The sequence below is a fragment of the Coenobita brevimanus genome, chromosome 81, assembly GCF_032717465.1.
Source record: "Coenobita brevimanus isolate Jiangsu-jjx chromosome 81, ASM3271746v2, whole genome shotgun sequence".
NCBI classification, from domain to species: Eukaryota; Metazoa; Arthropoda; class Malacostraca; order Decapoda; family Coenobitidae; genus Coenobita; species Coenobita brevimanus.
In genome coordinates this window covers 14,194,369-14,266,457 of record NC_137034.1, presented here as the reverse complement: position 1 = coordinate 14,266,457, position 72,089 = coordinate 14,194,369, and the positions used below count along the sequence as shown (strand labels likewise).

Sequence of the window (72,089 nt, the reverse complement as noted above, 5' to 3'; positions counted from 1 at the left end):
CAGCAGGGCCCGACAGCAGAACTGGTTTACCCCTGCCACATCAAAACAGACTCATCCCCTTACCCGCACCTGACCTGACTAGCTGATCAGACCAAATGCGGGAGAATATCCCCTCAGGGCTGCGTCATCACTTATTCATTCACAATTTCTCTCCACCCATTTCTGTCACGCACAGCCACTCTTCCTTGCTCAACAGACATCCCTCTCGCATCCAGCGCTCTCTTCACACTGTCCATCCATCCTATTCGTGGTCTTCCTCTCAACCTTACACCGCTCACATCAGATCTAGTTATCTTTTTCACCAATCGCTCATTATCCATTCTCTCCATATGCCCAAACCATCGCAACACCCTCTGCTCAACTCCACCAGCCATCTCCCGAACAACTCCAGTTCTCCTTCGCACATCATCATTACGCACTCGATCCATACGCGTCACTCCACACATACTCCTCAGACACCTCATCTCCATTACATTCAGACTTTTCCTCTCTGCTACACCCATATTCCATGTTTCAGCCCCATACAATGCAGTCGGTACCACAACACCCTCATAGAGCCTTCTCTTTACATCCATTCTAAGCGAACGACATCTAAACACTTTTTCATTCCTCCCAGCACCTTTCCTACTTCATTTATTCTAAACTTTACTTCTGCATCTATTCTTCCATCCACAGCAACATGTAACCCTAGATATTTAAAACACTCTACCTCCTCAAGCAACTCGCCATTCAAAACTATATTCGTCTCCCTACCATCTACCAACCTCATACACTTCATCACTTTACTTTTATTCTCATTTACTTTCAATTTCCTCCTTTCACACACCCTTCCAAACTCCTCTACCAACTGTCTCAATCTCTCCTCTGAATCAGCCACCAGTGCAGTATCATCTGCAAACAGCAGCTGCTTCAGATTCCACTCTCCACCATCAACATTCACCAGACTCAGACCTCCACCTAAAACTCTTGCATTCACCTCCCTTACAACACCATCCATGTAAATATTAAACAACCAAGGCGACATCACACATCCCTGTCGCAGCCCCACTCTCACAGGAAACCAATCACTCACAGCATTTCACACTTTTACACACGCTCTACTATTTACATAAAAACTTTTCACCCCTTTTAGTAACCTACCATCAAGTCCATACACTCTTAAAACACTCCACAAAGCCTCCCTATCAATTCAATCATACGCTTTCTCTAAATCCATAAATGCCCAAAACACATCCTTGCCTTTCGCTAAATACTTTTCACACACTTGTCTCACCGCAAACACCTGATCCATGCATCCCCTCCCTCTCCTAAAGCCACACTGCTCATCACCAATCACTCCCTCTGTACCCTCTCTAACTCTCATAATTAACACTCTACCATACACCTTACCTACAACACTCAACAGACTTATACCCCTAAAGCTAGTACATTCATACTTATCACCCTTGCCTTTATACAACGGGACCACACAAGCACTTGCCCAGTCAACTGGCACCATACCTTTCACAAAGCACACATTCAACAATCTTACTAACCAGTCAACAATAGTCACTCCACCACCCTTCAGGCATTCCACAGCACACCCATCCATACCTGCAGCTTTGCCTGTTTTCATCTCCTCTACTGCCTTCTGCACTTCCTCCTTCGTGATCAAAGAATCATTCAACTCTCCCAACACCTTTATTCCTTGCACCCTTCCATCCGCCACAAACTCAGCCACCTTCCCTCCTCTACATTTAACAATCTTTCAAAATACTCTGGCCATCTCTTCCTTACTGCATCCATCTCAGTTAACATCCTTCCATCCTCTGCTTTTACTCTTTCTTCCTTCCCAGACTCTCCCTCTATATATATATATATATTGTTACGGAACAGAGAAAGATAATGTACACTTTAAGTGAGAATGCTAAAAATCACTACTGTCCCGTAAAGTTCCAAGTTCAAAACAAAAGAGTTAGGTAAAATTACAAGTTAAAGTTTAATGCTTAAACTAACAACAAAACATTCAGGACTCATAAAGATAATGTAATGGCAAATAAACAGGTTAAATATATGGTTAACTGCAATAGCCTCTATTAACACGAAATTAGCAAGAGTAAATTTATCTAAGTCAGCCCTGATAAAATGAGATACCAGATAATACTCAGTGAATGCCAGATAAATAATTACAGATACAAACTATTATCAAAAATGACTGATATAAAACTCTACATTAATCACAAAACTCACTAGGCCTAAGAATTAACCTTATGCTACACAGTACAAGAAAAAATACAACAGTTATACTCAAATTACACACAGCTGCTAGATGTTTGGAGATTTCTTGAGCACTCACAATAATAATAATATCTGTACAGGGGAGGACAGAGATGTGAACAAAATGAGGAGCAGATCTAAGTGGCAATGATGCAGAGACTGAGCTCATTATATAGGGGCCGGCAGAGCTTGATACAACTTGTAATAAGGACGCGCAAATGAAGCCACGGGGACAAAGAGATGAAAATCCCGCAAAGTATAACAGAGAGAACGACTTACTCTACTATAACGGTAGAAGGGGGGGACTGAGGCAGAACACGCTCGTGATCAAACATGCAGCAACTGTGCGTTAAAATTACACAAAGGATGATGAAATCATAGGCTATGTAACACCTCCCCACAAAGAAAAAAGAAATTTACAAAGGAAATTTCTTATTACTCTAAAACAATCTGTATATGGCATTACAGACCATGCAAAGATCTTTCCTAATGTTACAAAACATGAGATCTCCCTAGCACGTTCAGTCATAGGTACTTGCCAGTATCCCTTTAACAAATCAAACTTACTTATGTACCTAGCCTTTCCGATCTTGTCTATGCAATCTTCCACGCGAGGGAGAGGGTAAGTGTCTGTTTTGGTTATCTGATTAACACGTCTGTAGTCAATGCAAAGCCTCTGTGACCCACCTGGCTTAGGGACTAGAGTGACAGGAGAACTCCACTCGCTCTGACAGGGCTCAATCATCTTGTGGTCCAACAGGTAGCCAAGCTCCTTCTGGATGAGAGGAACTTTCACTGGGTTCACACGGTAAGGAGGCAATTTAATTGGCTTTGCGTCTCCAACATCGACATCATGCATCAACACAGTGGTTCTTCCTGGAGTAGCACGGAACACTTGCGGGTACTCCTGCAGTAATGCCGAAAACTCCCCTGCCTTTCCTTGGGAGGTAGATGAGAAAGCTTAGTCTGGAGATCATTCATGATATCAGGATTCTTCCCCAAACTATCACTCAGGCTCATGCTGCATGGGAGAGCTTCACTTGCAGACTCGGGTGGAACAGCTACAGTGCAGACTGGATTATTTTCGTCCCGCCTGTGATATAACTTTAGCATGTTGATGTGACATAGTTGCTTGCTCTTTCTACGATCTGGTGTGGCGATGACATAGTTGACATCACTGAGATTCTTCTCCACGAAATAAGGACCACTAAACTTGGCTTGAAGAGGTTGCCCATGAACTGGTAGCAGAATCAAAACCTGATCTCCTGGCTGAAAGTGGCGTAACCTGGACTTCTTATCATACCAAGTCTTCATCTTCTCCTGAGCAGCTCCTAAATTCTCTCTCGCCAGCTGTAAAGCAGTGGACAGCCGTTCTTTGAACTTCATCACATACTCCAGCAGGTTGACGTCATCTTCCTCCGACAGCCAGCATTCCTTGGGTAGCTTAAGGGGTCCTCTTACTTCATGGCCAAACAGTAGTTCAAAAGGTGAGAAGCCCAGTGATTCATTTGGAGATTCTCTTGCGGCAAATACAACAAATGGAAGACCTTTATCCCAGTCTTTCTGATGTTCCAAACAGTATTTCTTGAGCATCGATTTGAGTGTTTGATGATATCTCTCCAACGCTCCTTGGGTCTGGGGATGGTAAGCTGAAGACGTGATCTGGGTGATGCCCAACTCTTTCAGAGACTGCTTGAAAACGTTTGACATGAAATTACTTCCCCGGTCTGACTGTACCTCCTTGGGCAGACCAAACTTTGTGAAGAACCCTAGCATTTCCGTAACCACGTTCTTTGCTGAGATGTTTCTAAGTGGAATGGCTTCAGGATAACGAGTAGCCATATCAATCATGGTCAACACATAAGAAAATCCTGAAGAAGTCTTAGGAAGAGGGCCCACAATATCCACCAACACACGGGTGAAAGGCGCCTCAAAAGGAGGAATGGGAACTAGAGGTGCAACCTTTTCTGTCTGATTACACTTTCCCACAACTTGACAGGTGTGACAAGACTTACAATACCAGGAAACATCCCTGAAGATACCTGGCCAGTAGAAGTGTTTCAAAATGCGTGCCACAGTCTTCCTCACTCCAAGGTGTCCTGCCAAACTGGAATCATGAGCCACTCTAATGATATCCTGCCTACAAACACGAGGGATGACAACTTGATGTACAACCTCCCATTCACAGTCGGCTGATGCTGTTGGGGGTCTCCACTTCCTCATAAGTACTCCTGACTTTACATAATAACAAGTAGAAGCACCGGCTGACTCTTCTTCACTGTAAGCAGAGTTAGCTAGACCTTTCAACTCAGGGTCAGCAACCTGCAACTCAACCAACTCTTGACGAGACAAATTATCAACACTACGGGGTACTGCCTCATCTGGTGAGTGGTCCAAATTAGCAAGAAAAGTGTCAGCTAGGATAACATCATCATCATCATTATCCTCTAAATCACCAGTAACTTTAGACTTAGCCCTAGTGACAGCACATGCAGGGAACACATCAGGGACACCACAATCCTGGGACACAGCCACTGGCTCACTAGACAGCTGAGGAGCTGGACACACTTGACTTCCACCAATATCATTTCCAAGTAAGAAAGTTACACCTGACATTGGGAGTGTCACAACCAACCCAACCATAACGGAACCATTAACAAAACCAGACTCTAAATTCACTCTGCACAGAGGGACAGAGCAGTAATTATTCCCTACACCTTGTAAGATTACAGTTTCATCAGAGGAATTAACATTAGAGCCTAGAACACTGGTCAGCATAAGGGATTGGCAAGCACCTGTATCACGATATATCTGAACTGATTTCCTGTCATTACTGTCCAGAGGACTGACAAAACCATCAGACAGGAAATTAGCACATGAACTCTTGAGAGTGTCACCCACGTTACTGCTCAAAAGAGGAGCTCCATTATGAGAATTTAAGTTACCCCTCAAAGCAGGTTCAGTTAACTCAGTTAAAGAATTCTGGGAACTCTCAAGAGTGGACACTAGACCAATTGACTGAATATTTAAAGACTCCTTTTTGTTCACATCACGCTGTCTCCTGAAACATCTCTCCGTAGTATGACCAAGCTTACTACAATAAGTACATTTACTTTTCTGAAATCTAGAGGTGAAGCTGGTATTTACTTCCTGAGAAACATCATCCTTATTCTCTTTCCTGTTACCTGTACTCTGAGTAGAGGCAACGTACTTACTCTCAGCTTTCCCTCTTTCTCTAGAATATCTCTTGTGAGTGAGAACATACTCATCAGCTAAAACTGCAGCATCAGACAAATTATCTATTCTTTTCTCATCAAGATATAGGCTTACATCTTTACTAATACACCTTTTGAAATCCTCCAGCAAAATCATCTGCTTAAATTTACCAAAATCAGAATCCACATTCTTAGAATTTAACCACTGCTCTAACAAATCTTCTTTGATTTTTGCATACTCAACATGGGATTGCTTATCATGCTTGTAAGTTGTCCTAAATTTTACTCTATAGGCTTCAGGAACAAGCTCATAGGCCTTAAGAATCAAGCTCTTAACTACATCATAATTATCAGACTGATCCTGAGGCAAAGATGCATAAGTTACTTGAGCTTTACCGGTGAGAACAGTTTGAAGGAGTACTGGCCAATACTCCTAGGGCCAATTAAAACCTGTAGCTACCCTCTCAAACAACTGAAAATACTTTGTTAAATCAGATTCATTAAAAGGAGGGACAAGTTTAACATTTTTAGCCACATCAAAATCATCAGAGCTAGATGATCCAGTTCCACCTTGTTTCATGCGATACTCATGGTCTGCCTGAATCCTGGCAAGTTCAATTTGTGCCTGAGCCTGTACCTCTGCCTCTTGAATACGAGCATTTGCCTCATTAACACGAGCCTCCTGCAGGGCTAGCTGTGACCTAGCTAATTCAATCTGCGTTTGCTCATTTGGAGGAGTTACATTAAACAAGCTTTCATTAATCATGGCAACAATCTGATCTTTACTCTGATGAGAGCGAACAACAAATCCCAATTGTTGAGCAACAATCTTAAGTTCATTCTTTGTTCTGTTTTCTATATCACACACTGTTTGCACATTTGACAAAAAGTCCTTGGCTTCAAGTGTAGTAATAGTAGACATAATTAATAAGTAACAGTCACAAAATATCAAGCAATATCCTTATGATAATATCCTGAATATCCTGATATGAGGTCGCCAAATTTATGTTACGGAACAGAGAAAGATAATGTACACTTTAAGTGAGAATGCTAAAAATCACTACTGTCCCGTAAAGTTCCAGGTTTAAAACAAAAGAGTTAGGTAAAATTACAAGTTAAAGTTTAATGCTTAAACTAACAACAAAACATTCAGGACTCATAAAGATAATGTAATGGCAAATAAACAGGTTAAATATATGGTTAACTGCAATAGCCTCTATTAACACGAAATTAGCAAGAGTAAATTTATGTAAGTCAGCCCTGATAAAATGAGATACCAGATAATACTCAGTGAATGCCAGATAAATAATTACAGATACAAACTATTATCAAAAATGACTGATATAAAACTCTACATTAATCACAAATCTCACTAGGCCTAAGAATTAACCTTATGCTACACAGTACAAGAAAAAATACAACAGTTATACTCAAATTACACACAGCTGCTAGATGTTTGGAGATTTCTTGAGCACTCACAATAATAATAATATCTGTACAGGGGAGGACAGAGATGTGAACAAAATGAGGAGCAGATCTAAGTGGCAATGATGCAGAGACTGAGCTCATTATATAGGGGCCGGCAGAGCTTGATACAACTTGTAATAAGGACGCGCAAATGAAGCCACGGGGACAAAGAGATGAAAATCCCGCAAAGTATAACAGAGAGAACGACTTACTCTACTATAACGGTAGAAGGGGGGGACTGAGGCAGAACACGCTCGTGATCAAACATGCAGCAACTGTGCGTTAAAATTACACAAAGGATGATGAAATCACAGGCTATGTAACAATATATATATATATATATATATATATATATATATATATATATATATATATATATATATATATATATATATATATATATTATTCTGTATATTGTATCGAAATGAGCTTCACAGAATATGGAGTTCTTAATAGCAATAACAATACAGTAATAATAATAAAATGAGACATTAATACTATCAGATAAAAACAACGGTACCGATAACAATATTAGTTTTATCTCTTCTTCTTCTCCTTTCGGTTCTCACCTTAGAGGTCGCAACTGCGGATCACCTGTCTCCATCTTACTCTGCCTTCTGCATCTTCTTCTCTTACACCTACCACCCGCATGTCCTCCTTCACTACATCCATAAACCTTTTCTTTGGCCTTCCTCTCTTTCTCCTGCCTGGTAACTCCATTTCCAGCATCCTCCCCCCGACATACTCTTCATCCCTCCTGCGCCCATGTCCAAACCATCTCAGTTTCGCCTCTCTAGCTTTGTTCCCAAACTGACTTAATTGTGCTGTCCCTCTAATATGTTCATTTCTAATTTTGTCCAATCTCGTCACTCCTAGTGAGAAACGCAACATCTTCAATTCAGCTACCTCCAACTGTGCCTCCTGTCTTTTTGTCAGTGGTACTGTCTCCATTCCGTACAACATGGCTGGCCTTACGACAGTCTTATAAACTTTCCCTTTCATTTCTGCAGAGACCCTTCTGTCACAGATCATTCCTGTCACCTTTCTCCACCCACTCCATCCCGCCTGCACTCTCTTTTTTACCTCTCTACCACACTCTCCGTTACTTTGTACAGTTGACCCCAAGTACTTGAATTCATCTACCTTTGCCACTTCTACACCTTGCAGCCTCACGGTTCCCCTGTCATCTCTCTCATTTACACACATGTACTGAGTCTTGCTTCTGCTTGCTTTCATTCCCCTTCTCTCCAGTGCATGTCTCCATCTCTCAAGCTCTGCCTCAGCTTCCTCCCGGCTCTCACTACATATCACAATGTCGTCCGCAAACATCATTGTCCATGGAGGCTCCTGTCTAATCTCATCTGTCAATCTGTCCATCACCATTGCAAACAAGAAGGGACTCAAAGTCGATCCTTGATGCAATCCAACCTCCACCTTATAACCCTGTCATTCCTACTGCACATCTCACTGCTGTTACACTATCATCGTACATGTCCTTCACCACCCTCTCGTACATCTCTGCCACTCCTGACTTTCTCATACAGTACCGGTACCACAGTTCCTCTCTCGGTACCCTATCATAAGCCTTCTCCAAGTCTATAAACACACAATGCAACTCCTTCTGGCCTTCTCTGTACTTCTCCATCACCAATCTCAAAGCAAACATGTCGTCTATAGTACTTCTCCCTGGCATGAAACCAAATTGCTCCTCCCAGATCCTCACTTCTTTTTCTTAGCCTAGCTTCCACCACACTTTCCTATATCTTCATTGCATGGCTGATCAGCTTTATACCTCTGTAGTTGCTGCAGCATTGCGCATCACCCTTGTTCTTGAAAATCGGAACTGGAATACTTTTTCTCCACTCCTCCGGCATCCTCTTACCCTCCAGGATTTTGTTAAACAATCTGGTAAACCACATCACAGCCATCTCTCCTGAGCTCCTCCATGCTTCCACTGGTATACCATCTGGGCCCACTGCCTTGCCATCCTTCATCCTCTTCATGGCATTCCTCACTTCCTCTCTGCTGATCTCTTGCACTTCCTGACTCACTACTTCCAACTCTTCCAACCTTCCCTCTCTAATATTTTCTATATTCATCAAGTCTTCGAAATACTCCTTCCACCTTCTTAGTACACTCTCCTCACTTGTTAGTACATCCTTTATCATTTTACCATGCTGCACCACCCGCCCAGCTCTGTCTCTCTGCCTGGCTAATCGGTACAGGTCTTTTTCCCCTTCTCTACTATTCAACTTCTTGTACAGCTTCTGGTATGCATTTTCTTTTGCCTTAGCAACCTCTTTCTTGGCTATGTTCCTCGTCTCCTTATATTCCCGAATGCTTTCCTCGTCTCTGTGTCTATCCATATTCTTCTTTGCCTGCTTCTTCCTATTTATGCTATCCTGTACTTCCTCATTCCACCACCAAGTCTCCTTGTCTTCTCTCCTGTCCCGATGTCACCCCAAGTACCTTCTTGGCTTTCTCCCTCACCACTTCCGAGATAACTGTCCATCCGTCCTCGTCTTCCCTGCCTCCGAAAGCCTGGCTCACCTCATCCCTAAATTTACTACTACAAATTAATACTATCATTCCCACAACCACCGCCACCGGCAACCGTAGCAGCAGCCTATGGCTGATGGATGACTGCCTCTCTCAACTTTCTCCCCTCACCTCCTAATTGTTAGCCTGTTATGCCTAATCCCAGTAAATTTACGACTTTCATCACTCCATCTTGTTCTCGGTCTGCCTTTTCCTCTCATTCCACTTCGGGATTGCCTTTCAGTTAACCTGGTTGTCTGGTATCGGATCTACGAAAGACGTGACCTGCCCACAACCGTTTCTGCTTTTTGATGTCTACTTTCTTCAGCTGCCTAGTTGAAGAAGGTCTCTTTTCACGTCTCCATTTGACAGATTACCTAGCAAAACCCATTCCATTCGTCCCTGCTAACTCTTAACCACTTCAATTATTTTTGGCCTCTCCCACGCTTATATTAGACTAAGTAATAGGCTCTCGTACTGAAGGGACAAACAATGGTCACACCTAACGCTTCCATTCCGTAAAGTCTCTCATAAACTGATAAAATGGCTTACAGATAGCAGCTGCAAAATTGGAGGGTTATCTTTGCCTTTTCTAATGTCGGTAGAAAAAACACTATTACTACCGTGGGAGGAGCTGTGATTATCATCATTTATATATCAGTTATCCCACGCTTATCAATATATAGAAGTCTCTCTCTCTCTCTCTCTCTCTCTCTCTCTCTCTCTCTCTCTCTCTCTCTCGAAAAGCTTGATGTGTGTGTGTATTTACGTGTGTGTTTACATGTGCACGAGAGCGAATATGTACGAGTATGTGCGTGTAAGGTAGTGTGTTCCAGTGTGTATAATTTCAGCTAGAAAAAGAAGTACACTTATGCACACACGCGCACATACAGTGAGATTGAAAATGAAGGAAACTAATTTGCTTTCACACACACACACACACACACACACACACACACACACACACACACACACATAAATGCAAATGTACCTTTATACATAAACAAAAAGTTGATGGTGGTGATACCACAAGAAGAAGAAGAAGAAGAAGAGAGAGAGAGAGAGAGAGAGAGAGAGAGAGAGAGAGAGAGAGAGAGAGAGAGAGAGAGAGAGAGAGAAGGGAAAGGAAAAGAGAAAAATAGACGACTGATGGGGAGACGGAAGGGAGAGGGAGAGGAAAGAGGAAAGCAAGAAAGGGGGACGGGGAAGGGGAGAGAGTGGAGGGAGACTGAAAGGATCCATAACGGGTTGAGAAATGTGGAATGAGGGGGGGGGGGTTGAGATGAGGGGAGAGAGGAAGAACGGGACGGTAAAACGTAAATGAAAAAATAAGAAGGAAGAGATGAAACGCGAGCGAGAAGAAAAAGTAAAACAATAACGTCAAAGCACGAGAGATGAGGAGGAAGAGACGAGAGGGAATGAAAGAGGGAAAATGAATGAGAAATGAAGGAAGGAAGGTGGAAAGGATGGAAGGAGGGAAAAAAATAAATAAAGACAGCTAACCTAAGAGGGAATGAGGAACGAAACAATGGAATAAAATGAAGGTTGAAACAAAAAAGGAAAAATAAAAACAACGCTTAAGAACAAATATGTATATACACTAACAAACTGTGTATATATATATATATATATATATATATATATATATATATATATATATATATATGGAGCCTCTGTGGTACAGTGGTAGAGTGTGCGTATCGTACATGGGAGAACGAGGGTTCGCGCCCCGCCAGGGTAATATACTTTGGGAGCGTTCTTCCTACCACGTACTGCTTTGGCGGACAGAATGGGTGCTGTGGTTGTACCAGGGTCGCACTCTATAAAGTATGTTTGCACCCAGTCGCTTGTGCGGGCCAATTACACTTAGTTCACAGACTACACACACATCCAAAGCCACTCCAATACTACAATTACACTTACAAGCACTTCTCACCCCACATACAATCTCTACCAGACAGCCTAAGCCACTTGCTAGAGATATATTGGCTGTATCGTCCCCACATCGGTCGGGATAGGTCGGTCCTGCAGTGGACAATCAAAAGCTGATGATGATTTCGTATATATATTCATTCATTCATTGCCAGACGCCATGTATCCCAGACGGGGTGGCCAAGGGCTTAGAGTTAATTGTTTTACAGGGAGGGGCACTAATCCTCCACCAACCCCACTTGACACGTAGGGATGCCAACAGCATCTGGTGTTCCCAGGCGGTCACCCATCCAAGTACTAACCAGACCCAACGTTGCTTAACTTCGCTGATCGGACGGGAAGCGGCGTACTCAACGTGATATATATATATATATATATATATATATATATATATATATATATATATATATATATATATATATATATATGAGAGAGAGAGAAAACGGCAAGGAATACAGTAGGGAAATTTCTTAAGACCGAGGCTCGAAATCTGGAACTTATGTGGTGAAGAGAAAGACGTAATAAAGAGGAGGAAAGAGGAGGACTGGAGAAGGGGAGGAGAGTGAGGATAGGGAAAGGAATCAAGGAAAGGGAAGGGTCGGGAAGGAAAGGCAAGGAAAGGGAAGGAAATGAGAGAAAAGTGAGTGAGAGAGAAAGGAGGGGATGGGTATAAAACGGAGGGCAAGAGAGGAAAGGGAAACGAAGGGAAGGAATAGCAAGGGAAAGGGATGGAAAGGAAAGAATAAGTCAGAGAGAGAGAGAAAGAGAGAGAGAGAGAGAGAGAGAGAGAGAGAGAGAGAGAGAGAGAGAGAGAGAGAGAGAGAGAGAGAACGGAGACAAGATCAAGTGAAATGAAAGCAGGTCGGAACAAGTAGCCAGGTGGGAGGGAAGGAAATGAGAAGAGAAGGGAAGGAATGACGTAAAGGAAGGAAGGCTGAGAAGGAGATGGAGTAATAGGAAAGGAAGGACTAAGTAAACAAACAAGGGATGAGGCTATGGCACACCTAATGTCTGACTTGGCTCGTATCTCTGACTGGGGTAAAAATAATCTTGTTTTTAATGCACCAAAGACTCAGTTCTTACACCTATCAACCCGACAAAATCTTCCACAGGAGTACCCACTAATGTTTAATAATAATCCAGCTCAGTGTTGCATTATTCATAATTTACTTGGGGTTTCATCTCTCGGGACTTATCTTTGAAAGATCATATTACATCTCTCGTAAAATCTGCTTCCAAGACATTAGATGTAAGAAGCCGACTCAGTACCTTCTTTACCCCTGCACAGTTGTTGACTTTATACACGGGTTTTATTCGCTTCTTTGCAGAGTACAACTCTCATGTGTGGGGAGGCTTCCCACATACAGCTGTTCTCAATAGGGTGGAGTCAAAGGCTTTTCGTCTCCTTAACTCTCCTCCTCTTACTGGCTCCTTTTAACCTCTGTCTCTTCGCCACACTGTTGCATCTTTATCTCTTTTCTATCGCTACTGCAAAGGCCACTGCTCCTCTGAACTGTCTGCTTGCATCCTTCCACCTCTAAGACGGGCACGTAGCACCCGTGTAGCAACAAACTCTCATCCCTTTTCTGTCCAACTCTCTAATGCAAGAGTTAACCGTTATTCCCAGATCTTCATTCATGCAACAGGTTAACTCTGGAACTGTCTCCCTCTGTCTGTATTTCCTACTTCCTATGATCTCTAGGCTTTCAAACGCAGTATATCCAGTCATCTCGAAATGAACGGATCATGAATTTGGCTCTTTTGTGTGTGTGTGTGTGTGTGTGTGTTTTTCTGTGGAAGGAACGGTTTGCAGGCTCCTGGCCTTTGGTTCCTTCTTCCTTGCATAAAAAAAAACAAGACGACAATAAAAACACAAGAGGAAGACTGACTGGAAAGGAACAAGATAATGAATGGGTGCTTGATTGCCTTGTGGAGGAAGGAGAGAAAGTGGGATTGGTAATAAATTGTGGAAAGACTGAAATTATTAATATGAACGTGGAGAACCAAATGGATTGTGTGATTGTGAATAATGTGGTGAAGAATGTAGAAAATTTTAAATATCTGGGAACGATTGTATCATCTAATGGATCATTAAACAATGAAATTGAGGAGAGGATTAGACAGGCTTGGCGAGCTGTTGGAATGTTGAAATCTGTTTGGAGTAATAATATGCTTTCTGTACATACTAAAGTAAAAATTTACAAGTCCATGGTTAGACCAGTTTTAATTTATGGGCATGAGTCATGGTACAGTACAATTGCAACAGATCAGAAAGTATTAGGATTTGAGAATAAAATACTGAGAAGGATACTTGGGGTAAAATGGCAGGACAGAGTTACAAATGAAAGAGTAAGGGATATTACGAAAGTGGAACCAGTTGATGAATATGTGAGACTGTCTCGCTGGAAATGACTGGGGCACATATATAGAAAAGAAAGCAGTTTAATGCAGGATGTACCAGAGTGGACTGCTAGAGGGAGAAGAGGCAGAGGTAGGCCGAGGGAATCCTGGTTGAGGACAACGAAAAGAGAAGCAGGAGAGGAGTGTTGGTGGGACCTTAAGGAGATGGCAAGAGACAAATATTGGTGGAGAGAGTTCATTGCGGCCCTATGCATCCCGTGAGGTGCCACAGAAAATGATTGATTGATTGAATGAAAGCATTAAAACAGGGAGGCTCGGTGAAGAGAGGGGAGGGGAGGGATAGGAAGGGGGAAGAGAAAGGCGAGGGGAGGGGAAGAGAGACGGAGAGGAGTGGGAAGGGGGGAAATGCAAGGAAGGGAGGGAGAAGTGAAGAGAAGAGTGGTAAAGAAAACCTGTAAGAGAGGAGAGAGAGAGAGAGAGAGAGAGAGAGAGAGAGAGAGAGAGAGAGAAGAAAGATAAAAGGAGAGGGAAGTGAAGGGAATATGTGATGAGTGAAGGTAAAGTAGGGAAAGGGAGGGAGAGGGAGAGGCGAAGGAAGAGGAGGGGAAGGGATTAGAAGTATGGTGGGGTGATGAATAAGGTAAGGTAGGGAAGGAGAGGGGAGGGGAATGAATGAGTTAGGGGAGGTACTAAGAGGGGGATGGGAAGGTGGGGGAGTGGATGAGCAGAAAGGAAGGCGTGGAGGAGTGCGAGGGAAGGAGGTAACAGAAACAAAAAAGTGGGGAAGACGAAGAGGGAAGGGAAATGACAAGAGAAAATGGGAGGAGGAGGAAGTGGGAGAGGAAAAGGGAGAGGGGGAGGCTAAGGGGTAAGAAGGGGAGGAGTAGGGGAAAGGAATGAGAAGGGGGAGGGGAAGGAGATGAGAAGACGGAGGGAAAGCGATAGAAGGAAGGAAAGGGGAGAGGGGATGACAGCAAAGGGATGGAAGAGGGGTTGAAAGAAGTCAGTGGGAAGAGGAAGGAATGGAAGAAGAGGTAGGGAGGGGAGAGACGGAGGTGAAGAAACAAAGCTGGGTGAGGATGAAGGGATGGGGGAGAGAGAAGGAGGGAAGAGAAGGAAATGACGTTTACAAGGGGAACAAAAGAAGGAAGTGAGAAGGAGAGACGGAGAGAAAGAGAATAAAAAGGGAATAGGAAAGCATAACTTGAAAGAAGAAATGAGGTAGTTGGAATGAAGGACAGGGGAAGCACTAAATGAAAAGGGAAATGAGAGACAGGAGGGGAAATGAGGAAAAGAAAATGAACGAATGGAAGGGAAGAAGCGAAGTAAAGGAGACAGAGGTCAAAAGAGAGAGGGGAAATGCGAAGGAGAAAGAGAAAGAAATGAAAGAATAAGAGAGCAGGAAGCGAAAGAAAAGTTACGAGAGGGCAGGCATAAAAATCAGCTACAGAAGAGAGGCGGTGATTGTGAGGGCATAGGTGAAAGATAATTAAACACGAAATGAAGGAATGAGAAAGAAACGAAATAAAAAGTGAATGACAAAGGGATGAAAGAAAACGAAAAGGAAATAAGGAAAAGAAATAATTAAAAAGGGGAGACGGGAAAATGAAAGGAGTAGTACAAGGGAAAGTATACCGGTAGGAGAGGCAAGTGTGAAGTGTGAGGAAGAGGGAAGGGAAGGGAAAGGACGAGAAAGAAAGAGGAAAGAAAGTGACAGAGAACAGAAAGGAAAGAAAAGAAAGGAGAGGAAAGAAAACGAAAAAGAAGGGAAGGGAAGGGAAGGGAAGGAAAGGGGAAGGGAAGGGAAGGGAAGGGAAGGGAAGGGGAGGGAAGGGAAGGGAAGGGAAGGGAAGGGGAGAGAAGGGAAGGGAAGGGAAGGGAAGGGAAGGGAAGGGATGGGAAGGGAAGAGAACAGAAGGGAAGGGGAGGGAAGGGGAGGTGAGGGGAAGGGAAGGGAAGGGAAGGGATGGGAAGGGAAGAGAACAGAAGGGAAGGGGAGGGAAGGGGAGGGGAGGGAAGGGGAGGGAAGGGAAGGGAGGGAAAGGGAAGGGAAGGGAAGGGAAGAGGCAGATTTGGGAAGAACAGGAATTAAAGAAAAAGGAAAATGAAGGAAGGGGAAAGGAAACGGAAAATAAAGGAAAAAAAAAAGAGTGCAAAAGAAAGAGAAGGGAATCGACAAGAGAGAGCGAGAGAGAGAGAGAGAGAGAGAGAGAGAGAGAAAGAGAGAGAGAGAGAGAGAGAGAGAGAGAAGGGAAGGGGAAGGAAAGGCACAAATCAAGCATGGACGAGTGAGGGAAGGGAGGGAGAGAAGACATGCTGACGGAAGGGAAGGGAGGGAAAGGGAAGAGGAGGGAAGGGAGGAAAAGGAGAGGGACAATATTGCGGAGGAGCGGGAGGAAAACATTGGAAGAGAAATGAGAGAGAGAGAGAGAGAGAGAGAGAGAGAGAAGGGGGGGAGACGGGGGGGTAGGGAAGGGAGGGTCTAAAAACATAGCTTGAAGGAAAGGAGGAGGAGATAGGAAAGGAGGGAGAAAAGAGTCAAGAGATGCTATGGAAGGAGGTAGGAGAGGGAAGGAGAGGAGGAAGAATGGAAGGGAAGAGGGAAAGGGAGGAAAATAGGAAAAGGAGAGGGAGAAGAGGAGAGAAGAAAGGAAAGGAAATAGACGAAGGAGGGGTAAGGGAAAGGAGAGGGACTAGGGGGAAGAACGAGGGGTGGGAAAGGAGGGAGGAATAGGGGGAAGGAAGAGGGGTGGGAAAGGAGGGAGGAATAGAGGGAAGGAAGAGGGGCGGGGAAGGAGGGAGGAATAGGGGGAAGGAGGAGGGGCGGGAAAGGAGGGAGGAATAGGGGGAAGGAAGAGGAGCGGGGAAGGAGGGAGTGAGGGGGTAAAAATCCAAACTAGCGGAAAGGAAAGGGGTAAGGAGGGAGGGGAGCTGGTGAAGGAAAAGAAGAAAAAAAAATGAGAATCGGGGTTAGGGAAAGAGATGGAACAAAAAGAGAAAGAAGGGAGTACGAAGGCAGGGAGGAGGAGCACAGATCAACACTGGAGGAAAGGATGGGAAGGTTGAAGGGTGAGTGGAGAAAGGAGGAGGAGGAGGGAAAGAAGTACAGGAAGGGGAATGAGGGGAGAACAAATCTTAGGTGAAGAAAAGCAGGGAGGGGGAGGGGACGACGTAAAGCTGGGGAAGCAAAGGAAGGAAGGAACTAATGAAGAAGAAAGAATTAAGAGAAGGAAGAGGAGAGAAGGAGGGGAGAAGGAGTAAAGAGAAGGAAAGGAGGAGTTAGGGAGGAAATAAATGATAAGTAGAGGAAAGAATGACAGGGGGTGATGTAAAGGAAAATATAGACTGAAAGGAGGAGAAGAGGAGAAGTGGGGAAGAAGAAGGAAAGAAGGAGACGGGGTGGGGGAGGTGTTTAAGTGTATGTGAAGGAAAGGACGAGGGTGAAGATGAGGAAAAGAAAGTGGGGGAAGGGGGGGTTGGAGAAGGAAAGGTGGGGAGGGGATATGGAGGGGGATGGGGTTGAGAAAAAGAGAGAGGCCTGAGAGTGGGCAGTATATAAATAGAGGCACCTCACCCGGCATTGCTACACTTTATCACACTCAGCCATGAGGAGTCTTGTGAGTATAGGCAATCTCTGCCAACCTCAGCGACAAATATTACATACCTACAAGTTTCTCTGTATCTCTTAACAAGCACAGCTACAAACATTACACACCTACCAGCTTCTGTATATCTCTTAACAACCACAGCTACAAACATTACACACCTACAAACATTCTATGCATCTCTTAAACTACAAACAGTAGAGCTACCAATGATTTCTGTATCCCTTAACAACCAACAACTTCAAACATTACACAGCCATCAATATTCTAAGTATCTCTTCACATACAAAAGCCGAAGCCATAAACAGTAACTATACTAATATCTTCCATTGTTATTTCTACTATCTTTCTAGGCATTCACACTAATATGCTGCATTTCCCTACAACCCTAAAATCATTGTTTATAGAGCAAGGAACATTTTTCACTAATACTTCGCAGTAACCATGACTGTACAGTAGTTACAGAGCTACTCATATATTTTTTTTTTTATACCTACCAACATTTCCCACTTTCCTAACAACCACTCCCTACTATATAAAAGCAAACGCATACACATCACAACTATATCACAGCCACCAACACATTCCTTGTCTTTATCAATGCACACACACACACACACACACACACAGAACTCTGATTATAACCTCCCAGGGCAACAACCTCTTTTTCTGTCTTACAGATTACTTCACTAAGGAATCGTCTGACCGTAGCAATAAAAATACCATCAAACTGAAAAAGGTTAATGCAGAGTGTTTTAACCCGTCACGTCCCGAGGTTTTCCGCACCTCCGACATCCCCCAGTCCCTAGCCTTTTTGGAAAATTTTATTTTTGGCTCAAACTTCCGCTTAGGTTGAGAAACGAAGGAAAATCACCAAGAAAGGGCTTACCGTGGTCTATAAGTGGTCAGAATAGGTGAGGCCCCCGCGCCAGGTATCATATTCTTTTATGGACGTGCCAGGCGCTCACGTTTTCTATGGTAAGGAATACTGGGAGAAACAACACACAACACCTCTATATTTATTGAATTTGAACTAATAAACAATAACAGTAACAATATAATGGATTTCAGACACATATACTGTATATGAAAAATAAGCATTGTACCATCGCGCGAGCATAGCGAGTTAGGTCCGAGTCGTAACATGCTATATGCTAAGTTTCTTGTATCAGTCAACATATCATTTTTTCTACTTGTATACTTCTGTTTCAATGACATTTTACCAATTACAACTGTTTGTAAGTGTTTTCAGATGTTTTCATTCATTATGATGACATGCAGCACAAGTTTAGCGCAAATCAGCTTAGTAAGCGCACTTGCCATGACTCGTATTTCAACATACCCAATTGTTTTATCACTTTCCTATTATTTTTCATTTTACATAGAACCTTTCCTCCACCACTGTAAATGTTTTCAATTATTTACATTCATTACGAGGGCATTTAGTGATATGCTAGCGCATATTCACTTAGCAACCACGATCTCAAACACTCGTGTTTCATCTTCTACTTTATTTATTCACTCCAATTATAATTTCCCACTTACATTACACACATTTACACCCCTATACTGCACTGTACATACTTACTGGCATTATTTATTCAAGTGGGCGTGAGAATATCGCATGAAAATACCCTCGCAATGAACGTTTCGACCAACATAATACTCACACACTTATATACTAATTCTTCACATATATTACACACTTTACCACTTGTGTGAGTTGGGAGCAGGGCAGTGAAATGGCGGAGGACAGGGTGACTTGGAGGCGATTTGTTTGTGGCCACCCCAAACGGGATTGAGGCATCTGGCAATAGATAGATAGATAGATAGACTTACAATAATTTGAACTTCTATTATACCCGTAAGCATTTCCAATAATAATAATTATATAATTACGGGCCGTATTTATTGCACTGAGCGACAGAATATCGCATCATAAAACCCTTGCTATGTATGTTTCCACTTACAGCATATTTACCCTCCCAGACACACTCACTCGATTCGAGTGACGTCGCCTCCTTTGCGATATGGCACAGTCACTTGAATCGTGTGGTTTAAGCACCAAAATAATCGTCAGAAAAAAACTTATAGGCCGATTTGCGTGATTTTTGGACATGTCATAGGGCCGCCAAAGCTCTCTCGAGGTAAATCATTGGCAATGCTGCTTTGCCCTATCTACCTCAGCCCACTCCCTCCAACCTCAGTGTTTGTCGAGCAGTCAGGCGGTGGTGTTTGACAGCTCGTGGTTCCCTTTAAATCGTCCATAATTCTCCCCCTCTCGCACGAGGCAAAGGCCCTATCGACTCAGTGAGATAATACATTGTATGTGAACATATAGTGACGTGATATTGTCGATGGAACATACATATACGTATTGAAAAGCAATTCTGGCCGTTAGCAATCGTTGGGCCTTGAAGCCAGACGCATGGTCAGTGTAGCGGGGTTTCGCCACTCCGCCCCCCCGTAGGCCGTATGGCGTGAGTGGAAATACGAATATAAATGAAGCCAAGGCATAAATATATATTGTGTGAAACATACTGTGGATGGCTTGGTGAAATTATGGAGCCAGCAAGCGTTACGTACGGCATGAAACAGAGTGTTGTGAAGGGGCAAACCTGAAGTCGGGAGGGGAGAATTACCAGTGTTTTAGGGCTGGAATTATTGTGATTCTGATAATGCAAATGCGTATGGAATTGTATGAAATATACGTCAAACAAACTGCGAGTTTCCATGAACGAGTGTGGTGTGTGCTAAAAATCGCTTTGCCTCATACTCTCAGGGAGAAGCTGACTCACACACACACTACATAACTCCTCATCTTCAAATCCCTGGTCTAACTGGATCAACACCCCTGGAGGAAGTGAGTTCTGCAAATTTTTTTGATATTTATAATAATCTATTACCATTACCTCTCCAACTTTCAGACAAATAACCATTTTCTCCTACAGATTACACATATGAAAGAAAGTAAATCTCCACAGCAGTAACTATAGAAGAGTTATGTTTATGTGTAGTAGGTTATAACAATAGGAAAACATCCATGGAAGATGTAACAGTCTGTACAGATAGGGGGAAAAAAAGTTGGTAGCATAGTCTTCAGGCAGGTGTGCAAGGAAAAAACAGTGTGTGTAAAAGTTGGTAGCGATCGGAAGAGTAACCTCACTTTGTTGGCCAATTACTCGAAAACTATTAGACATCGATTTCCTGTTACAACCATCATCAATACCACTAAATTCTACGTAAGATCAATACCAGAATGTAAGCCTTTGGTAGCGTTTTGGGGGGTAAAAGGCGAGAGAAACGTTTTTGTTCCTAGCGGTTGTTGTGTGACAAGCGCTCGGAGTAATAACATCATTTTGTCGGCCAGTTACTCGAAAACTATTAGACTTATCGATTTTCTGTTACAACCATCATCAATACCACTAATTCTACGTGTAATCAATACCAGAATGTAAGCCTTTGGTAGCGTTTTGGGGGATAAAAGGCGAGGGAAATGTTTTTTTCCCTCGCGTTTGTTATCAGTGACATTCGCTTGGAGTAATAACCTCACTTTGTTGGCCAGTTACTCGAAAACTATTAGACATCGATTTTCTGTTACAACCATCATCAATACCACTAAATTCTACGTGTAATCAATACCAGAATGTAAGCCTTTGGTAGCGTTTTGGGGGGTAAAAGGCGAGGGAAATGTTTTTTTTCCTCGCGTTTGTTATCAGTGACATTCGCTCGGAGTAATAACCTCACTTTGTCGGCCAATTACTAGAAAACTATTAGACTTATCGATTTTCTGTTACAACCATCATCAATACCACTAAATTCTACGTATAATCAATACCAGAATGTAAGCCTTTGGTAGCGTTTTGGGGGGTAAAAGGCGAGGGTTTTTTTCTTTTTCCTCGCATTTGTTATAAGTGACAAGCACTCGGAGTACTAACCTCACTTTGTCGGCCAATTACTCGAAAACTATTAGACTTATCGATTTTCTGTCACAACCATGATCTATACCACTAAATTCTACGTATGATCAATACCAGAATGTAAGCATTATTTTACGTTTTGTGCGAGAAAAGGCGGTGGAAATGAGTGTCTCTTCGCGGCTGTTACCATTGATTAACGCTCCTAGTAATACTCTCACTTTGTCGGCCAATTACTCGAAAACTATTGGACGTATCGATTTCAGGTTTGAACCATGATAAAGAGCAGTAAATTCTACGTATGTACAATACATAACTATGTAATATTTATGATAAGAATTCGTTGTTACGTAGGCGGGAACATTGCGTACGCCGTGCGCGCATCACGAAAGTCAATCACGGACAGAGTGCCTAGTACTTTCTTTCGATTTACTCGAGAACTATGAGGCGTATGGGGTTCATATTTGAGATGGGGAAAGCTGGTGAATTTGGGCATATTACTATGTAATAAAAACATAAGGTGTCTGGGAAAATTTAGCTATCAGAGGTCAGTGAATTTTTTCCGAAAATGGCTTTCAGTTTTTGGCCATTTTCTAGAAAAGTATACATCATATCTCAACCGGATTTGTTTCGTTAGAAAGCTGATGAAATTCTCTATAAAAACTTAGTAGATCATTTTCCTGTATGATGGAAAACATTCAAACGGCGATGTTGGGAAGTGAAAACAGTTTACTCGACCATGCTTCCAGGGCTAATAACTTTTTTTGTTGGTGTTTTCCTGTGTTTTGGTCCTGTTTTTCAGATAGAACAACATCGATGCCTACCTTGAGGAAGGTTTCATGGGAATACATGGATTTTTGGGTGGCGAAAATAAGGCAAGAATGTGTTTCATTCACTCAAATTTGCTCAAATTTGCCGCGCGCGTGCTCCCTGGCCGGGCGGCTTCGTAGTGAAAAATCGTGAGCCAGAAAACTTACTGAAACTTATCGTGCGCGAGAGGATTTATACACTTGCATATAATTTTTGCACTTATGTTATACCCGTATGCACTTTATACTAATATTTGGAGATCAACATGACTGATAATTTCACTGAGCGTCTGTCTGTTGCATTTACTTCATAGTTTTAGCGTCCTGTCGCATTCACACCATATCAGAATTGCATCAACGTGTGATATTCTCTGAAACATGGGTGAATACAGAGACCCACGTCACACTCCATGCACTCATAGCGGGTGTCCTTCCTCTGTGTCGTGAGTCTCACCCGGGAATTGGTACACACATGACACCTGCGTTGGGGCCTAGGTCTGTTTGGCTGGGGAGGGATAGGAGCGGGGAAATTGCGGCCGGATATTCTCAGGGGAGTTTGGGCAATAGGGGCAGTGCGGGTGCGATGTTGGGGCCTTTCTACAGCATAACGTGCAAACATCTCTCTTGTGAGCTCCCTCACAAACCCTTCAAAGGTTTCCTGAACTCCTGTTGTCATGGCGTGAAGGTGGTGGCAATTCAGAGCAGTGATGTCTAGCAAGTGAATGAACAGATTCTTATGCCACTTCATCGTGGTCCTGGCACACTCTACCGTCGATATCATGGAGTCTGACTGGTCCACGAGGCGCATGTTTATATTATAGTCCATGACACACTTAGGTTTCCAAATATGATGCCTGTTCTCGCTACGGTAATCAACTGAATCAGTATGGTGCATCAAGGGGTGGTGAACCGTTGACAAGAGGCTTACTTCTCTATTGTGGTTCCACACAGTTGCAAGGATGTTGTTGGCTTTGAAGAAGACAACCTCATTCCTTGCAAGTTTCCGCCCTACCTTGGCCATGTGACGCCGGTTCACCTTCACGGTTCCACAGACTCCCGTTTCATGCGTGTGAAGATAACGAGCGAGAAGAGGGCTAGTGTACCAGTTGTCCAGGTAGAGGACATGACCATGATGAAGGTAGTCTTCTATCATCATCTTCACCACTGCTCCCGACAGTCCAATACTTCGATTCTATTATGTCTGTCTGTGCACTGGTGTACAAGACTATGTCTTGCACGTATCTAGTCCTACAGTTGCACATAACAAAGATCTTGAACCCAAAACGGTGCCTTTTGCTGGGTATATACTGCCTAAATGAAATATTGCCTCTCCACAACACGAGACTCTCGTCTATGACGAGGTCTCTATAGGGATAGAATGAGGAACGAAAGGTTTGCCTCAGGTGATCAAAGACCAACCAAATTCGCCTCATTTTATCAGTGTCATTCACATTTGCAGGATCATGAGCATCATAGAAATGGAGGCGACTTAGAATTTGTTGAAACCGATTACGGCTTATCACTTGCCCATATATTGGGGTAAACATAACAGGGTCCCTTGTCCAGTAAGCAGGAATTCTGTTCTTTCGTATAATACCCATCAAAAGGACCAGGGCAAAAAATAGGAACATTTCTGAAAGGGAGACAGGATAATCATATATGATAGAATGCCTACTCCTTGTTCCCAATCTTTCACTCTCAAGGTGCTGGGTGCTTGCAAAAAGGTTGGTTTGGTATACAATCTGCTCCACAAATGCCTCACTAAAAAACAGGTGGAAAAAAACCAACCTGGTGGAATTACGGTGAATTCCTGGAGCAATGCAGCCAGAGTGCCCTTGCTCAGTGAAGGGGTGAATGAGGGGAGAAAAATCACTCTCATCCTCCCAATTCCATCCCACAAATCCCTCGTCCCCATCATCCCCATCACCGCCTTCGTCTGGGTGGGGAGGAGATCCTGGTGGGGGAGGTGGGGAAGAAGGAGTGCAGAGGGCTTCCCCACTGTCACTCCTCTTCCCTCTGCCTTTACCCTTTCCCTTTCCCTTACCCTTATGGCCTTGAGGAACATTAGGGGGCTGTGGGGATGAAGTAGTGGAATATTGGGGAGCAGAAGACATGCTGGGGAGTGGTTCCTCCCCACCTTCCCCCTCCATGACAACACCACGTGCTTTCTCACGCACCCTAGCTTGACCACGTGTTAGGGGATATTGGGGAGCATAAGACGTGCTTGGGAGTGGTTCCTCCCCACCTTCCCCCTCCCTCACAACCCCATGTGATACTGAACACACCCGCACTAGCCCACATGATACACTACGCCGCCTCACACTACCTAGGGAGAGCAATGACTCACTCACGTCACTCTCACTTTCCCTAATCCTCCCTGTACTTTCCCTTTCACTCCCCACTCCCTCCACGGCACTTCCTAACTCCCCAAACAAAATGCTAGGCCCATACCTACTCGTCCGATGTGGTGTGCGCTCTGGGCCACGATGAGTGATTACCTCACGTCCATACCACATGGCAGCACGTCCCACGACTCCATCCTCGTCCTCGTCCTCGTCATCGAAATCTCGTTCCAAATCACGTTGGGGATAGGCATAGGATGTTGCATGTGGCTTCTTGGCCTGCTGCCCCTCTCTAGCAGCACGGTAAGTCATGTACTGCTGCTTCCTGGGAGACAGAACTTCCTCGTCACTGCTGGTGGTTTCTTCCTCCTGTGGCTCCACATAATCTTTATTCACAACCTCGTCGTCCAGTGGGGAATCACTGTCGCCTGTAAAGGCGTCCAGGGCGGCTTGAATTTTGCCCTCTGAGAGACCTCTCTTAGCCATGTCTGAGCAGGACCATTGCTACCAGGTGAGTGGATGAGTGGCGGGTTAGCGCGGGTCGCACGGGGTCGCTGAGTGTCCCCTCCTGATGGCAGGTAGGGGAAGGTCATGCGAGGATACGTACCACAAATCAAGTGCAAAATTTGAAAATTGTCGAAATTATGCACTTTGCAATTGCACGACGTACCGGTACGTTGCCGGGACTGGCAAATGCAAATCGTTGCAACGTACCCATACGTCGACGGGACGGAGCGGGTTAACCCTTTCACTAGCAGGTGCTCTCCCGTCAGCTGCATGAAATAAACTGGTGGTCTATAACAAAAAGTGTCACCTTGCAACAGGGGTTAAAAGGTCTCCAATAACCCTTTCAGTACAATGACTTTGCATTATGCTTCTACTACTGAAGTCATTTTGTTTTGCTTACGAGAGACCTTCTTTGTGAGAAGGTAAGAAAATTTTAATGATCCTTTTCACAACGAAGACGACCTTTTGCATTTTACTCTTACTACCGTCAGGGGATTTTCTTCATCATAGGAGACTCATCATACCTAAGGAGTTAGACAGCCTGTTTTGTCACCAAATGCAGGATACTGTAGATATTGTATGCTGTATCGCAGGCCGTATGCAGCACCTGCAGTATTAATATCCCCACAATTCCCATTCCATCACTAACACCACCGCCACCATCATCATTATCACCTCCATCATTACCACCACCATCACAATAAAAATTTATAATTATTACAGTGCCTTTACCACCATAATCACGACCACCTGCCAAAAGTCATGACTTGCAGCTTGTATCATAACATCTTGATGAACAATGAGGCCAGAACAAGACATCACATTCATTTCCCTAGTAAAGCTGCAGAACATGAACTCTGTAACCACCTGAACACAACTAGACAATCTTCCCATTATCATTTGTCATACTAGATGTGCAAGAAACTAATGTTCTTATATCCTCCTCACTAAGACCAAATTACATATATCACTACAAGGTCAAGAATATAACCCCATCAATATGATAACTTGTGGCTCAATCGGTAGAGAGGTGGCCTGCAGTCCAAACGGACCCAGGTTCGAATCCCGGCTGGGGCAGGGAACAGTTTTAGTATTTGAATTTCATTAAATCAGGCTTTACTGATCTACCAGAAGACCCACCAACATGTCGTAAAAATACCCCCGCTAATACCAATACACCAGTCCTGTATGAACCAGCCCTAGCATGGTCGATGGGTGGTAGCGCCGAAGTGGTGACATGTAGAGGTGTATAGTATGTAGGAGGACTGCTGGGCCTTGAGAGCAGGCTGTGAAGCCTATGCCCAGAGTTGGACACATAAAAAAAAAAAATTCTTATCTCCATACGATTTTATTCAGACAAAGACGCTTTCTATGGCTTCATAAACTCCTCCCTTTCCTAAGATTAACAAAAGTGTCTGGAGATAGGAAAAATACGCTAATAAAAAAAGGCACTTCTCTCCCCCCCCCTCTCTCTCTCTCACTCTCATTACCGGAAACACAGCCCTTCTTTCCACCCACTCATCCCAGTCTCACTGTTTTCCCTGTCTAATCTCATCAGAGTATCTCAATTATTAGAAATCAATATAATTCAATCAACAACTGTCATAAAAAGGACTTTGTAGTTACCTGTAGAGAAGTTATATATATATTTGACTTGTGGACGAGCGGTTGCTATACGTGAGTAGTTTGTAAGTAGATGATCTTCGTTCCCATTTGTCATGCAATGACAGGAGAGGTAAAGAAGAGTATGGGACTATTTTTATTTGTCTTGGAAATATTAACACAGAGTGAAGTATAAAGTAGAGTCCCGCTAGCTACCTCCCTGTCTTGCTCTCTCTCTCTCTCTCTCTCTCTCTTCCAAGTTGCTAAGCCTTTCTCCCTACTACCTGCCTGTTCTATGGCTAGCTTCCTTCTGCCTCTGCTTCCTAAATTCTGGTGTAGCAGGGGTCGTGTCACGTGTGTTACACTGTGGTTGGAAAGTTCTAGAAGCCTGTGTGTGAGTATGTGTGTATGTGTGTGTATGGTCACGAGGGGCTGTCTTGTGCCTATAAAGCATTCCTTGAGTTAAGAGTGTGTAAGCATGTTTAGCATTGCTCGATTCTCACAGACACAGTACCTTCTCATCATCTGACTTCCTGCTTCTATCTGTCTCATTGTCTATCTATTTATCTATTTATCTATTATGATTTGTAATTATAATATGGAGTCCTAACATATGCTCGGCCGCGCCACTGAAGGTCCTCCGACAGCAATCATCATTGACATATGCTAATCTATTAGTACATAATATTGATTATAATATCGTATATATATAACATTCATAGTAAATAGCAATTATCCAGTAATATTACATTTTAAACAAGTTGTATACATATTTGAATAAATGCAATGGTTGTTGTATGACATTTTGTAAGATGTGTATGTATAATCCTGAGGCTGAAGTATGAAATGGTGGTATATCTGGACAGACTATGTAAACTAATGTGTTATGAGTGAAATAAAAAAACTGTGAGTGTCCGATGCGTTGATGGTGTACAAGTTTATCTGGAGCAAAAGTGAAGTTGCAATGATTATGAATATTGTCATTTCTGATGATAGCCATTTCACAAGGGACTGTATCAGTAGGCTGAAACGTGAAAATGTATGCAGGACAAAGATGAACAGCATGTAAGGATGTGCGGCACTTTCGTTCAATCGTTGATTCACTTGCAAAAGTGACAGTGTCCCATCTCTTGGAGACCATGATGAGTTCGGTGTCTGTGTTGATGTTGATGATGACCAAAGTGTTGTTATTTTTATAGGGGAAGGGATGTATTTGGCATGCTGTGAACAGGTCTTCAGTTATGAATGGTACAAACTACTCATGTATCCCACCGCTGACACCAAATGTCATAAAAAGGACTTTGTAGTTACTTGTAGAGAAGTTATATATATATTTGACTCGTGGACGAGCGGTTGTTATACGTGAGTAGTTTGTAAGTAGATGATCTTCGTTCCCATTTGACATGCAATGACAGGAGAGGTAAAGAATAGTATGGGACTATTTTTATTTGTCTTGGAAATATTAACAAAGTCTCTCACACAGAGTGAAGTATAAAGTAGAGTCCTGCTAGCTACCTCCCTGTCTCGCTCTCTCTCTCTCTCTCTCTCTCTCTCTCTCTTCCAAGTTGCTAAGCCTTTCTCCCTACTACCTGCCTGTTCTATGGCTAGCTTCCTTCTGCCTCTGCTTCCTAAATTCTGGTGTAGCAGGGGTCGTGTCACGTGTGTTACACTGTGGTTGGAAAGTTCTAGAAGCCTGTGTGTGAGTATGTGTGTGTATGGTCACAAGGGGCTGTCGTGTGCCTATAAAGCATTCCTTGAGTTAAGAGTGTGTAAGCATGTTTAGCATTGTTCGATTCTCGCAGACACAATACCTTCTCATCATCTGACTTCCTGCTTCTATCTGTCTCACTGTCTATCTATTTATCTATTATGATTTGTAATTATAATATGGAGTCCTAACACAACCACTATTGTCATCATTACAACCTCTTCTTTCACTATGACAGCCACTTCTACAACCACTACCGTCAACTTTACAACCACTACTGACTACCAACATTACAATTACTACACCATTCCATCCACAAGTACTTATAACCACTTCTGCCACCATTACAAAAACCCTTATTACCTTTACAACCACCACTACCACCATTATAACACCACCAATATTTCTGTTACCCTCATTCCTAACAAGAGTAATACTGTACCTACCAAAACCTTCCAACTACCATCATTTCTACCACCAGCAACCAAAATCATTATCCAGTCAGGACACCACCATTACTACCAATATCATAACTACTGACGCCTACTACAATCATCCTCCAACTGTCACTAACTACCACAATCATTATCCACCTACCACCATCCGTACCAACATCACAACTACAAACATCGCAACCACAACCTCCTGGTTAACGTGAATGACTGGAGAATAACAACAACCATTTCACCACCACCATCCCAAGACAGAAGGAACACTGCTGCCACCATCGCAGCTACTACCACCGCAGCTACAAATATTTTCTAACAACAATTACATGCCATTGATGCTGTTTGCCCGTTTGCAAGGTTCATCCCACCACCATCACCTGCAAGCACCATTCCACACACCGCTACACAAACACCAACACTACCAGTACTATCACCATCTCCGACAATACAAAGACTACTACTAACACGATCACCCACATCACCATCATCATTATCACCATACCGCTTCCATCATCACAACCACTATCACAACCACTACAACAACAACCATTACTACCATCTCAACTTACCACTGTCGCTCCCAGCCTACCCACCATCATCAATATTTCATCACTGCAACCACGACAACAGCAACCAGTACAATCACAACAACAATCAACTCTTACCACCACAATAACCACCAACACTACGCTTCTCACCTTGTTTTCCGCCTTACCCTCAGATCAAATCAATGTAACACTCATCCTCCCTCCTGCCCCCCTTCCCCGACAAGTATCAAGGTGAGACTGGTAGCACAGCCGGAATATTCACTCCCCCTCCCTCTTGCCAAACAGCTCCACCAGCCCTCTCACCACCACTACGACACACAGGACAGCCATCACTACCTTACCACGAACCCCTCCGCCCCACGGGTACAACCACAACCACCACAATTACGGCCCCCTCATCACTACAATAAAAACAATAATAACCGTCAATGGTATCTCTTACAACCCCTCTCCACCACTTCAAGCTCCTCTCCATCACCGTCACCACCATCACAACCAGCAACAACCACACCACTATTTCTACGACCAATTTCAACTATAACAATGAACACGCCTCATTCACAACCCCTCATCACCACCAATACACCATTATACCCCATTCAACTACTCCCTTCCCTACCACAACCATCACCACCATTTCCTACCCAGACCCACCATCACAATAATCGTCATTACCATGGAATCCATTACCCTCACCCAATCCTTCTGGCTCTCCTTCTTTCTACCCCAAAACCCTCCCCACAATGCAATTCGTTCACTCCCCTTCACCTTCCCTCAAGAATGGATATCACCAAGAAAGTATTGACTCGCTTTCTTTCTTATTCTTCAAGTACGAGCATTTCTATCTTATTGGAAAGGTCTCTCTCTCTCTCTCTCTCTCTGTTTAGACTTTTCTCGTGCTTGTGTTCTCATTCATTTACCTATTTTTTCAACTCCTTCTCCTCCTCCTCACTTCTTCATCCTACTTCCTCAACTTATCTTTCAACTCCTACTCCTCTTTCTCTTTTCTCCCCTCCTCCTCCTCCCCCTCCTCCTCCAAGCCACTGCCGCTGCAAACAGAATACAAATACCCGGTACCGAGTTCTCTGCCATTGCTGAACCACATAACTTCCAATTATTTAATCACGACTGATTAATTTAATTCTGCTTTCTACTGCCGCCTTTCGTCTCCTCCTTCTCCTCCTCCTCCTGCCCTTCCTCTTCCTCCTCCTCTTCCTCCAACTCCCCCTCCTCTTCCTTCTTCTCCTTGGCATCTGTTTCTCCTATTCTTCTTTCCATCTTCTTATTATTTTCCATGTTTGTTTTCTATTATCATCCTTTAATTCTAACGTGTTTAACTGTTACATGTTTTTCCTAGTGTGTGTGTGTGTGTGTGTGTGTGTGTGTGTGTGTGTGTGTGTGTGTGTGTTCTTTTTCTTTATATTTTTCATTTTGTTATTTATTTTCACCACCGTTAGGAACAGATTCGTCAAATGATCACAAATCTGTTATTTCTCCTTCGGCAGAACAAAGATCAGGCTTTCTCTGGCCATCATGAACGTCAAACACACACACACACACACACACACACACACACACACACACACACACACAAGAGATTTGTAAAGAGTGTCTCACCTAATTACGTGTTGAGGAAGAGAGAGAGAGAGAGAGAGAGGAAAGTCAGTTCTTGATATAGGGGAGGAAGGGATGGCACGAAATAATATATTATAAAGGTAAGACTGGAGCCAGAGATGAGACGGGGAGGGGATGAAATGCTAAATAATGACAGGAAAGGGTCACATATAACTGGGGAGAGGAAGGTGAAGGAAATTCAGGCATCTATCCTGTAATCTTGTGTTTTAGGAGCGTTGGGGAAAGGGGATAGGGCACACAGTCAAAATATTTAAGAAGGAGGTAGCTAGTCACTGGTCTTTGAGTAGCATTATGTGAGCGTTATTCCCCAATCCCCTTTTGAACTGAAACACGTGGGCCATATCCAATTGGAGCGCCGTAACTTACTAGACCACCAGACACCACTTACTAGCCACACTGCATCACCCAACATTGGAAATTTTGTTCCTTGAAATAAAAATTATATGATTCGTCGCTCAATGCAGATTACCTTAAGGCATCACTGCACTAATTAAGTGGATGGTGACCGCCTCCACCCACCAGAAACTGAAGAAGTACAGAAAAAAAAGTCACTTAAACAACAGTAGAGGAGGTGGAAACAGGGTTGAAGAGGACGAGATTAGGCACTAAATACTGATAGGAGAGAGATCAAACCGAAAAAGAAAATAGAGAATGGAGGAAGTCGAAAAGTAAGACACTAAATAATGTCAGAAGATTAGCTTTTGAGAGAGAAGAGAAGGGGGGGGGGGGTAGGGAAGAAGGTAGAGAGACACCAACACAGGAGGGTCAGTTTCCAGAAGAGAGGGAGGGTGGAGAGGATGAAAGTTGATGATAAGAGAGTGAGACTTTATAAAGACAGGGACACAAGCGAACTGTGAGGAAGAGGATGAGTACACGACAAAACAGGCCCGACACAAACAACAGAGGGGATCGGGAAACAGGAGGAGGAGGAGGAAAAAACAATAGCAAAAACGTTAAGCAGAACAAGATAATGAAGATTACGTCAAAAAGAAAAAGAAAAGAAGAGAGGAGGAGGAGGAGGTGAAACCAAGAACAAAGAAAAGGAAAGTAGAACACGAACAAGAACAGGAGGATGGAGAATATAAAAACAAGTATACAAGGAAGAAGAGAAGAAGTAGTTGGAAATTTCACACCACAGACACGAGACCAGGACACAGGTACAGAGGTTGGAAAACACGAAGCAGGAGAAGAGGAGGAGGACGAACAAAGAAAAGAATAAATAGAAGAGGGGAAGAGACTGGAACTTGACATTACAGGTTTAACACAACCGTACAAAGAGGCAATAACAAGATGATGATGATGATGATAAAGAAGGAGGAGGAGAAAGAGGAGGAAGATGAATATGTATAACAATATGATCAACACGAGAGACGGAGAGGAGAAAGACGAAAATACGAGGAATACAAGAAATGGTTAAGAACACACCACAGAGACACGATACCATGATAAACAGCATTAGGGAGAACAAAGGAGGAGGAGGAGGAGGAGGAGGAGGAATAATGATAAAAAAAATGATGATTATGAAGGAAGTAGAGAAGGAGGATAATGAAAGCGAAACTAAAGAGGAAGAGGATGTGATGAAGAAAGACGTGAGGAAGCTTCCTAGACAGACTAATAATGGAGTGCTTAAGTGAGGCCTGGCGTGGCGGGAGGGAGCAGTGTAGTGATGAGTGGTGATAATCAGGCTTTTTTTTTTTTTTTTTCTGGGGGGGGGAGGCTTTTTCTTGTCACAACTAACTGGGAACAACTCGGATTAGGCATTAGATAATGGATGGCTAAATCAATAGCGACATACAAATTGATTACTAGACAGGTAAATAGATAAGCTTCTCACCACAAGAGTTGTTAATAACAGAATAATGCACAAAAAAAAAAAAAAAAATCTTATCTTAACACACCCTGGAAGAAACTGAGTTGAGGAAACCAGTAGCACTCTAGGCCTACTGCATTTTTCTATTCTTTCTTTTTTATATTATTCTGATTATCAGTCTCTGGGCATAGAAGGACATTCATCTCCCCGGGAACTACCATTTTTCCTACGCACCATTCCATCAACAGATGTCATCATGCACTTTCACATGTCACCGTTTGGGAACTAACACCGAACTGTTCATGTCGAATCATCTTAGGGCTTTTGATGGTACAAGAGGAGCATTTTCATTTACATACAGTAGTACGTTTGTGGGTCTAGTGGAGGTTCAAAGAAGATTTGACGATATATACGAGTACGTTCACAAACTGCTCACAACCCAGCCAACGATCCATCTCATCTTACACAAAGGACTGCACTCATCAGCCACTTGGTTTCCTATGATATTGCACCCAGTGGGCACCTTCATCCTTGCAGTATACCTCGCATGAGGTGCTGGCGAGGAATCTACACGTGATGCTGCTGTGCATCCTGCATGAAGCAGCTATAGCATCCACTGAGTAGCCAAACTTCCTCATATCTTCAGCATCTCACCGTGGGAAGGACCTTGATCCAACCCTGATGAGGCGCTGTCTACCACAAGAAGGTGTCGGACCTCTACTCTCCAAGGATATAGTACTCTTGCTGATACTGATTAGAGTTTCAGTCTTCAGCTTCATGCAATTCACTTACTGGAAGATGGATATTAAAATAATTCTCTCAGGCTCTTACAACTCACAAGTAATATGGTTCTGGGGATGACTTTTACAATCCTAGAAGTTGTCCCGACCATAAGAGTGTTACTACCGACAGTCATTACAAAGCTGAATGAAGAAGTGTGGCTTGAGCTGGACTGACCGTGAGCATTAAAATCAATCATTAGCAGGGTTAAAACTTTCATTTCTGTGTATCATTTGTTCAAATAGCTTAAATTTTCTTCCCCCAGGTGCTGCTGACAACGGTGGTGGTGGGTGTGAGCGCTGACTCCATCAGCTATAGTTCAGCAGGGGAGGGATTCTCCAGTGGTGGTGGCTTCTTCAGATCAGGAGGCTCTAGTTTCTTGGGCTCATTTGACTCCGGGTTCTCATCTGGATTTTCTGGTGGTTCTGGGTTCTCTGGTGGGTATGGTGGTGGTGGTGGTGGTGTCAGTGGCGTGTGTGGTGATGGACAGGTGCGACACATTGATGGGTCCTGTGTGACACCTCAGGCAACCCAGAACCTGTACGTGTACCGTGCTCCGCCTGTGTCACCTAGTGTGGGACCCCTACCATACGTGCCACCACCCCGTCTGGAACACAACATCGTATTCATCCATACACCAGAAAACTTGTTCAACCAGGAGCCACTGGTAGTGCCGCCGCCACAGCAGAAGAATGTAGTGTACGTGCTTAGAAAGCGACCACAACAAGACCAACAGGTGGTGCATGTACCTGCACCAGAGCAGCAGGCACCAGAGATCTACTTTGTCAACTATGCTGATGGTGAGAATCCACTGCTACCCAGCGGAGGTGACCTGCAGTCTGCCCTCAGCCAGGCATCCCAGGGCAGTGGTGAGCTGGTGGGTGATGGCGGCCACACTGGCAGTGGCGGCAGTGGCTTCAACGATGGTGGTGGTTTCGGCATCAATGGTGGCTTCATCGGTGATGGTTTTGGCTCTGGTGGTGGCTACATCTTAGGCGGTGGGGATGGTGGCTCTAGTGATCCCTCCAGCCTGTATATCACACCTTGAGATGTCCCCCCCCCCTCCCACACTCCTGCCATCCTTCCCAACACCTTCATCTCATGCTAACTTCCCCTACCAACCCCCAACTTAGCAATCCACCTCCATGCATTACTGAGAATGAGAGAGGTTTGATAAGTATTCCTATGTATAAAATAAACATTTTGCAATAATATTTCTTTGTTTTCCATTTACTCTGATGTAAACCTGGGAAACTGCAACTTGAAACCATGATTTTTAAAAATGGAAGAAACCCATATACCTCAATTCATTTGCAAAAAAATCACTTAATACGTGATTCACAGATCTGCTGATATCCACAGGGAAAAAAGGAAACAAAAAATATCCCGAATGCTCTGGCATCTTCATATCTTCAGGGGAGCTCACCCATGAAGATGTGAATACTCATACATGGATGCATAGGGTTTCCTTTTCTTCCCCAGGGACATCAGCATCTCTCTCTCTCTCTCTCTCTCTCTCTCTCTCTCTCTCTCTCTCTCTCTGTATTACGATATCATTAATAAAAGCTCCAAGATGTTTGCATGCGTCCACTTTGGCCACTTAATGGCAACTCTCCATGCTGCTTCATCACTGGCAGCTCCCCTATTGTATTCCTTATTGCTGAAGTGATACTCTATGACCTCATCCAGCTATTTTTTTGGTCGGCTTATTGCAACGATACCCATGACGTTCACACCAAACTGTGAACTGTCATCCTTCCCCCTCTCAGCATGCCCAAACTATCTCAATCAACCCCTCTTCATCATAACACTATTACATTCAAGTTCCACCCGTCCTCTTAACTCTTTCATCACAATCCTAACCCTTCCCCCCAAGGCTTCGCATTGAAGGACGCACTAAACATCCATCTAATCTTGTAATTTCTGTATGTTTGAGCCTACGAATATCCTCTTTCATTACTTCCCAGGTATCATGACCATACACTTTTAGGCCTACACTCCTATCGCATGCCGCATACAAGGATCCCTCAGCACGGAGTGGGAATCTTCTCAATGATAGGAGAGGCAACAACTCCCAGAACTTCCTCGAGCCACTCCTTAGCCTAACCACAGAGCTTGATCTAGCCCTCTCTCTCTCTCTCTCTCTCTCTCTCTCACTCTGTAAATATATATATATATATATATATATATATATATATATATATATATACGAATACTTTATTATCAGTGAAGTATTTGACAAAATATTCCGATTTAATTTCTTCGGGGTAATGTGAATAATCATACGGGGCAATATGAATCACCCATATGAGGCTATACTTTATGCTTTTTTATGCCTTCTCACATTGGTTTTTGGTTAATTTGGCTTTTCTTTCTCTTCTGCGATGGTCAGGACATACAAAAGGAAGTCGGTTGACTTCCAATAATATTCGAAAGAGGCGATTGCCCAGGCCCTTCTCGACATCGTCAATGGATTACTGCAGCAACAGGCTGCTCGTCACTATGGCATTCCGCAGGCCACGCTAAGACGCCGTTACCTGGGGCTTGTCAAATCCCCTAGCAAAGCAGGACGGAAGACAGCACTCCTCCGAAATGAAGAGTTCGCGTTGGCCAGGAACTTGGCAGTACTGGGTCATTTTGGCCTTGCTTGTGACTCGCGAGAGCTAAGAAATTTCATTAAGTTCTTCCTCGACAGCCATTTCTGAAAAACTGCTCATGTCCGGGAAAATCGCCCTGGCCCCGACTGGGTGCCGGTTTTTTTGAAGAGGCACTCTAAACTCCTGCCATCTCTCATGTGCCAGCATATATCGAGGAAGTGGGCAGCAGTTTCCTAGGCAGTTGTCTCAGAGTACTTCAACAACCTTGAGAAGACATTAGAAAGTGTTCCACCTTCCAACATCAATAATAATGATGAGATGAACATTACAGACGACCCACAAGGGAAATTGCATATCTTCCGCATATCGGTGATTCACTTTGCCCCAGAACATGTATGTTTCACCTATTGTTACATTTCTCTTTACAACTCATTTAAATACGTTTTGATTTGGATAAAAAATGGTACAAATATAGTTTAAATTTTAAAGTTTAAAACAGTACTAAATAAAGCACCTGAATTGTCCTATGATTTTCATTACAAACCTCAGTGTATAAAAAAGGGTAGAAATTTGATTCACATTGCCCCATTTGATTATATATATATATATATATATATATATATATATATATATATATATATATATATATATATATATATGAACAAACTGGTCACTCGCACTCAGCTCCATCTCAGGCTCTATCTCAAGATCAACTTCCGTCTCCGCCAAGAAGAACACTGATTACCAGGGAGAGAACGCTCAATGCCATCTCTTTTGGATGACATTTCTCCTCTCGCAAACTCAGATTGGTGAGTGAAGTTTGGCTCATATCAACACCACTAGCCTCCTTATATCTCGGCCTTGGTCGTCTAGTTCTCCGGGAGGCTTTCAGACAGGTAAGAGAGGGAAGCGAAGGAATAGGGGAATCAGATGTGGGTGGAAGGGTGGTAAGATGGGTGGAGGGAGTGGATATAGGAGAGCAGGAACATGTTATCCTGTCTGGGGCAGAGATTTTGGGACTGTCTGGGCATCGGCTGGGTAGGGGGCATGTTTTAGGGCCAGGAAAATCTAGTCTAGGACTGCATGGGTATTGGCAAGGTGAGAAAATGGCAAGACTAGGATCTGTAGCTTCGACAGAGGGAAGGTCAGACAAGCATGATTCTTCGACTGTAGAAAAGGGATTGCTGGTGAGGTTGAATCGTGCTTAGGTTGTGAAGGTATCTAAGACGTGGCATGAATCTGGGATTGGGAGAGAATGCATGTTTATGAGATTGGGTTGTGAGGAACTACACAAGTCCGGGGCAGTCAGAGAATGTATGTTTGTGAGGTAGGATGATGGGGAAGAGCAAAGTTTTGGGGTTGTGGCAGAGTGAGCATTTGTGGGGTTGAATCGTGTTTGGAGTGGAATGGAATTTAGTAGGGTGTGGTGGCGAGAGTAGAAGTGTCTCGGATTGAGTCTGGGTCTGGTGGAGTGGGATGGGGAAGATAAGAGTGTGGCCTGGAGTGAAAAATATGAGGTTCAGAAGAGGACAGGAGGAAAGACGCCTGATGGGGGACTTATTTGTAATTCAGGGTGTCTGAGTCGATTGAGGGATATGTCCAGTGACGTGAGGTAATAGTTCAATCTGAGGAACAGCCTGGTCTCCCTCAGGCGCACATGATCACACAGAACACATAAGCACAAGGGGTCTCTGCTGAGCACTGTGGTAGGAGGGTGGGCTACTATGGTGGTGGTAAGATCCTTGGTACTATTACCATTCTGGCAGTTACCCCCTTGGCAGCACAATGGGCCTCTGCCCAGCACTGTGGCAGCAGGGTGGGTTATGGTGGAGGAGGTGGTAGAATCCTTAGCACTATTACCATGCTGGCAGGTCTCCCCTGGTGGGCGGGGTGATATGGAGCTTTAGGTTCCTGCGAGGGACATGTGGGTACTGAGGCAAACATTAATGGTCACTCCGATACTCATACCCTCATCTATTATCTTATGAACCTTCAAGCATCATACATGTCAAGCTTCCATTGATTATCAAGACTTTCTTCTGCACTTTGAGCGATTAAGGTTTCCTTTTCTACTGCCATTTACACAGTGAACTTACATGTACCCTTAGTCAGTATCTGTGAACTAATCACCAACAGAGAAAGACTCATACCGGTAATTAATTTTTGCTTTAAAATGTTGCAAAAAAGGTAAAAGTTTGCTTCTCTGTTTCCACCTCATAATGGGTTACAAAGAGAGGTACAGAGGAGGCAAATATCTGTACTTTTTTTTCTAGTATCTTTCCCTCGAGGGGTTACAAAGACTGGTACAGACACAGTTTCCACACACCGTCCATGTGACCTAAAGTCTTGGGGCACCAGTCATAGGAGGTCCCTCACACCGGGATCTGAAAGAAAGATATATCATGTTAATAATTACAGTGTCACACATAGGGTAGTCGATATATAACGCTCCTCTTACACTCCCCTGGGCGATTTCTCATGTGCTGTGGGAACGGCGCAGTCAGGGATATTAATGTCCACTCAGCATCGTTTATTCATTTTCCACTGCCACAGTCACGCCCACACCAGTATACTGAGCCATCCCTGCAGCATATAAGATCATAAGGTACCGCCACACGAGGTTCTAGAGAAGTGCTATTTACGGACGACCCTGGATTTCACGTGTGCACAGACAAATAATCTCCTACCGACCTTCCTTGCTTCTCCTTCACTTCACAGCCTGCCTTCCTTCGATCCTTCTTTCCTTCCTTCCTACATTCTTTCTTTCTTTCTTTCCTTCCTTCCTTCTTTCTTTCTTTCCTTCTTTCTTTTCTTCCTTCCTTCCTTCTTTCTTTACATTATTAACCTATTGATTCCGATGGCATAATTTTAATGTTATTCTTGGTACCTCCAGATGATTTATTTCATATTACGAAAACCCTGTATGACTGGGAGGATTAATGTAGCTTCTATCTAATTCGAAAAAGTCTCACCCAGATAAAGTCGACACGAGGACGTAGGTAAAATTAAATAAAAAGCATCACTAGATTGAAGGTGTTAAATAATATAGAAAACATTATCCATTAAGGCCCATCAGGACAGTCATACCTCTAAAATTTTCACATCCACTCAGATTCAGACATGACAATTCAGATCCATTTTCAGTCACTTTCAGCTCCAAACAGGTTAATTCAGAGCCTTTACGTCCAGTCCGACTCAGATAGATCAGTTTATGCTTAGTCAATTCAGATTAGCACTACACACAGAGGGAGGACGGAACGGAATGTTATTTGGTGGACAAAGTGGGGTGGGAGAGGGAAAGGAGGGGGAAGTATAGTCTATTAAGATTGTGTTGGTGGTGTTGGTGGTGATAGGGGAGGTTATGTTGGTGGGGGGAGCAGGGAGGGGAAGTATACATAATTAAGATGGTGGTGGTGGTGCTGGTGGTGGTGGTGGAGCAGGGTGGGGCAGTATACCTGGTAAGATGGTTGTGATGGTGGTGGTGGGGCAGGGAGGGGCAGTATACTTGGTTAAGATGGTGGTGTTGGTGGTGGTGGGGCAGGGAGGGGCAGTATATTTGGTTAAGATGGTGGTGGTGTTGGTGGTGGTGGTGGGGCAGGGAGGGGCAATATACTTGGTTAAGATGGTGGTGGTAGTGGTGGTGGGGCAGGGAGGGGCAGTATACTTGGTTAAGATGATGGTGGTGGTGGTTGTGGGGCAGGAAGGGGCAGTATACTTGGTTAAGATGATGGTGATGGTGGTGGTGGGGCAGAGGGGGGCAGTATACTTGGTTAAGATGGTTGTGGTGGTGGGGCAGGGAGGGGCAGTATACTTGGTTAAGATGGTGGTGGTGGTGGTTGTGGGGCAGGGAGGGGCAGTATATTTGGTTAAGATGGTGGTGGTGGTTGTGGTGGTGGCGGGGCAGGGAGAGGCAGTATACTTGGTTAAGATGATGTTGGTGGTGGTGGTGGTGGTGGGGCAGGAAGGGGCGGTATACTTGGTTAAGATGGTGGTGGTGGTGGTGGTAGTGGTGGTGGTGGTGTGGCAGGGAGGGGCAGTATACTAGGTTAAGATGATGGTGGTGGTGATGGTGGGGCAGGGAGGGGCAGTATACTTGGTTAAGATGGTGGTGGTAGTGGTGGTGGTGGTGGTGGTGGTGGGGCAGGGAGGGGCAGTATACTTGGTTAAGGTGGTGGTGGTGGTGGTGGTGGGGCAGGGAGGGGCAGTATACTTGGTTAAGATGATGGTGGTGGTGGTGGTGGGGCAGGGAGAGGTAGTATACTTGGTTAAGATGATGGTGGTGGTGGTTGTGGGGCAGGGAGGGGCAGTATACTTTGTTAAGATGGTGGTGGTGGTGGTGGTGGGGCAGAAAAGAGCAGTATACTTGGTTAAGATGGTGGTGATGGGGCAGGGAGGGGCAGTTTACTTGGTTAAGATGATGGTGGTGGTGGTGGTGATGGTAGTGGTGGTGGGGCAGGGAGGGGCAGTATACTTGGTTAAGATGGTGGTGGTGGTTGTGGTGGTGGTGGATAAGGGAGGGACAGTATACTTGGTTAAGATGGTGTTGGTGGTGGTGGGGGGGCAGGGAGGGGCAGAATACTTGGTTAAGATGGTGGTGGTGGTGGTGGTAGTGGTGGTGGTGGGGGGGCAGGGAGGGGCAGTATACTTGGTAAGATGATGGTGGTGGTGGTGGTGGTGGTGGGGCAGTATACTTGGTTAAGATGGTGGTGGTGGTGTTGTTGGTGGTGGGGCAGGGAGGGGCAGTATACCTGGTTAAGATGATGGTGGTGTTGGTGGTGGGGCAGGGAGTGGCAGTATACTTTGTTAAGATGGTGGTGGTGGTGGTGGTGGGGCAGGGAGGGGCAGTATACTTGGTTAAGATGGTGGTGGTGGTGGTGGTGGTGGGGTAGGGAGGGGCAGTATCCTTGGTTAAGATGATGGTGGCGGGACAGGAAGGGGCAGTCTGTATACGCGGCGAAGAATTAACTGTTGCTCTGGTAATGTCTTAAGGTAATATGTTCTTGCTGCCGCCGGACGATTTATTTAGGTCAGAAAATAGCTCTCGTATCTGAGGAGTTAATCAATTCCAAACCTTACAGTTCCAAAAATCGTTCCAAAATTATAGGAAATCGCATGGAGCTAGCGAGTGTATTGGAACACACACACACACACACACACACACACACACACACACACACAGATGGAAGAGCTAGTAATGGATGAAACTATTAGACTGAGTAACAAAGAGAGAGAGAGAGAGAGAGAGAGAGAGAGTTTCACACAAGCCCTGAATGATGATAGAAAAGTTAAAAAAAAATAAATGATGACACTAGGGGTCAAAGGTAACAATTATTATAGACAAATGAGGCCAGCTGTCATAACGATAAATTATTACTTGACAGAATTATAATTAACGTCGGAAAAAGAGGTCGCTGGTCGGACGGTACGGAATTAGAATAACTCGTAGGTAGGTAGGTAGACAGTAATCGTGCCAGTCAGGTATGTAGGTAGGCAGGTACATAGTTATCATGCTACATAGGTAGATAGATCTGTCGGTAGTGTGTACAAATTTGAGGTAGGCATGTAAGAAGGTAGTATGGATAGGTATTGTACAATATGTATATTTTGAATAAGTGTAGATTAAACGATAGATGGACATACAGATGGATAGATAGGAAGATGGATAAATATATATAAATAAAGACTGAAAGAAAATACTTGAATAAAGACAATGAAAGGAATATAAAGACAGACAGACACAGACAAAGAGGGAGGGAAATAAATAAGTAAAAGGACAAAGAAAACAGATAGCCAAACCATGGATGTATTGGCACTGGCAGACAAATATATACCTGTATTGACAAATAAAATGACCTAAGTAAAACGGAAACACACACACACACACACACACACACACACACACACACACACACACACCGGCATCAGTAATAAGGATAAGAAATTGAGTAGACAGCTGTATAGGCAACAGATGACAGCAGTTTCACCATAGGACAAACAACTAGACCATTTGGTAGCTTGATTTAAGGAATCAGTATTCATTAAAAAATCAACTTAAGAATCTCTGTGAATATGGCTTAAGTCTCTAGGAATCATCTAAAGGAAGGCCTCTGTAACTATCCTCTAGGGTCTATGGGGATGCAAAGGGTCAATTTCACAGTGACCAATTAGTAACTCGGTGATAAAGGCATTTCTAGGGTCTGGCAATCAAGGAGCATAAGGCCGTGGAAACAAAACTACCTATTGTAGACTATTTGGCCCATATTTGCCAGTTACTCCTTCTAAATGGTACTGTATGACACAAATTAACCCGCGGCGTCCCGTCGACGTACTTCTACGTCCTCACGTTATGTCACAGCTTATCCCGTCGACGTACTTCAACGTCCTGCAATTGCAAGGTTCATAATTTCCACAATTTTCAAAATTTGCGCGAGACTTTCGATTCGCCCACGTACCCAAGCCTCCCCCTACCTGTCGCCAGGCGGGCAGCGTCCTAGACCCTGCGTGACCCACGCTCGCCCTTGTCTCGGTCACTCACCTGCTAGCAGTGACCCAGGTCAGACATGGCGCGGAAAGGTCTCTCAGACGAGGAAATCGCATCCGTCCTGGAAGTCTTCACTGGAGACAGTGATTCTCCACTCGATGATGATGTGGTGGATCGCGATTACGTCCAGCCAGAGGAAGAAATATGTAGCAGTGATGAGGAGGTCCCTTCGCCCCGAAAAACGCGGTATGTGACATACCGTAAGGCAAGGGAAGGCCAGCCTGCTCCCCAACCACGTGCACAGCTATCTCTCCATCCCGAATCTGATGAGGACGAGGATGAGGACGATGAGGATGACGGAGGCTTAGGACGTGATATCGCCGTGTGGTTGGGAAAAGAGAAAATATCACCACGAGGATCAGAAGGTGGGGCGAGACGACACATAAGGTATGGTGAAAGTACTTTGTCTGGGGAAGTGGCAAGTGGTGTGGTGGGATTGCTGGGAGAAAGGGAAAGTGTTGTGGCGGCAGCGCGGGGTGAAAGTGAGAGTGGTGTGGGGGTAGTGCGGGGTGAAGGGGCAAGTGGTGTGAGGGAGGCAGCATGAGCACGTGGTGCTCGTAGGCCTAGGGGAGAGGAGGTTGAGTCACTCCCCAGCACTTCTTTCGCCCCTGAATATTCCCAAACTTCCTCCCTACAGCCCCAGGATGTGGGGAAAGGAAAGAAAGGGAAGGGAAAGGGTAAAGGAAAAGGGAGAGGGAAGAGAAGTGCGAGTGATGAGAGGTGCCGCTCTCCACCTCCCCAACCTCCCCCACCACCCTCACCTCCCCACCCAGACGAAGGGGACGATGGTGACGTGGCTGGAGACGGTGGTGTCACGTGGAACTGGGAAGATGGGAGTAATTTTACTCCCATCATTCACCCTTTCACTGAGGAGTGGCGGTCAGGTTGCACAGCTCCAGGTGTAAATGCAGGTTCGTCATGGGTGGATTTTTTCCACTTGTTCTTTGGTGAGGCGTTTGTGGGGCGCATAGTTGAACAAACTAATATTTTTTCATAATCACAGCACCGTGAAAGTGAACGTTTGGGAACCACGAGAAGGCATTCCCAACAGTATGACTATCCCGTGACTATTTCAGAGATGTTCCTATTTTTGGCCCTGGTTATCTTGATGGATGTGGTAAGGAAAAACCAAATTCCTGCCTACTGGACAACTGACACAATCATCCTCACACCTTTCTTTGGAAAGGTGATGAGTCGTAACCGATTTCAGTATATTCTCGGCCGCCTCCACTTTTTTGATGCAGATGATCCAGCCAATGCAAATAACACCGATAAAATGAGGAGAATTAGGCTGGTATTTGATCATTTACGGGAAATGTTCCGCTCCTCATTTTATCCCTACAGAGACCTCGTCATAGACGAGAGTCTTGTGTTGTGGAGAGGCAATATTTCCTTTAGGCAGTACATACCCAGCAAGAGACACCGTTTCGGGTTCAAGATCTTTGTTATGTGTGACTGTAAGACTGGTTATGTGCAAGACATAGTCTTGTACATGGGCGCACAGACAGATATAATAGAAGATCGGAGTATAGGACTCTCTGGGGCCATGGTGAAGACAATGATAGAAGAGTACCTTCATCATGGTCATGTGTTGTACCTGGACAACTGGTACACTAGCCCTCTTCTCGCTAGGTTCCTCCACCAACACGACACCGGAGTCTGTGGTACAGTCAAGAGAAACCGTCGCCATATGGTCAAGATAGGGAGGAAACTTGACAAGAACGAGGTGGTTTTCTTCCAGGCCAATAACATCCTTGCAACCCTGTGGAACCACAACAGGGAAGTTTGCCTCCTATCAACTGTTCACAGCCCCCTGATGCACCGCACAGACTCCGTGGATCACCGTAGCGAGAGGAGGCGCAACGTATGGAAACCAGAGTCTGTACTTGCCTATAATCTGAACATGAGGCAAGTTGATCAGTCAGACTCGATGATTTCAAGTGTTGACTGTGCCAGGACCACAATGAAGTGGTACAAAAAACTCTTTTTCCACTTGCTCGACATCACGGTCCTGAACGCCCACTACCTGCACACAATGACCACCGGAGTATCCGAGACCTTTGAGGGGTTTGTGAGGGAGCTGGCACGTGAAATAACCGCCAAGCATGCCTAGGACAGACCCACACACCACACCCACACCCCCATGGCTGCTCAGACTCCCCTACGTCTTGCAGGACGCCACTATCCCAGCGCAATCCCTTCCGAACCAAACCGTCGTAAACCCCAGCGTCGCTGCCATGTATGTAGGCACTCGACAGTCAGACCATCCACTCAGAGAAAAGACACAAGATACGAGTGTGTCGAGTGCAATGTTGCGTTGTGCCTTCAGCCTTGTTTCAAGGAGTATCATAATTTCCTACACTACTGAAACTGTGTGGGAAGGCGAAATGACGCTCATGATAATGGTAAGGCCAGTCAGTAGGTGCTAAGTCAAATATAAAGTTGAAACGGGTGTTATTTTTTAAGAAAAGTAATGTATAAGTTGAGAATTAGTGTAAGTGGAAAGAATTGTTATCAAAACTACACCCACTGTGTAAATCTGGTCAGTAAATATATGATAGCAAGGAAATAAAGTGGAAACGGGTGTAATGTTAGCATGAATAAAACGTATAACTTGAACAATAGTGTAAGTTGTAATAATTGATGTCACGAGTACACCCACATTCTGGTCAGTAAGTATGTGATAGGAATTATATACAGTGGAAGATGTTGTAATGTTAGTAGTAAGGTATTTTATAAGTTGAATACTAGTGTAAGATGAAACAAATGATATCGCGATAACACTCCCTGTGTAAATGTAACAGCGCAAATATGACGCTCAGTTCCATCGTAAGTTCAGAAATTATGTGATATCAATTATATCAAGTGTAAATATGTGCAATGTTAGTGGAGAATTATTATATAAGTACAAAAATAGGTTGTAATTGAAATAGTTGTCATGGCGACTTCACCGTGTGTGTTATTAAGCGCTATTATTACGCTATATATTTACGTAAGGCCTGAAATTATCTCAAAACAGTTCTATAAAGTTGAAAAGTGTATAATAATATTAGAAAAGTATTATGTAAGTAGAAAAAACGCAATACGAGTTGAAACAACAGTCACAGCGAGTTCACTCACTACGTAAATAAGCGCTAACATTACGCTAAATGTTATCAAAAGGCCTGTGAATACGTAAAAACAGTTCAATAAAATGTAAAATGGTATAATGTTATTGTAGAAGTATTATGTAAGTAAAAAAAATTATATGTATCATGATTTTAGAATGTTAGAGATTCATCGTGACCAAGTTGGCCGATTTTGCTCGTTTCGCACGATGGTACAATGCTTATTTCTGCTCTATTTTTGTATAAAATCCAATATACTCTTTTATCACATGTTTTTATGTTAGTAATAAATACATTTCTACTTACTTTCATTGGTTTCCCAGACTTATAATACCATAGAAAACGTTTGAGGCTCAGACCGCCTAGGGAGAACACGGGGCCAGGTGGGACCAAGGCATACCTGGTTAAGGTAATTAGGGACCCCGGGGACCAATTTCTTTGCCACTGACCATTGTTTCTGACCAAAAGCGAAAGTTTAAGCAAAAAAAAAAAAGGGTCGAAAAATGGTCGGGATTGGGGGGTACCAGTGGTCGAAAAGTGGTCGGGACGGGGCGGGTTAAAGAATAAGGTAAGGATAGCAAAGAGGAGGTGTTTACTGAATTAACTTTAACTAGGCTTAAGGTTGCCATCTCTCCATCTTGCACACTGGACTGTAATAATATATCAACATGGAATATGGTGTCAGCTACGAGCAAGTGCCAGGGGAAGGATGTAGAGCCGTACTACTGTATTATTCTGCCACTGTGCTATGTGAAATATGCTGCAAAAGGACTATAATACCCATAAAGTTAAAGTTAATGAATTATGGTAATGAAGCCGAGAGATAAATGAATCAATTTACGTGAAAACAAATAACCATTAGAAAGGACAAACATTTATCAGATAATGAAAGGAATGGGAAGGACATGAGTGAGAAATTTGGATTGATAGTAATGAGACGTTATTGCTCCAGGTTCATGTGAATCATGAACCCAGTGAACTACAGGATTAAAATAACCCTTCTGAGTCCATATCCTCGTCGAGTAAGGAAGCTTCTTAACACCTCTTCCTTAGCAAGCCAGTTTTGGATATAGCTGATTAAAATTCTTTTGTACAGTACGTTATGAAGAGTCTGGAGATCCTGGAAAGAGTTATGCAACACAGAGGATGGCATTAAGACGTAATAAGGAAAACATATCACTTAGAAAAAGGGATTAAAACACTTCCTTAAATGACAAGAATATGGGCCCTGGAGTCCACCATACTCCCACTGAGAGATAGGGAAGTAGTAAAGGAACATATGTATAACCAGGCAGCTGAGCCACCTGGTTATCACTCACCAAGCAAGATGATAATGTAATAGCCTGCGTCTGTGTGTTCGGTTGTTAACAAAATATCTCAAAAGCAATTAAGCATATTGTATCAAAACTTTGTGGCCAGTATCCAGGGATATATGCCTTGTTTGTTAATAATTCTGGCAAATCTGCAACGATAATCCTCCGATCGCCAGAAAATTTTGTAAGAAATACCCTCGAACTTTTTCTTTTAGTTTGCTATTACTCACCATTTCCTTTCGTCACCTCAACGAAGAGAACGACTATTTAATAGGTAACTATTAGAAATCTATTCAAAGGCCTCTTATACTCCATGACTTTCGCCAGCACAATACCCTTGACTTCAGGCTTCAGAATACTGGTGTTATATTTAACTTATGAGTAAACAACAAAATACCAAGACTATTTTTTTCGATTTAACGAAGCTGCGATGACATGCCTCAGTCTGCAAGAGGTTTACTGATCTAGATTATAGTGATGGCGAGCAACACGCATTCATGGGCGAATGCTTTGGCTTTTATTATATCAATACCACCACAACAAGGCAGCACCCAGTGGACTGGAATGGACTGGAATGTAAATGTCTGGAACAGGAATGACTGGAAAGGGAACGACTGGAATGTGGACTGGAATGGGAATGGCTGGAATGAAAATAACTGGAATGAGAATGACTGGAACGGGAATGGCAGGAATCAAGAGGGGAAATCAGTGGGCGAGGGGAGTAATGGACAATTGGGAACCAGGTAGTGACATTCTCTCTCTCTCTCTCTCTCTCTCTCTCTCTCTCCATCATATTCCTTAGTCTCTAACTTATACTTAATGAAATACTTGTCATCTTCTGGTGCTATTTTTTTTCCTATATTCATATCTTTTCGTCCCTCCCGTTTTCCTATCCTTAACGTTTTTTTTCCACCGTTGTTCATTCCAATCATTTATCAAAAATTCCTTTACCTCCAGTTTTCATATTTTTTTCTTCTGCTCTGATATTCTTCTCTCATTTCTTTTACCTATGTTCATCCTTTCTCCAAAAAAAATGCTTCTCTCTCTCTCTCTCTCTCTCTCTCTCTCTCTCTCTCCAAGCCTAAGTCTTATATGTATTCGTTCATCGTTTCATATAAACATTTCCTCTTTCACATCTCATTATAGATGTTGTTTCTCTTGCTCCTCCAGTCCACCCTTCATCAAATTTATCTCTTCGTTTTGTTATTCATTTCTTCTCTAGATTTTTCATTCCTCTCATCCCGGGCTACGTTCTCTTCTTTCTACCCCTCCTTCATTTCAGCATTCATCAAATGTACAGTCTCTCTCTCTCTCTCTCTCTCCCCGTCATTTAGGCCCTTCAAGAGGCTTGGATCCCTCTCATGGTACCTCTTTCCACATCCTTCTCTTTCCTATTTTCTTCACCTTGTCTTCTTTCTTTTCTCTTCCTTTCTTCCCTCTTTTTCTCCTCCTTTTCAGTCTTTTCTCCTCCTTTTCTTCCCTGTTTTTCTCCTTTTCCTCCCTCTTTTTCCCTCTCTTTCCTTTTTTTTCCTCCTATAGTTCGCTCTCTTTCTCCTCATTTTCTTCCCTCTTTTTCTCCTCTCTTTTCTTCCCTCTTTTTCTCCACCTTTCCCCCTCTTTTCTTCTCCTTTTCTTCCCTCTTTTCCTCCCTTTCTTCCCTTTTCTTCTCATCCCTTTCCCTCTTTTCTCCTCCTTTTCTTTCCTCTTTTTCTCCTCCTATTCCTCCTTTGTTTTTTCTCGTCATTTTTTCCCTCTCTTTAAAATCCTTTTCTTCCCTCTTCTTCCCCTCTCCTTACTCCCTCTTCTTCTTCTTTGCCCCCCTTTTGTTCTCTTTTCTTCTTGTCTCCTTTTCTTCTCTCATTTTCTGCTTCATTTCGCCCTTTTCTCTCCCCTTTCCCTCTTTCTCTCCTCTTTCTCTGCTTTCTTCTTTTCCTCTTTTCACTTCTTTTGCCTCTTTCTCTCCTCTTTCTCCTTTTTCTTTATTCATTTTCCTCTTTTCCCTTCTTTCCCCTCTTTCTCTCATTTTGTCTCTTTCCTTTTGTCTTGTTTCTTCTCTTCCCTCTTCCTTTCCTCCTACTCCTCTTCTCTCTTTATTTGTCATATCCTTCTCCTTTATCTATCCTTTAGTTCTTTGGCTCTGATTTCTCTGCTTAGTTTATATATATCTTTTTCCTGTTTTGTTCACCCTGTAATCTATTTTCCTCCATTCTTCTTCACCAAACTGCTTTTTCCTCACCCCCCCCCTCTCTCTCTCTCTCTTAAGCCACATTTACCAAGCCACAGTATTAAATCTTCTAATCATTGTAAATATTCATTTCCTGCCCTTCACCACACGTCGCCTCCCGCATACATATACCATCACCACATTTCTCTATCACAGCACCACACCACATCAAACCACACCACACCACACCACACCACACCACACCACATCACATCAAAACAATAAGCATCACCCTAACACTACATTACTTTTCTTCTTCCCCTTTCTTTATATTCGTACATTTTCTTTCTGATTCAAACTAGCTCTCATGAAATGTTTATTCTCTCTCTCTCTCTCTCTGTGCATCTGTCTATCTATCTATCTTCCTACCGATCTGTCTATCTCTCTGACACACCACACCATCCCATCCACACCAAATTACCACCTTTTCACCACGTTGCCTAACATACAACATTGTTACGTGTTTCAGTCACTATCGCTATGAATACCATCCTCTTTCCACCACCCCACAAAGCACCACCTTATCACAAAACTCCACACTGCACCAAACCACACCCCACAACTCATTACACCATACCACATCACACAACTCCACACCACATTGCACCATACCATACCACACAACTTCACACCACACTGTACCACAAGCCACAACTCCATATCACACCACATAACTCCGCTCTAATACACAGCGTTCTGATGACAGACACATGATATTTACAGTCGGAAAAAAAAAAAAAAAAATGCATCGGACTCACTGCTATTTACATATTTGAAAAGGATGAAAAGTTTTGACAATACTCTCTTTATTTCCAGTTTTCAGTAACCGTATCGGATGGATTCACTATACGTACATACATAGAAAAGATTCTGTTTTCTTTCCCGAGCGAAGATACAAAAAAATCAGTCCGGCTTTGAGTCTGCTCAATTAAAAGAAAATTTCCCTATGTAGGAACATTTCTTCTTCCTCTTCCTCTTCTTCTCCCTCCTCCTCCTCCTCCTTCTGAAATCCTTAACCCTTTTACATTGCGAGGTCAGCCACAAGTTAAATAAAAATCGTCTGAGGCGGCAGGATTAAAAGTGAAATGTTACCGAAATGAAAGAAGCAAATGGAGACTATCCAGTCCCTTCACTACAACGATTTCCTTTCTGATAAGCTTGGAACCCATTTATAAAGCCTGAATCCCCTTTAAAAAGCTTGGATCCTCATTATATAGCTTGGATCCTTATTATAAGGCCTGGATCACGTTTATAAAGCTTGGAATCAATTTACAAAGCTTGGATATCCTTTATGACGAGGCTTAGATCTCTCTCTCTCTCTCTCTCTCTCTCTCTCTCTCTCTCTCTCTCTCTCTCTCTCTCTCATACTGCATTAAATATTAATCCTTCGAAAGCTCAAAATCTGTAGCAAATTTACTTATTCTAAAGCACTAATTTTTTTTTCTTAATGTGCAGTTATTTTCAATATCCATTTTTCTTTATTCCTTTATATCTCATCTTTTTTCATCATATAAAAAAATACTTCATCATTTCCTATAATCTCAGCTAGTTCTTTCCCTCTTCTTCTTTGTTTCTTCTTCTTTTCTTCCATTTATTTTGCCCCTTTATTGGTTCTCATTCATGCACTGAAAATTTATTGCACTTGATTGCTCTACCAAAAACTTTTCTTACTTGCTTTCTTTTAGTTCAGTATTCGTTCATCTGTTTTTTTCCTGATGTTTATTTCCTTGATTTAGTTTATATTTTAGTCTCAATGGAAAAAACAGACTTCCTTCTGTTTAAGGTATCCGTAGTTTACTGTTGCTCATGTCTATTATTTTGAGGTTTATATATATTTTGCCAATATTTCATTTATGACTTTACTATTTTGCGATTCAGTTCTATACACCCGTACGCTCTGCTGTCATTCATGTCCTTAACCCCTTAATCTTGGTTGCTTACATCGTTCGCTCATCCTTGCATCTTCCTGGCGATTTTAATCAGTTTTATGCGGAGCTCTTGCAATGAAGGGATGGTAGTGATTCTAACCTCATGTTTATCTGAATGTGACCCTAGTAGACTGCAGGTTGAAACTGTCCACCTCCCTCAGTCCACCATCCCATATTAGGGGGATGGGGAGGGAGAAGAGGAGCGTTTGTACAACCAGTCACCTGATTGTATCAGTGCCAAAGTACCAAGAGCCCCCTATCCAGCACCAGTAAAGAGGCCAGTGAAGCCTATATCCAAACCGTACCTTCGTAATGTCTGGACATAATAATAATAATAATAAAAATCATCATCATCATCATCATCATCATCATCATCATCATAATAATAATAATAGTAGTAGTAGTAGTAGTAGTAATAATAATAATAATAATAATAATAATAATAATGATAATAATAATAACAACAAAATATCGTCAGGACTGAGCAAAAGTATGATGAACCCGTCCTCGAGATCCATAAAAAAAAAAAAACGGACTGTTGTCTCTTTAATTCCTATTAATTCACAGATTTCTCTCTCAGGCATTCGATGAAGATTATAAAACAGGCTGGAAAAGTACAGTTAACTTAATATTTTAAATAATATATTGAAAACTAGATTAGGTTCTTGCTCACCCAGGATGTAAATTGATGGTTTTGTGTTGCATTCCAGGGACCGACCCAGCCTTAGAGAGAGAGAGAGAGAGAGAGAGAGAGAAAATCTGTCTCATTGTTCCTCGTGTACTCGATAGGCTGTAGTTCTACACCTTATTTTTCTGTCTACATCACTACATTTCTCTGTCAATCACCCACTCAAGTTCCTCACCAACCCAATCCCTCCCTTCCGCTATTTCTCCTCCCCATCCCTCTCTCCCATCCTCTTTTCCCTCTCCATCTCCTCTCCTCCCTCCTTTCCCCTCTCCATCTTCTCTCCTCCCTCTTTTCCCCTCTCCTACCCCTCTCCTACCCTCTTCTTTTTCTCCTCCCACTCCCACCTCCTCCTTTTCCTCTCCAACCTTGTTCCTATTCTCTCTCCCCTCCCCTACCTCCCTTCCCAACCCTCCTTCCCTTCCCCAACCCTTCGCCTTCCACCTTACCCCTCTCCTACTCTCCCTCCCCTCCCCGACCCTTCTACTCTCATTCCCCAGCTCACCCCCTTCTCCTGCCCTCATTCTCCTCCCCCACCCATCTCCTATGCTTTTTTTCCCCTCGTCCAACCATCTCCTTCCCTGTTTCCCCTCCTCAACCCCTCCCTTACTCTCTTTCCCCACTCCCACCCTTTTCTTCCTCCCCATCCCCTCTCCTCCATTCCTTCCCATCCCCCATCCATCCCCTACCCTCTTTTCCCTTCCTGATCCCCCTGCTCCTATTCTCTATCCCCTCCCCCCTCCCCTCTCCACTCCTTTTCTCCCCTCCTTACCCTCTCCCCTAATATTTCCAATCCCCCATCCTCTTCTCTCACCCTCTTTCCTCTTCTTAATCCCACTCCTTCTCCTCCCCATCCCCTCTCCTCCTCTCTTGCCCCTCCCTGTCCCCTCTCATCCTCCCTTGCCCCTCCCCATCCCCTCCCCCCTCCCTATCCCCTCCCCTCCCTCCCCATCCCCCTCCTCTGCACCGTATCTCGCTTACCCCACTGCGTCTCTCTCCCACCCAATTTGCATCACAAAATACCCACTCTCACTCACCCACTTACCTTATAAATCCTCTGCCCAACACCCACTTACCCCTACTCACGTCCCACCTTCTCCAGGCTCTCTCTCTCTCCCTTTCTCTCTCTTTCTTTCCACTTACCAGCCTTTCTTCTGTTCCTACCTCTCTCTCTCTCTCTCTCTCTCTCTCTCTCTCTCTCTCTCTCACGCACACACACACATACACATTCTGTGTGTGTGTGTGTGTGTGTGTGTGTGTGTGTGTGTGTGTGTGTGTGTGTGTGTGTGTGTGTGTGTGTGTGTGTGTGTGTGTGTGTGTGTGTGTGTGAAGTTTATTAATAAGTGCAACTTAATTTTTGGTCTTCACAGACTCTGATTTTGATTTTTATTAACTATCCTTTACAGATTCTTACATTTTCCGTATCTTCAGGATTTTATTTCCATATATATCAATCAGAGTTTCTTATTTTCTCGTGAAATTAACTTTAAATCTCATTATATTTATGCAACGTATTCTTCTCAGCTTTTATCCGTTCCTCCTTCCTCCACGTCGATTAAAACTGTCACTGACTTTTGCACAGTACAAATTTAAAGCTTTTTAGCCAGGTAGACGAAGTCAATGGTCGTTATTTTTGTAGGAAAAGCATATGTGTCTGTGTCGAAAACTCAAATATCAGAAAGTATTGATTTTAGAAGGAAAAGATATTAACAAAAGTTGTTTAGAACCACAACATTAGTTCACATGTCACTCAACCAGCATTGGGAGTCATCCAGGATGGATACATAACAGTCAAGTTCTCATCTCACGGTATTATTACAGTCTACCTGGCTCACAGATGACGAGTAGTCTTGTGTCTCCTTTTTCCTTCATCGTTCATCTAATTCCTCCACTTGTTTCGATGATTTTTTTTTTTTCTAATACACTTCTATTTAATTTACTACTACGAATTCTTTCAGTTAAATAATATAACCTAATAAGACACAAATGACTTGCTGGAATGAAACTTAAATCCTTCAATGTGTGAAATTATCTCCCCAAAATAAATGTCATCTTTTGCTGGTAGAGAGACTAACATATAAAAAATGTCATTATTTTTTTTAAATAATCGTGTTTCTTCACTTTGTTCTAAGGTTAATTTTGTCGTTTGACGGCAGCGAGAACAGGATAAAGCTACATCTTCCACTCAAAGCCAATACTGTTTTTTCTAAACCTGTTACTACGAGAGGTTTGTCCAAAGCTGACTATACCATTTTTACTCTAACTTGGCCTAAAACTGTATCTCTCCACCTTGAATGCTGCGTTGTAACAAAAGATTATTACTAGAAAATGATCCTTGTCAAGCCGTGCTGTTATAAGGATGTGGAGCTGTAGTACTGTCTTTCTGCCACCGAGCTACGTGAAATAAGCTGCAAAAGTACAAAAATCTGGGCCAAGTTAGAGTAAAAACACTACAGTATCCTCTGGTCATAGTAGAAAAATTCTTATCGTCTTTAAGAACGCCATCTCACTGAAGGGACATAACAAGCAATATATAACAGTGAATGCCCAGCCATTTTCTCTGTCTAAATATCTACTTACCTACTTATCCATCCATCCATCCATCCATCTATCTATTGATCTCGACTAAATGGCTTCCAACAGCCTCCATTCCTCACAATCACAGTCACTCTCTCCTACTTTCCTGTGTCATTTCTTTCATTAACTTTTAAAAGTACATTTCTGACTGAAGATTAAACCTTTGCCCCTATTCTCGTCAGGTAAGGAAGCTCCCTAACACCTTTTCCTAAACTGATTATTTCGTTTTTACGCCTTACTCTCCTTTTTGCATTATAAAAATCCTTCAAACATGGCCATAATCTTCATAAACAACTTACTAAATAATTTTAACTAGTCAATTCCAAAATTAAATCGCTAATGATGAGGTGCAATGAAGCTTACTTACCCGACGAGGGGTCCATCAAAACATAGGTGTGAATTTTCAGAAAGCTGTAGGAATATTCATTTACTCAGTGCCACAAGGAGCGTAGCCAGGGCCATATCCATGTATGAAGATGGCCCTGGCCTAGCCTGGTTACCTACTCATCCATGTTCTTCATTACGGTTGCCTAAAATCAAGCTCATTCCAGATGAAATTATTTGTTTTCAGATTTATTATTATTATTATTATTATTATTATTATTATTACCGTATTATTATTGTTGTTAGTGTTGTTGTTTTAGTTTTTTGTTCTTATTGTTGTTGTTGCCTCCGCCATCGAAGTTGGAAGAGGTTATGTATTCTCCTGTGTTTTTCTGTATGTCTGTTTGTCCAGACGATTTCTTCAAAAGTTCTCATTTAATTTCAATGAAATTTTGTGGAAGAGTGGGCCACGGGACAAGGAAGATGCGATTAAATTTTGGGCCGGATCCGAAATATCCCGCACAATGTCTCCAAAAGTTCTCAATGAATTTCAGTGAAATATTGTGGAAGGGTGAACCATCGACTAAGAAGGACAGAATAAATTTTGGGTCGGATCTGGATCGGATCTTATCTCCAAGGATCCGGATCCGGATCATTTTTAATGGCAATGGCATTGGCGGAGGTATGCGCTTTCTGAGTGCTGTCTAGTTGTTGTTGTGAACACTTATTACAGATAATATTATTGTTGGTGGTTATTTTTATAATAATAATAATAATAATAATAATAATTACTATTATTATTATTATTATTATTATTATTATTATTATTATTATTATTACTATTATTATTATTATTATTATTATTATTATTATTATTATTATTATTATTATATTCAGACTTATTCTTTTCAGAGTGTTTCTAATCTTAGTTCGGAATGGTTGAAGATAATTGAAAAAAAAAAAAAAAAAAGAGGTTCAACGCAATATCGTTTGAGAAATAATAAAATCACTTGATGTGGAAATTCTGACACAATAAGTGACCTGCGTGGAATAACGAACATCATTGCCTTTACAACTGCCAGAAATCCTGCCTTAGAGGGAGTCAGTCAGAACGTTCCTGTACTAGAACGTGACTCTCCCGAAATTACCCCACTTAAGATACAAGATACAGACTAAATACGTAAAATCCATCCTAGACAATTTACCAACCAACAAAACTCCAGGTCCAAATGGAACACCTTCAATTGTGTTGAAATACTGTTCCCCAGAACATGATCCTGTTCTAGATAACTTATCCAGATTATGCATACGTACTTGTTCATACTCTAATTCTTGAAAGGAAGCCAATATCCACTCAGCTCCAAAGAAGAGAAGTTCCTCTGGCCCCTCTGATTACAGACCAACAGCTATCACATCTTCTCTTGATAAAGTATTTGAGACTGTAGTTTATATATATATTATAAAACATCTTGAATCCAAAAGCTTAATTAGTGACAGTATGATTTTCGCCACGAAAGATCCACTGTTGACATACTCAGTCTCTTGACTCATACCATACATCAGTCAATTGATCAACATGGAGAAACGCATGCAGTAGCCCTTGATATTTCTAAAGCTTGTGACAGACTGTGGCACCGTTCCCTGCTAACCAGACTCCCTTGCTATGGCCTATCATTTTTTGTTTCACTGACTCCTCACATCTCAGCGACAGAGAAATAATAGTAAAAGTAGATGATGTATATTCCAATTTCCACAAGATTAACGCCGGCGTGCCTCAAGGATCATTACTAGCTCCAACCCAATTCCTAAACCATATTATGATCTCTCATCCGCCACCCATAATCCCATCCACTCATATGCAGATGACTTAACGCTTAACAGTTCACTGACATTCAAATAACCATTCACAAAGTTTAATATCTCTAGCCCACGGAATGGGAACAAAATAACACTGTATCATTTAATGCTTTTAAAACCCAATATATACAATTTACTAATAAACCAGTGTTGCCTGATTCCTATAATACCTTCAGTGCTATTCATATTCCATCTCTAAAAGTATAGAAATTGATAGTGTTTCACTTAACAATACCCTCAGCTGGACCTCTCATATTTTATAGCCAAAACCACTTCAAAGAAACTTGGATCATTGTGCAGAATCATTAACTTCTACACTGATGAGCAATTAGCCATAGTTTGTAAGAGACATGGCCACTCTCAGATGGAATATTGCTCACTCTTGTGGAATGGATGTGGAGAGGTCGCTCTAAAACAACTGGATACAGTTCAGAACAAAGCTGTAAGAATGATTAATAACCCTTCTATTACGAATAAACTACCTGCCATACTTGTAAGAAGGAATGTTGCCACCCTTGCATTATTTTACAGATACTTTTATGGCAAATGCTCAGACGAAGATGCATCCATTGTGCCACCTCCCCATGCCTTCCCCTGTGCTACACGGGCATCTGGTAGCACTCATGACTGGACTGTCACACTGCCATATTGCAGAACTTCCATCTATCAGAAATCTTTTATTCCCCGAACTGCATCTCTTTGGAACTCGCTTCCCAAGAATAGTTTTCCCCGAACTTCAACCTACGGCTGTTCAAGTCCAACTGTTATATATATATATATATATATATATATATATATATATATATATATATATATATATATATATATATATATATATATATATATATATATATATATATATGTATATATATATATATATATATATATATATATATATATATATATATATATATATATATATATATATATATATATATATATTGTAAAAGAAAGACACCTGCAGTTTGGTGTATGGAATTTTTTTATTCATTTTTTTTCTTCCTCTGTTCATCTTCTTTAACTTCCCTTTCCTTCACCTCCCTTTGTTTCTCATTCTATAGGCTTTCTTTTCCTGTTTCCTTCCCATTTATATTCTTTGTTGCCGTTCACCTTGGGTCACAAAATACAGTAGTGCTTCTGTAAATATGGCAAATTCTGAGCGGCTGAAATTATTCATTTATTTCTTTACGTGAGGGTCAAATCAGACAAGTTCAAACCTTAGAGTTTTATGAGCGCCACACCTATCCATAAATTTTGCCACATCCACAGTAGCGTGTCTGTGGTGTGTCTGGAGTGTTGCGTCTGGTGTACGTCTAGGGTATAGCGAAAATCAAGCGACACCTTTTGAGATGTATTGGGATGGTGGAACCGGTTGGGGTGGGTGCGGTTATTAGAGATGTCCTTTGTCTTTTTTCTTTCTCCTCCCATCTGTTATCTCTTCAACATCTTTGTTTCGTTTGTTCTCCCCTCCCCTCCCCTTCTCTCTCTCTCTCTCTCTCTCTCTGCAGGGGAGACTTTTAAAATAATTGTATTTAGATCATACGTTTACTTAACACTTCCTTTCCTAAGACCTCCACAAAGACGAATGAAATCATCTACAGTCAGCAACTACAGATCAATAAATTTACGATAATAGATTCCAGGTTAGATTTTTTTAAGGGAAGGAAAGGGAAGGGAAGGGAATGGACGGGTTACTAAGAAACGTGTGAGAGGAGGAAGAAGAGGGCTGAGGAAGAATTAGCACAAGGGAAGGGAAAAGAAAAAGAGAGCAAGGGAAAAGGATAAGACAATAAAAATGGACTCCAGAGAAGCTACTTGATCCACGTATTTAGGTGATTGATTTCGTTTACTACCGGGTATTACCTTTGTTATATACTGTATATACTGTACAGTTTGACAACGTGCCACGTTACAACAACAGTGTCAGTCAGAGTGGGAGTTCTCGGATAATGTGAGTGTGGGCCTCAAGAATGTGTGTGTGTGTGTGTGTGTGTGTGTGTGTGTGTGTGTGTGTGTGTGTGTGTGTGTGTGTGTGTGTGCTTTTTTATGTGTGTCCGTGTGTGCCTGCTTTCGTACATGTGTGCGCGTGTGTGTCTGCTCTTCATGTGTATGTGGGTATGGGTGTCTGTTTTCTATATATGTGTGCCTGACTTCAAGCTCTTCTATATGTGTGTGTGTATGTGTCTACTTTTCTGCATGTGTGTGTGTATGTGTCTACTTTTCTGCATGTGTGCGTGTGTGCTTTTCTATGGTTGTGTGGCAAGTATGCTTTTGTGTGTGTGTGTGTCTGCTTTTGTGGGTGAGTGCGTGTCTGTTTTTGTGAGTGTGTGTGCGTGTATCTGATTTTTTGTGTGAGAGTGTGCTTCACTACGTGTCCATGTGTCTGCTTCTCATATGTGTGTGATTTGCTATACATTTGTGCTTGTGCCTCCTTTGTGTGTCTGCTTTTCTATGTGTGCGTGGTGTCTGCTTATTTATATATATATATATATATATATATATATATATATATATATATATATATATATATATATATATATATATATATATATATATATATATATATATATATATATATATATATATATATATATATATATATATATATATATATATATATATATATATATATATATATATATATATATATGTATATATATATATATATATATATATATATATATATATATAAAATATATATATATATATAATATATATATATAAATATATATAATATATATATATATAAATATATATATATATATATATATATATATATATATATATATATATATATATATATATATATATATATATATATATATATATATATATATATATATATATATATATATATATATATATATATATATATATATCATCTCATCAGCCGCTTGAGTGTCCACTGCAGGACCGGCCTATCCCGACCGAAGTGGGGACGATACAGCCAATGTATCTCTACCCAGTGGCTTAGGCTGTCTGGTAGAGACTGTATGTAGGGTGAGAAGTGCTTGCAAGTGTAATTGTAATGTTGGAGTGGCTTTGGATGTGTGTGTTGTCTGTGAACCAAGTGTAATCGGCCCGCGCAAGCCGACTGGGTGCAAGCATACTTTTTATAGTAAGCGACACTGGTTCAACCACAGCACCCCTGATGTCCGCCAAGCAGTAAGTGGCCAGAAGAACGCTCCCAAAGTTTATTACCCTGGCGGGACGCGAACCCTCGTTCTTCAGTATATGAAAACGCACACTTTACCATTGTACCACAGGGTCTCTCTCTCTCTCTCTCTCTCTCTCTCTCTCTCTCTTTCTCTCTCTCTCACTTGCACATCGATCAAAGATCAAATACCAGATTCTCGCTTTTAATTTTAAGGAACAGTATTCGTCTCCATCAAGTACTTGCCGTCATTGTCAAAAGTGTGTGTGCGTGGTACCCAGGAATTAGGTGGGAAGTGTATCTTCTCTCACATATTTTTGGAAGTTTTTCGAAAGTTTCATGACTTCCGCTTTCCTTTTCAAGGACAAAGTGCTTCTCAAAAAAAAAAAAAAAAAAAAAAGGCGGTCATCATCCAAATTATATTCAAATTCATTGGTCAGGTATGTGTTCAATTGTTCTCTTTTATCTGTGTCTTATACAATTATAATTTCATTTTCTCGAGTCTAGATTGGATGTCCGGGTTTTCTTCTGAAAGTTAATCATTTGCTTGTTAAAGAAGTTAAGGTAAACATCGATGGAATCTTAAAAGTCCTTAGGTAATGTGGTAGTCAAAGTGTCACCTTTAATAGATATCATGTCTTCTACTATCTATTTTTGCAGACATTTGGGGGGGGGGGCAAAGAAACGATCATTGAGTCCTCCTTTGAAGAATATATATTGTTGCTCGATATCTTCAAGCAAATGATGATTCCCTTAAGTAGTGCAAAGGTAAATAATTCTCCTTCGACACTTTATCTGTCTTGTTACCCTTTTGCTTTGAATTTCCATTTTTACTTTGAAGTATATTCCCATGTCTACTTTTGAGTATAATGTACCTCACAATTCAACAGCTTCAGTCATCACCGGACGGTCTATCAGCCAACCTCAGACAGTAGTACATGATAAATGTGTCTTTGGTCGATTATCTGGGTCGGTAGTGTTGGTATGTGTGGTGTGACGAGAGAGCTAACGTGTCCTATATCTGTGTGTGTGTGTGTGTGTGTGTGTGTGTGTGTGTATATGTGTGTGTGTGTGTGTGTATGTGTGTGTGTGTGTGTGTGTGTGATGAAATGGGGCGGTAAGATGGGACTATGTCGTGTTTGGCTGGATGGTATTGCGTTGAGGGTGAGAGAATGTGAGGGTGCACCGGAGTGGGCTTGAGTGTGGGGATGTGGGAAAAGGTGAGGATAAACGTGAGGTGTGGGGGAGAATGTGGGTGTGTGAGACAGTGCGTGAAGGAGTCGTGTGGTTGGATGGTATCTCTGTGTGGAGAAGACGGTGGGTGTGTGAGAGGGTGCGAGGTGGGTTGGGTGGTGTGAGATGTTTGGTGTGTGTTGGGTGGTGTAGGCTGGGTGGTGTGAGTTGATTGGTGTGGGTTTGGTGGTGTGAGAAGGTTGATATGTGTTGTATGGTGTGGGTTGTGTGGTGTGGGTTGGGTGGTGTGAGATGGTTGGTGATTGTCTGCTACGAATCTGTAAGATAATGCAACGTGGAACTTGATTCGTGATGATTCCTGAAAGACGGTGTGTGTGTGTGTGTGTGTGTGTGTGTGTGTGTGTGTGTGTGTGTGTGTGTGTGTGTGTGTGTGTGTGTGTGTGTGTGTGTGTGTGTGTGTGTGTGTGTGTGTGTGTGTGTGTGTGTGTGTGTGTGTGTGTGTGTGTGTGTGTGTGTGTGTGTGTGTGTGTGGATTTACCTGAATTTAGAAAGCGGATTGCAGTCCGGGGTTGTATCTATCTATCTATTGCCAGACGCCTCAATCCCGTTTGGGGTGGCCACAAACAAATCGCCTCCAAGTCGCCCTGTCCCCCGCCATTTCACTGCCCTGCTCCCAACTCACACCCCCCTCTCTCATATACCTCTCCACCCCATCCCTCAATCTCATCATCGGTCTCCCCCTCCCTCTTCCACCCTCCACCTTACTCATATACACTCTCTTCGTCAGTCTTTCACCCTCCATCCTCTCAACATGGCCAAACCACCTCAGTGTGTTCCTCACAACGCTTCCTATCACATCCAAACCACACCACAACGCTCCTTTATATCCTCATTCGTCAGCCTGTCTCTCCACGTGACTCCACAGGCTCCTCTTAAATAACTCATTTCCACTGCTCTCACTCTTGACTTGTGTCCTTCCAACAATGTCCAAGCTTCACTTCCGTATGTTAGAGTTGGTATCACAATACTGTCATGTAGTAACTTTTTTACTTCCATGCTCACTTCCCTGTTTCTTATCACTGCTTTCAAGGAACCAGCAACCTTTCTTCCCTGCTGTACCCTTTCAAGCACTTCACCCTCCAAACCTCCATCCTTACTCATCACACTACCCAAATACTTAAACGTACTCACATTTTCCAATTCCTCACCATCCAACCTCGCTGTACATTCACTGACTTCACCTCTCTCAAAGACCATCATTTTACTCTTCCCTACATTCACCTTTAGGTTCCGTTTCTTACACACTCTCCCAAACTCATCCACCAAGCCTTGCAGCTCCCCTTCGTCTTCACTCAACAACACAGTATCATCTGCAAACAACAGTACAGGGAGTTTCCAAACACTATCCTCTCTCACCAGGGCCACTCCAACATCCACTACCCTACCTTGTACCTCTTTTATTACCCCATCCATGTACAGATTGAACAACCATGGAGACATGACACATCCCTGTTTCAAACCAACTTTCAAAGAGAAAAATTCACTTAGTTCACCATCCACACGCACTGCAGCCTTCGCACCATCGTACATACTCTTCACAGCATTCAACAACTTCCCATCTACTCCATATATTCTTAACACTTTCCACAATCCTTGTCTATCCACCCTGTCATATGCTTTCTCCAAATCCATGAAAGCCGCATACAACTTCTTTCCCTTCTCTAGAAACTTTTCCACTAAAGATCTAAGAATGAATATCTGATCTACACAACCTCTTCCCTTCCTAAAGCCTCCCTGTTCTTCCCCAACTAATTTCTCTGTTCTTTCTCTAACTCTGTCTATAAGTATCCTACCATACACTTTTCCTATTATACTAAGAAGACAAATGCCCCTATGATTACCACACACTTCTTTTTCCCCTTTTCCTTTGTACAAGGGAATAATTATACCTGACTTCCAATCCTCCGGGACTCTACCTTCCTCCCAGGCCAATCTGCACATCTTCCACATCCATTCTACAACTATCTCTCCCCCATGCTTCAGCATTTCACCACACACTCCATCAATTCCTGGGGCTTTCCCCGATTTAACTTTCTTCATTGCTTCCACAACTTCTATCCTACTGATTTCTTCCTGTCTTCTCACCTCCCTAGTTCTCCCAGCCATTCCCCAGCCACTTATACTCGCATTACTTCCATCCTCTACGTTCAACAATTCCTTAAAGTGTTCTCTCCATCTGCTCACTTTTTCTCCCTTCTCCACTAGTAATCTATCATTTTTATCTTTCACTCCCCTGCTAACTTCACTTCCACCCTGTCTTACTCTTTTCACTTCTCTCCAGAACATTTTCTTACAGTCCCTCCACTTTACACTCAAATTCCTTCCAAATTCCTCATCCACTCTCTTCTTACTCTCTCTTACTAATCTTTTCACCTCTCTCTTCCTTTCCACATATAACTCTCTCTTCCGCCTCTCAACTTCTTCCACGCCCCTATTTCTCATCCATTCATTGTATGCTTTCTTCTTTTGTGCCACTGCCTGTTTCACCTCTTCATTCCACCATGCTGTTCCTTGCACCCCCCTCCGTCTTCTCTTCCTTCCACACACCACATCACATGCTGCACATATTTCTTCTGTAAATATCTTACACACACCTTCCACGTCTCCCATCTGCTCCAATTCATATTTGCCCAATCGTTCCTCCACTTCTCTCTTATACTCTGCCTTTTTCTCATCCTCTTGTATCCTTTCCACTCTCCTTGCAACTACTCCTTCCTCTCGTCTTTCCCTTCTTCTAATCCTCCATCTTACTTGCATCCTAATTCTGGCCACCACAAAGTAGTGGTCAGAAAGTCCACTCCCCCAACCTCTATACACTCTTGCATCCTTTACACATCTTCGCATCCTTTCATCCACACACACATAATCAATCATTGCCTTCCTTTCATTCAGTTCACCACCCACCCTTCTCATCACTCGCCATGTATACCTGTGGATCATTTTATGCCTGAAGAGGGTATTGGCTATTACCAACCCCCTCCCAGCACAAATGTCCACTAACGCACTCCCATTCTCATCTACCTCAGCAGGCACACCCCACTCACCAACTATTCCATCCACCTTCACATTACCAACTTTACCATTCATATCACCAATCAAAAACACTCTCTCATTCCTTCCAAACTTTTCCATGCACACTTCCACATTTGTCCAGAACTCTTCTCCCGCTCTTCTAGCACGATCTTGCGTTGGCGCATACACACACACAATCGCCCACATTTGTATTCCAACTTTCAACTTTACTCACACAATCCTTGACCCAACTGATCCATACTGTCTTATGCTCTTCTTCCATCTTTTACTCACAACTATACACACTCCTTCCTTTGCCCTCTCATTCTCATCTACTCCTGCACATATACCCCATCCATACTCCCATTCTCTCACACTTTCTCCTCTCCATTTTGTTTCAGTTATTCCACATACATCCACTTTCGCATCCTCAAGCACCTGGACAATCTCTCTCTCTTTCACTTCATCATTCGCTCCTCTTACATTCCATGTACACATTACCAAGTCCTTTGTCCGGTCCTGGGTCGTCAACGTTTGGTCAGTCCTTGTCCGAGGCTTCTTGTTTGTTTTTTTAGTTAGTTGTTTTCCGGGGAGGGGCACTAACCCTCCGTCAACCCTTATAGTCGCCTTTTACGACAAGCAGGGATACTGGGGGAGTATTCTTGAAAAACCCCCCTACCCCCAGGGGGGTTGTATGATCTGGTTAATTTGTGCACAGTACAGAATCGTGATATAAACAGAATGGAACAGCGCTAACAAGAATAAAATACTTGAAATATCTGTCGCAATCAGGGGATTAATGGGAACTGTATTTAAATTTAGACAACAAAAGGCTAACCTTAAGTAGCACAGAATCGTCTGGTGGTCGTAAGAATAAAAAGGCTGATATTTCTAAGGCAGTAATCAGGATTTAAATATATAAACTTGCCTGGAAATAATATATATATATATATATATATATATATATATATATATATATATATATATATATATATATATATATATATATATATATATATATATAATCAGTAGGAGAGTCGCCAAAAGGCCAAAAAAAATATCATAATAGATATCACAATGCTCAAGGGGTTAAATGATTTATTTGCCTTGTGTTAAATCTCTAAGGCAGCCTTTGGTATGTCTAGAGTGAATGGGTGCTTGATGAATCGAATAGTGTGTGTGTGCTTGTGTGTGTGTGTGTGTGTGTGTGTGTGTGTGTATGTGTGTGTGTGTGTGTGATGACGTGTGAGAATGATTATATAGGGAGCTCTGTATGAATTATTAACCAAAGGAATGTATGACACTTGCATGGTGGATAGTTTGGTGAGAGGCGATATGGACGTGTATACTTGTACAAGTTGTGACAAATTATTTAGGGTAAAGTGTGACAGCATGTGTTGATATATATTATGGCATGGATATTATATATTTTATAAAAGAATAATTACACGGGTGGAGGGTAACTGTGTTAATTGTGATATATATGTAGGTGAAGGTTGCTACGAGTGGGGGGGTAATTGTGGTGTGGGTAATGGCTGACCTAACTATTAATTCATGTGGGTGATTGATGGGATGCGAGAGTGAATGGCATTGTGTGAGGTGACGTAGGTGGGAATGATGAGTGACTGACAAATAATTAGACAGATAAATCGGCAGCTGGATAGATATAAATGACAGATATACACATGCAGATTTATAAATACAGGTAGACAGATAGATTGACAGATATATATGTAGATATAGATAGAGGGATATAGATGTAGATAGATAGATACAGACACATAGATACAGATAGCTGGATGGACACGGATGGATAGATAAACAGATAGACAGACGGGTTGATAGACAAACAGGCAGACTGACTTTAATACAGATATAAATAGATATGAACAGAAATACAGAGACAAATAATCAGACATACAGACAGACCGACAGGTAGATGAATCGATAGATGAGGAGCGATGGATAAGTTTGAGTAGATGAACAGTTTGAGTGATAGATATAAAAGCAGATGTAATTTTAGAGGATAAAGTATGATTCCTGGCTGGTGGGTGCTTCCGTGAGTGGCGGTATGGAAGTGTGAGTGTGATAGTGTGAGAGATAAAGTGTGAGAAACTAAGGGTCGTATTCTCAGTAGTTAAGGATCCACCCTAACACCTCGTCCTAAGCGATGTATTTTTTCTTAATACACCGTACAGTCCGTGTTTGTGTTACCTGTGTCATTCCAATATCGCCATACTATACAAAGATAACGTACAAAACGATATTAACCAGACGTATTCAAAAATAAATCGTTGAGGAAGAGGTGTTAAGGAGCTTTCTTACCCAACTAGAATACAAGCATAAGTGTGAGAAGGAACAGCGTGCTTAGTTGATAATGGACAAGATAAAAGGTTCCGAATTCTCGTCGGTTAAGGAAGCCACTCACTACCTCTTCCTTACCGATTTATTTTTGGATGCGACTGGCAAATATCAATCTAGATGTTCTTTATCCTGAAAATGGTGGTAGTGGAAATATTTGAATGACACAGGAGACAGTAAGGATCAACAAGCAAAATAAATCGCTTAGGAGGAGGAGTTAGGGAGTCTCCTTACCCGACGAGAATACGAACCAAAGTGTGATTGGCTGAGTATGAGAAAGAATAGCGTGATTTGTACAGGTAAATCCACAGTGAATCCTGCTCAAAAATATATCCTTTCTTGACGTTTATTTAACAGGTAAATCCACAGCAAATCCTGCTCATAAGTATATCCTTTCTTGACGCTTATTTAGATAGGTAAATCCACAGCAAATCCTGCTATTAAATATATCCTTTCTTGACGCTTATTTTGATAAGGTCCACAGTATAATTTAAAGAAAAATTGTTTAAGTTCCACTGGTAATGAATCTCCCTAGCACCTCTTCCTTAGCGATTCATTTTTGGTTATGCCTGGTTAACATCCATCTGTGTGTTATTGACGCAGAGAATGGCGATAGTGGAAGGCTTCATAAGACAGAAGAGGGTAATATGGTGTAATAAGCAAAGTAAATCGGTTAGCACGAGGTGTTAGGGAACTTCCTTATCCTAGGAAAACTAATGCTTTCGTACCCATCTCTGACTAATAATATGGAGAGCCTGCATGATGCCTGGTTCCTAAGGTAGTGATATCAGTGATGTGAACGGTGATATGACTGAAGGTGTGTTACAGTGATACATGACAGCGATAATAAATGTTGGATAGTGTGTGTTAAAATAGCACCGGGATTGAGTTTTAAAGACGAAGTGGCAATGTGTGTTGTACGTAGTTATGAGAGTGGTGATAGGGTGATATGGAGTGTGATGTATGAGTGAGAGGGATAACGCTGGTGTGAGTCATGGCTGGGATGAGTAGAAATAAATATATACTCGTTTATGACGACGTGTGAGTTAGTGTGGAGGTTAGGGAAGAGCATCAAGGCAGGTAGATTGATAGATAGATAGAAAGACAGATTGATACACATGCCAATGGATAGATATAGGCAAATAGAGATGGAGAGTTGACAATATAACTGTATAATAATTATTATTTTTTTTACTGTTATCATTATTATTTTTATTATTCAGAGAGAGAGAGAGAGAGAGAGAGAGAGAGAGAGAGAGAGAGAGAGGCTATCTCATTATTAGTCACTTCCGCATTTTTCTTCCAGGAAGCTATTTTCCCTTCATTTCCACATTCCATCTAATCATAAAATTATTATGGAAGCTTGACCGTGTAAAAGTTAAAGTACACACACACACACACACACACACACACACACACACACACACACACACACACACACACACACACACAAATGGTCATAAATGTGAGGTTATGCTTGACTGATCGAATATTTAACACCCACGCCCACTCCCGCGCCCCCGAAATGGTTATGTTATGCTCAGTGAGGTATGTTGGCACACTGATGGTTATGTTATGCTCAGGGAGGTATGTTGGACGCCCATTGATGGTTGAATACAGCAGGTTATTATTATTAGTAGTAGTAGTAGCAGTAGTAGTAGTAGTAGTATCATTATTATTATTATTATTATTATTATTATTACCTCCGCCAAGGAGGTTATGTTTAAACCTCTGTCCGTTTGTTGGTTGGTTGGTTGGTTTGTGAGCAAGATTACACAAAAACTATGTGACGGATTTCCACGAAACTTGGTAGAAGAATGGGTCTTGGCCCAGAATAGACTCCATTAAATTTTGGTGCGGATCCATATTAAGGTGCGGATCCAGGATTTTTTTTTCACTTTCTCTTCCATTGCGAGATAGGGCGTTTTTCGACATTTTCGCAAAATTTTCAGTGAATAATGCATGGATCTTGATGAAAAAAATCAGGCATATTTAGGATGTTAGTATCTACGAATGTGTACAGTTTGGCTCGGATCCACGTAAAATTCTGGATCTAGCGGATTTAAATATTCTTTTATAGGGGGTCACTCTTTTTCCATATGGGATTAGACTTGATTGAATTAAAAGGAACTGCATATTTGTCCTTGGCGGAGGTATGCGCTCTACTGAGTGCCATTCTAGTTATTATTATTTTTATTATTATTATTATTATTATTTGTGGTAAGTAGTGGCGACCATCATCCGCTCACTTTATGTAGTACTGTTATGAGTCCATATTATATTTACAAATCATAATAGATAGATAGATAAATAGACAGATAGACAGCTCTATGCGAGCCTGGGAAAGGGAAATGATCTTCAAATGTCACAAAAAGGACTTTGTAGTTACTTGTAGAGAAAATATATATATATATATATATATATATATATATATATATATATATATATATATATATATTGAACATGTGGACGAGCGGTTGTTATACTTGAGTAGTTTTGTAAGTAGAAAATCTTGCTTCCCTTTTGTCATGCAATGACAGGAGAGGTAAAAAATAGTATGGGACTATTTTTATTTGTCTTGGAATATTAACAAAGTCTCTCACACACGAGTGAAGTATAAGTAGAGTCCCGCTAGCTACCTCCCTGTCTCGCTCTCTCTCTCTCTCTCTTCCAAGTTGCTAAGCCTTTCTGCCTACTACCTGCCGATTCTATGGCCTCTCTCCTTCTGAGCTCTCTTTCCTAAATTCTGGTGAAACAAGGGTCGTGTCACGTGTGTTACACTGTGGTTGGGAAGTTCCAGAAACCTGTGTGTGAGTATGTGTGTATGTCACTAGGCTTTGTTCCCCTGCTATTTCGTTGACAAACTACCTGCATCATCTCCTGACATTGCTACTTCCTAATCTGTCGTCAGCTTTTCCTCAATTAACTTGCGAGATCATTTCCCTTTCCCAGGCTCGCATAGAGCTGTCTATCTGTCTATTTATCTATCTGTCTATTATGATTTGCAAATATAATATGGACTCATAACAGTACTGTCTACTTCATCCTTTTACCTTTATCATTATTTTTATGTGTCTGCCCTCTTCTATTCCTATTGCTCCCATCTTTCCTGTCACTTTTTATTACTCTTCTCTCCTTTTCAGATGCCTTTACATTGAATGACATGCCTAATGATTTCCTGTAAGCCAGGAAACCATTTACAACGTTGGGTGATAACCATACAACCAACTCATACTTGTTCCCTAGGTGTTAAGTGGGTTGGCGGAGGGTTAGTGCTCCACCCCATAAAACCATTAACTCAAAGACTAACAGTCACCCCTTTACGGGATTATGGCGTCTAGCTATAGACAGTCGGATTTTTATTATATTTGCTATTATTATTATTATAATTATTATTATTATTATTAATATTATTATCATTATCATTATTATTATTATTATTATTATTATTATTATTATTATTATCATTATTATTATTATTATTATTATTATTATTATTGTTATTATTATTATTATTATTATTATTGTTATTATTATTATTATTATTATTATTATTATTATTACTACTACAACTACTACTATTATTATTATTATTGTTTGGTGGAAGGAGAGTGCGCTCACCATCCGCTCTCTTGATGTAATGCTGCTCTCGGATGCCTGCCTTTTCCTCCCCTCCTTCCTTCCTGTCTTCTTTCCTCTTCTGTGTTTCTTTCCTTCATTCTACACTGAGTGACAGGCCAAATGGTTTCCTGCCAGAAAACCATTTACTACGCTGGGTGGCAACCATAAAACCAAATTATGGCCCCTGATGGTTTAGTAGGTACTTAATGCGCTCCAATCGGGTTGACCTGGTGCAGTTTATATCCGAGGGGTGGTTGGAGTTTACTGCTCACGTAGTGCCCCTCAGGGATGAGTAAGGCTGGTCAGTGTCATCTTAAATGTCAGGACAAACTTGTCTAGCCCCGGGATCCTACGCTTCTCATGGGACAACACTGGATCAGATGTTGAATAAGTAAATGAGTTATTATTATTATTATTATTATTATTAACATTATTAACATTATTATTATTATTATTATTGTAATAATGAATGGAGAGAGACCGCAATTGGTGAGAGAGTTCAAACACCTGGGTACAATGATAGAAATGAGAGAAAAATGTGCAAAAAAAGTGGACAGTAGAATGACACAGGGAAGGAAAGCAGCTGATGCTATGAAGGCCTTGATAAGAAACAGAGACTCGAGTGTTGCAGCAGCACGAGGCTTACATGAAGGAGTGTTAGTGCCAACCTTAACATATGATTGTGAGACTATGGTGTGGCATGAAAATGAAAAGAGTGAGAGCAGTGGAGATGGGACTGCTGAGGAATGTATGTGGAAAACAGAGAGTGGATAGGATACGAAATAATGTGATTCGTGAAAGATGCTGAGTGAAGAAATCTGTGGACACCAGAATCGAAGAGAGTGTACTGAGACGGCATGGTCATGTGGAGAGAATGGACAACAGCAGAGTGGTGAAAAGGTATATCCGAGGTAATCTGAAGGAGGGAGGAGGCGAGGTAGGCCAAGGAGAAGGTGGAGGGATATGATGGATGAGTGTGTGAGGAAAAGAAGTATGGAAGTCGGTGAGGCTAGGGAACTGACAAGAGATCGAGCTTGCTGGATGAATGTTGTGAGGAGAAGTGCATGATCAGTGATTTGGCACTCTTTTTTAACGTGGCAGCGTCCGGACTGATTCTATCTGATACGTTTGTGTGAAACTGCAGAATGTGGTGGATGTTTTAGGCGTATCTGATACAGCCAGGATTCCGGGGGCTTGAATGATGAGTGAATCAGAAGCGTGGCTCATCGGATTGGGCAAACTTGGGCTGTCTGAACGTTACCACTCCTCACCCTGCCATAGGATGGGAAGGGAGGTCCTGGTGATGATGATGATGATGATTATGAACAAAAATGATAATGATGGTAATTATTATAATAATAATGATAATAATAATAATAATAATAATAATAATAATAATAATTATTATTATTATTATTATTATCATTATCATCATTATCAGTATCATTATTATTATTATGATGATGATGATGATAATGATTATTATTATTACTATTACTCTTATTATTATTATTATTATTATTATTATTATTATTATTATTCAGTTCAACACAAGGCTGTTTGATGAAGGCACTGTGAGACTGACGTGTGACTACTTTGTTTGTCGCATTACTGTTATTTACATGGCTGTCAATTATCTACCCGGCTTCATATTTTTTGGAATAATGAAAGACGATTTTACCATGTTCAAAACGATAACCAGGTAATAGATAACAAAGATAAATGGAAAAAAAATAATCATGACTAACATTTTGGCCTGAAATAAAGAATATATTCACTGATTATATTTTACGATGGACTGTTTTACTTAGTAACCTATCTATCTATCTATCTAAACCTATCTATCTATCTATCTATATATATATATATATATATATATATATATATATATATATATATATATATATATATATATCTCCGATGATTTTTTGTTTACACAGCCGGCAATTGATGCCACTTTATGTATTTTTTTTTTTCCTGTAAATTTTGAAATAAACTATGGCCACACCCAAACTGGAAAAGCTGTACTGTCTGCCTTAGGCCCGTATGCTCT

General features: G+C 42.2%; 1 protein-coding gene and 1 pseudogene across 1 annotated transcript; one reads left to right on the top strand and one right to left on the bottom strand.

Annotated features, from left to right (window-relative positions):
- Window positions 1–11,661: 11,661 nt before the first annotated feature.
- Window positions 11,662–11,780, bottom strand: LOC145409586 (5S ribosomal RNA; annotated as a pseudogene).
- Window positions 11,781–32,411: 20,631 nt separating this feature from the next.
- LOC145409491 (uncharacterized) lies at window positions 32,412–34,529 on the top strand. The gene is made up of 2 exons (XM_080279882.1): window positions 32,412–32,480; window positions 33,747–34,529. Exons 1-2 carry the CDS (start codon window positions 32,412–32,414, stop codon window positions 34,527–34,529), a joined length of 852 nt encoding a protein of 283 aa, XP_080136008.1.
- The last annotated feature ends 37,560 nt before the right edge of the window (window positions 34,530–72,089 follow it).

Bases quoted from the DNA above. Each gene is read 5' to 3' on its own strand.
- LOC145409491 (XM_080279882.1), top strand. From the start codon at position 32,412: ATGAAGGAAGTAGAGAAGGAGGATAATGAAAGCGAAACTAAAGAGGAA. The intron at 32,481-33,746 runs GTGAGGAAGCTT...TTCTTCCCCCAG, and splicing joins AGGATGTGATGAAGAAAGAC to GTGCTGCTGACAACGGTGGT.